This window comes from Leopardus geoffroyi, chromosome C1, assembly GCF_018350155.1.
Source record: "Leopardus geoffroyi isolate Oge1 chromosome C1, O.geoffroyi_Oge1_pat1.0, whole genome shotgun sequence".
NCBI classification, from domain to species: Eukaryota; Metazoa; Chordata; class Mammalia; order Carnivora; family Felidae; genus Leopardus; species Leopardus geoffroyi.
In genome coordinates, this window is record NC_059328.1 from 220,752,296 (window position 1) to 220,822,022 (window position 69,727).

Below are 69,727 nucleotides of genomic sequence, written 5' to 3' on the forward strand. Positions count from 1 at the left end.
TACTTTATCACATAAACACACAACCTACTTATCCTCTCTACTGTTGATGACCACTTGAGCTGTTCCCTTTGGGGCTATCACAATTCAAACTGCCATGAACAACTTTTTGCATGCCTTTTGATGGTCATAAGCACTCATGTGTGTTGCAACTATGCCAGTGAACTGTTCACTGGGGCCTGTTTAATGTTAGTAGATAATGTCAGTTATATGGAAAATTTCAAAGAATCTACGAAATATCCCATAGACCAATAAATAAGTTTAGCAAAGTCTCAGGATACATAGCCAGAATACAAAATCAATCATATTTGTATAGATTAGTAATCAACAGTTGGAATTTGAAAATTTAAAAGTACAATAGCTTCACATTTTACAACAGTATCAGCAGTATCACAGAAATGAAATGCTTCAGTATAAACATACCAAAATAAGCACAAGATATATTTGTGTAAAATTATAAAGACTGATTTAAAAAATTAAGGAAAGCCTAAATAAAGGGAGACATAAATTGTGTTCATGGAATACCCTATACTGTTAAGATATCCCTTCACCCGAATTTGATCTGTAGATTCAGTACAAACCTGATCAAAATCCCAATAGGTTTTTTTTTTTTTTTTAATTTTTTTTTTCAACGTTTATTTATTTTTTTGGGACAGAGAGAGACAGAGCATGAACAGGGGAGGGGCAGAGAGAGAGGGAGACACAGAATCGGAAACAGGCTCCAGGCTCTGAGCCATCAGCCCAGAGCCTGACACGGGGCTCGAACTCCCGGACCACGAGATCGTGAGCTGGCTGAAGTCAGACGCTTAACCGACTGCGCCACCCAGGCGCCCCCCAATAGGTTTTTTAAAGATATTGATGAACTAATTCTAAAATTTACATAGAAAGGCAAATAGTTCTACTAGTTATCTATTGTTGGTTAATAAATTATCCCAAAACATAGAGGCTAAAAAACCAAACATTTATCACGTCAGTTTCTGTGGGCCAGAAATGTAGACACAGCTTACCAGGCTGTCCACACTCAAGGTCTCCCTTGAGACAGCAAAGTGTCAGCCTGGGTTAAAGTCACCTAAAGGCTCAAGATCACTCAAGTGTCCATGGACAGGCCTCAAAAGACCTTCTCCCAAGCTCCCTCATGCAACTTGGCCCCAGGACTGACCAATGACACTGCAGCTGACTTCCTCCAGACAGGCAGTGAGAGATGGGGGCCTGACACCCCATTGTTTTTTCTGTATTCATTTGGTCAATTTCTCTCCCACATGAAAGATACAGTCATTTTATCCCAAGGTTCGCCCAAATCTTATCTCATGACTACACCTCTTCAAAGTCTAGGATCTCATCACTTATATTGGGCCCACGTGGGGACACAGTTCCTCAGGAGCAGTTCCTCAATTACGGCTCATTGAGTACAATTTTTCTCAACCTGGGATTGGTGAACTTAAAGAGAGAGGTTATTTGAATCCATACATTCCCAACATGCAATTGTGGGACATGCACGGAACAGCTTCTGTAAATGCTCCCGTTCAGGAAACAGAGAAGTGGGGACAGAGAGGGGCCACTGGACCATAGCAATTTTGAAATCCATCTGGGAAATGCTCTAAGTTCCTTACTATGTCCGATGGCCCAGGAATAATGCTCAGGGGCCTTTGGCTCTGCCCTCTGGGCCATCTTTCTTTTTGCATGAATGGTATAAAATGCTTTTAGCTAAATATTTCTCTGACCCTGATTTTTGCCAGTACGATTCTGGAAGCCCAAAGACTCCTCTCCATTCTTATTTATCACCGTCCTCCTCTTAGCTAGCTGGTGGTGCTGTTGCATGTTGAACTCTTAAGAACATGGAGGTCTCCTGCAAATCTTGAGGCTCTCTGACATCATTCCTTCATGCTTTGGTCTCCTGCTGAGACTGGTGAGGACAAGGTCCTTAGCTTCCTGCTGGTGCTATGTGAGTAAAAGCATCTTTGAGGCACATCCTTACTCTCTTCCAAAGGCTTTTTATGACTTTAGATCCTTATAAGGTCTTAACAAAGGAGTTCACAGTCACACCCGTGGTTTGATTTCTGTATTTAGTTTTCCTGGAAGTGCCCTGGATTTGAGCCTTTCTCAGAGGCCATTTCCTAATTTTAACATCCCTTGTCATCTGGAGAGGCTGAAAAATTTTAAAACATGATTTCCTGGCTCCTTTCTGTTTAAGGGTACTTCATTTTATTAAACGTTGATCCTCTTGAATTTTACTATAAGCAGCAAGGAGACAATCTCCTTAGCTAGGTTTCCCAATCCATTCAGCCTAACTTCTAGTTTCCTTATTACCGCAAGCAACGACAAACTTTTCTGCCACTACCTAACTAGCGTCCCCTTTTTTTCTGTAAGCCCTAATCAGAGACTATGACCTTCCTGAAGGCATTCTAGACTTTCACAAACACTATCCTCAAAGCCCACGGCCTGGTGCCAACGCCACTTCCACAGTTTACCATTTTTTATGTACTTCCAGGTACAAAGTCTGTTCTAATTATCTGTTGATGCATAACAAATTATCCCCAAATCTAGCAGCTTCAAACAAAAAACATATATTATCTCACAAAGTTACTGAGGGTCTGTAATCTGGGAACAGCTTAGCTGAAGTAAAGCTGATTCTTTCTCAGAGTTACTCATGAGAATGCAGTCAGCTGAAAGATCTGCTTCTAAGCTCACCCACATGATTGCTGACAGATGTCAGTTACTCACTGGATAACTCACATCCTTGTCAAGTGGATCTCATTTTACAGTGCCTAACCATCCTTACAATATGCAAGCTGTCTTACCTGAGAAAATAATGAGAGACATAGAGAAGGGGATGAAGAGGAAGAGAGAAACAGAGAGAGGAAATGAGAAGCCAGGCTTTATATAACTAACTGAATAGTGACAGAAACATACCATTGCTTCTGCCATACTACTCGTTAGAAGGAAGTAACTAAGTTAAGCCTAGCCCCAGAAAGGGGATTATACAATGTTGTTAACACTGGGGGGCAGAGATCATTGGGGTCCACTTAGAGGTTGCCTACCCATAATACAAGTCACAGACTGGAAGAAAATATTTGCATGTTATATATATATATATATATATATATATATATATATATATGTGTGTGTGTGTGTGTGTGTGTGTGAGTGTGTACACACACACACACACACACACACACATACTCTCACTAGACTAGCTAAAATGTAAAAGTCTGATCGTAAGGGCAGTGGAGCGCTCATATATTTTTAGTAAGAATATGAAATGATACACCTTCTTTGGGAAGCAATTTAATAATTTATTAAAAAGTAAAACATACGCCAACCATATGACCTCGCCAATCCATTCCTTGATGCTGACCCAAGTGACATGGTAGCATACGTCCATACAAAGACCGGTGCATGAATGTTTATAGCGCCCATATTTGTTTGTCATGGCCCAAGAATGGAAGTGGCTCAAAGACATCAACAGATCGATGCATACACGGACTGTGGCAAACACAATGTGTGAGTACTCAGCAATAAAAATCACCAAACTATTGATACACGCAACAGCAGGCATGGGTGAATTTAAAAAAAATAGACAAAGAAACGAGCGTGTACTACACAATTCAAGGTATATGAAGGTCTAGCAAATACAACATAATCTATATGAAAAGAGGTCAGTGGTTGCCTGAGGAAAGGAGTGAGAGGGAGGGAATAAAACCAGGCATGGAGACTTGAGGTTTCTCCAGCATGGGCTCGTAAGTCCCCACTCCATCCTACCAGTAAGTAGAAGCCTGAACAGACTGAGAAACCAACCCTTCTTAGATCCACAAGAGAGTGAGGTCAGGCAGTAAACCACCGCTCCCAACATTGAAGAGACAGGAAAACACTGAGAATCACAACTTACTAGAGCAGAAAGTCTGAGCTGAAACCTTGGTGGGACCAGCGCTGGCTCAGAAAGCCTGAGACACAGCTGATGAGCTGCTGGAGGCTCAGTGTGGATGAGCCTGAGAAAAAAAAAAAAAACCTCTAGGGGGACCCAGCCGTCAGGGGCCCCCACACTCTGGGGCGTTTTCCTCCCGGAGCTCTACCAGGTTCTAACACAAATACTGGAGAAACTCCCTTCATGCCTCTGACGGCAGGAGGGGGCAAGGAGCCATTTTGAAACATGCCAGAACATTCTGCACTTCTCAGCAAGGCTTTCCCTCAGGAGAAGGCTATTTAACTATTTCACCAGAGTGTAACCTGGTGGGGAACTATCGGCACATAACTGACCTGGTGGGAGGGAAACACCCCGCTGTGGCCCATTCTGGCCACACTGTGCCACGCGGGGCTGTGTGTGGAATGAAACGACGGCTGAGACGCACTGTGCAGGCTGGAGTCCGGAGGCTCAGGCTCACTGCAAGACCAGCTGAGATCACAGGACTGGGAGTGCCTCCCCTCCCCCTACCTCACCACCAGATCACCAGAGGCCTGTTTACAGCAGCTCCTCTAACTCAGTACACCATGTCTGAGAAAAATCACAAGGCATACTGGAACCAGAAAAACAGATGTTTTAAAAAGACAGCAAGCATTAGAACCACATCCAGGTACGACAGAGATGGCAGAATTGCACGACCAGGAATTTAAAACAACTCCGAGGAATACGGTAAGGGCTCTAATGGATAATGTAGACAGCATCCAAAACCAGATGGGCAAAGGTAGACAGAGAAATAGAAATTCTCAGGAATGACCCAAAGGAAATGTTAGACATAAAAAACACTAATAGAAATGAAGGATGCCTGTGATGGGCTTATTAGGAGCGGGACAGGGCCGAGTGGAGCACCTGTGAGCTTGAAAACATGACAACAGCATCTTCCAAAACTGAAAAGCAACGAAAAAAAAAACTGGCAAAAAATCCCCCAGAATATCCAAGAACGGTGAGACACCTACGAAAGCTGTAATGTGTGTGTGTAATGGAACACCTGAAGGGGAAGGGAGAGAGAAAGGAACAGAAGAAATACTTGAAAAACCAATAATGACTGACAGTTTTCCCTAAATGACTGTCAGACACTGTCTTCGTTCCGCTGCTATAACAAAAGTATAGTAGACTGGGGAGGTTAAACAGTAAATGTTTGCTTTTTTCACAGTTCTAGAGTCTGGAAAGTCCAAGATCCAGTGTCCGGTGAGGACATTCTTCCTGCCTTGCAGATGACCACCTTTTCACTGTCCTCAGATGGTGGACAGGGAGAGGAGGCAAGCTCTCCTGGGTCCCTTCCTGTAAGGGCACCTGTTCCATAATGAGGTCCCAAAGTACAATCTCTAAATACCGTCACACTAGAGATTAGGGATTCAATATATTAACTGGGGAGGGGACACAAACACTGAGTTCGTAGGAAACACCAACGACAGATCCAGGGAGGTCAGAGAATGACACATGTATTAAATACTGAAAAACAAAGGAAAAACAGAACCAAAAAAACTACACCTAAGTATATCATATTCAGAATCAAAATAAAGAAAACGTCCTGAAAGAAGCCAGAGGGGAAAGTGAGCACCTTATCCACAGAGGGGCAAAGACAAGAATTACATCCAACTTCTCAAAAAAGCATGCAGGCAAGAAGAGAGTACTTAAAATGTTGACAGCAAAACCCACCAACCCAGAATTCTGGACCCTGTGAAATCATCCTCCAAAAGTGAAGGAGAGAGTCACCTGGGTGGCTTTGTCAGTGAAGCGTCCGACTTTGGCTCAGGTCATGATCTCACGGTTGGTAAGTTCAAGCTCCGCATCAGGCTCTGTTTTGACAGCTCACAGCCTGGAGCCTGCTTCAGATTCTGTCTCTCTCTGACTCTCCCCCATTCATGCTCTCTCTCTTTCTTTCTCTCAAAAAAAAAAAAAAAAAAAAGGAGAAATAAAGACTTTCTCAGACAAAAATTTAAGGAATCTTTTGCCAGTAGACCTGCCTTATTCAAGACGTGTCCAGAGGAATTTTTTAGAGAGAAGAAAAATGATGTAGGTCAGAAACTCAGACCTGCATTTAAAAAAAAAAAAATACGGTTGTGGGGCGCCCGGGTGGCTCAGTCAGTTAAGCATCCGACTTTGGCTCAAGTCATGATCTCACGGTTCATGACTTCGAGCCCCGAAACGGGCTCTCTGCTGAGACAGCTCAGAGCCTGGAGCCTGCTTCAGATTCTGTGTCTTTCTCTCCCTCTGCCCCTCCCCTGCTTGTGCTCTGTCTCTCTCTCTCTCTCTCTCTCAAAAATAATGAAAAACATTTTAAAAAATGCTGTTGAAAAAGAAAGAAGTAAAGGGAAAATAAAAACTTTCATTTTTCTATTTCCTGATTGAGCTAACACAACTTTTTTTTCAAAATAATGACAGTGACGTAGTCTTCAATTTTGTACGCCTATATACCCACATACATGTTTAGTCATTCTTTCACTTACAGATGAGTGAACTAAGTAGCAGCACTGGTATGAAAGATGGGAGGAGCAAGTAGGCTCGTGTTGTTCTGACAGTCTTCAGTACTCAGTACCTGTGAAGCAGTAGGTGAAAGTAAACTTTGTTTAGCTGCAAACATGTACTACTAAAGCAACTACTAAAAAAAAAAAAAAAAAAAGTAAAAAATATATATATATAATTGTTAGGCTAAGAAAAGATAAAATGAAATCAAATGAAATGCTCAGTTAAAGCCACAAAAGGCAAAAAAAGTGGGAGACAAAAATAGGAACAAAGAACAAGGGGAACAGTAGAAAACAAGATCAATAATCACTTTGAATGTCAGTGGTCTAAACGCACCAATTAAATGGTATAGACTGTCAGAATGAATCAAAAAAAACAAAACCCAATTGTATGTTGCCTATAAAAATCTCACCGAAAATATAGATTGGGGCACCGGGGTGTCTCAGTTGGTTAAGCGTACAAATTTTGATTTTGGCTCAACCATGATCTCATGGTTGTGAGATCGAGCCCCATATCAGACTCAGGAAACAAACAACGGAGCATCAGACTGTATGAGGGAAAAGTTGGTAGAACTTCCAGGAGAAATAGATAAATCCATTATTATTATAGTTGGAGACTTTAACACCCCTCTTTCAGAAATGGACAGATTCAACTGGCAGAAAATTAGTAAGGACATGGTTGAACTCAACAAGACTATCAACCAATTGGATATAATGGACATCTATGGATTACTTCCCCCAACAACAGTAAAATGCACGTAATTCACAAACTTGCTTGGAACATTCACCAAGAGAGACTACATTCTGGTCTATAAAACACATCTTAGTAAATTTAAAATAATAGAAGTCATACAATGTCTATTGTCAGATCCCAACAGAACAAATGAGAAATCAATAACAGAAAGATAGCTAGAAAATCCCCAAATACACAGATACTAAACACGCTTCCAAATAACACAAGGGTCAAAGAAAAAAATCTCAAAAGAAATTTAAATGTGTTTTGGAACTAAGTGAAAATAAAAACACAACTCATCAGAGCTTGTGGGGTGCAGTAAAGCAGTGCTCAGGGGAAATGACAGCCCTGGATTCACACGTCAGGCTATGAGAAAGCTCTGTAGTCAATTATCTAAGGTTCCATCCTAGAAAAACAGAGCTAATGAGATCCAAAGGAAGCAGGAGGGAAAAAAGAATAAAAATGAAAGTGGAAATTAATTAAAAACAGAAAAACAATAGAGAAAAATCAATGAAATCAAACGGTGTCACTTTAAAAAGATCAATAAAATTAGCCAGACTAAGAAAAACAGAAAGAACAAAATATTATTAATATCAGAAATAACAAAGAGGACACGACTACAGATCCATGAACATTACAAGGATAATGAAAGAAAACTAAAAGAATAATTTGGTAACCTAATGAAATATACAATCCTGGAATTAAATCTGGACATGCCTATATCTTTTAAAGAAATTAAAAGCAATAATTTATAACCCTCCAAAACAGAAAGCACCAAACTCAGATGAGTTCACTGATGAATAAATTGTAGCAATTATCTATAATCTCTCTCAGATAGTAGAAGCAGACAGATACTTCCTAACTCACATATGAGGCCAGAATTGCCCTAATACCAAAAGCAGACAAAGACATCACAAGAAAAGTCCAGGCCAATTTCTCTCACGAACAAAGACACAAAATCCTCAACAAAATATTAGCAAACTGATTCAATAACGTACAAAAATAATTATGCACCATGACCGAGTGGGATTTATCCCAGGTATGGAAGGCTAATTAAACATTTTAAGTCAAATAATATAATCCATCACACAACAGTCTAAAGAACAAAAATCATGTGACCACATTTTCCTACATGATAAAAGCATGTGTCATAATCAAACATCCATTTATGATAAAAACCATCCATAAATTAGGGACGACAGGAACTTCCTCAACCTGATAGAGAACATCTACAAGAAACTTAGAGCTGACATCATACCTAATGGTGTGTGAAATGTGAAACATTCACACCTGGATCAGGAGCAAGACAAGGATGTCTCCCCTCAACATTCCTTTTCAAAATCATACTGGAAGTCCTAGCTATTCAATAAAGTGGGAACAAAAAAGGAAACAGAAGGCATCCTGATTGGGAAGGAAGAAATAAAACTTTGTTCACAGATGACACAATCATCTGTAGAAAATCCAAAAGAAACAACAACAACAACAAAAACCTCTTGGAACCAATAAGCAGTTACAGCAAGGTTGCAGGATACAAGATTAATATTTAAAAGAAAATCTCTTTCCTACATGCCAGCAATAAACAAGGGGAAAAAATAAACAAGTGGAACTTAAAAATGAAAACAAAATACTGTTTGGTGCCTGGGTGGCTCAGTTAAGCGTTCGACTTTGGTTCAGGGCATGATCTTACGGTTCGTGAGTTTGAGTCCTGCGTCGGGCTCTGTGCTGACAGCTGGGAACCTGGAGCCTGCTTTGGATTCTGTGTTTCCCTCTCTCTCTTCCCCTCCCCCTGCTCATGCTCTGTCTCTTTCTCTTTGTCTCAAAAATAAACATTAAAAAAAAAAGAAATCAAAACACTGTTTATATCATCACTGCTTAAACTATCACCCCCCAAAATGAAATGCTCAGACATGTCTAACAAAATATGTACAAAATCTATATGAGGAAAACTACAAAATTCTGATGAAAGAAAGCAAGGGAGAACTAGACAGAGGGATATTCCATGTTCATGGATAGGAAGACTCACTATTGTCAAGACGTCAGTTTTTTCCAACTTGATCTATAGGTTCAATACAAATCCAATCAAAATCACAGTTAGTTATTTTGTGGATATTAACAAACTGACTCTAAATTTTCTACGGAGAGCTAAATGACTCAGAGGAGACAACAAAATATCAGAGAAGCAAAATAAAGTTGGAGGACTGATACTACCTTACTTTAAGACTTACTATACAGCAACAACGATCACGACAAAATAGTCTGATTATTTGATCCTACTTTCAATTGATTTCTATCAATTGCTGAACAAACTAGATATCCATATGAAAATATAAAATGATCCTTAACTCTTGCCTTTACCATGCATAAATGTTAATTTGAAATGGATCAGAGACGTAGAACAAGATAATTTCTAGAGAAAAAAAACATAGAAGAAGATCTTCACAAACTTGTAGTAGACCAAAACTGCAAGACCCCAAAATACTAACTGAATAAAAGAAAGAAAAAAAAATAGACTCCATCAAAATGTAAAGCCTCTGCTCCTCCAAAAGACACCGTTAAGAAAACGCAAGGGATGGGGCGCCTGGGTGGCGCAGTCGGTTAAGCGTCCGACTTCAGCCAGGTCACGATCTCGCGGTCCGTGAGTTCGAGCCCCGCGTCGGGCTCTGGGCAGATGGCTCAGAGCCTGGAGCCTGTTTCTGATTCTGTGTCTCCCTCTCTCTCTGCCCCTCCCCCGTTCATGCTCTGTCTCTCTCTGTCCCAAAAATAAATACACGTTGAAAAAAAAAAAAATTAAAAAAAAAAGAAAACGCAAGGGCAAGCCACAGGGGGTGGGGAGACATTTTTATCATACATATCTGGCAAAAGACTTGTAGACTTGTATGCAAACTATATCAAGAATTCTCAGAAATCAGTAATAAGACAATATACACTCTCCAAAAAAGGGGGGCCAAACCTTTTGATAGAGCCTGCGCCAAAGAAGATATACAAATGGCCAATAAACAAGTAAGATATTCAACATTGTAAGTCACCATGGAAACAGCAACGAAGACCACAATGTGATACTTACTATGACAGTTCGCTTGAGTAGCTAGAAGGAAAATTCTGATGGTATTAAAGGCTGGAGAACCTGTGGAATCACTGGCACTTGTTTATTACCCCTGGAGATGCATGCTTACACCCCCACCTTGGAACAGCATTCACCAGATTCTCGTAAAGCCAAACGTGCATTTCTGATAGGACCCTGCAATTCACTCCTAAATATTTAATAAAGAGAAATGGAAACACGTCTGCAAAAGACTTGCACGTAATGCCAATACCAACTGTATTCATAGCGTCTAAAAACTGCACACAATTCAGATGTCTGCCACAGATGCGTGGTTAAAGAACTATGGTACATCCATTCAGTGGCACAGTGAATAGCAAGCAGTAAAGAAGAATGAGCTACGATACACACGTCAGCACGGATGAATCTCCTCATCACCTCGGCAAAATACGCTGGATCCAAGAGTGTGACTGTGTTTGTACGAGATGTGGAATAGCACAGCTTTGCTGTATTTACAGAAAGCAGGTCAGACATTGCGGGTGGAGGGGTTTGACTCCGAGGAGTAGGAGGGAATGTTTTGGGTTTGGGGATGATGGAAATGTCCTGTATCTCGAATGTGATAGAAGTTACATGCATGCCTACTTTTGCCAAAACATCATCTATACTCCTAAAGTGGGTGCGCTGAACTGCATGTAAACTATATAGAAACAAAGTTGCTTAAAAATAAATTAACCTCTTGAAACTTCTTTTTCTGCCTGTGACTAGAGCAAGCTTCTTCTTTAGGTTCTGAATACAGACATCTGGAGCAGGGAGAAATTATAAACCTATTTGTTTTCTTCCTTGTCCCTTAAATTTCCATGTCTCCATAGAACATAGTTCTAGGATTTAACAAGTTTCTTGCATTTTGCTTCCAGGGGTGAGAGGCTAAAGCGGCCAGACCCAGATGTGGTTGGATGACCATCTCCCCCGTGATCTGGAGTCGAGGGCAATGCCCGTGAACAGCAAGCCCCTCTTGGAGCGGGAGTGTAGGCAGAGGCGAATTCTTTAACTGATAAGGTGCTCCTTCCTGCCACGGTGATTTCCTGCCAGGACAAGCTAGGACCCACACGTGTTCCTGGTCAACAGTCCCTAAGAATGGGGTTAAAACGACTTGGCCTTCCAGAGCAAACCGTGAGGTTGACAGCTCCCTCTTGTTTAGTGGGTGGGGCTCCGAGCTCAGGTCTTACCTCATCTGATTGTTTAATCCTTACGACAGCCCTGCAAAGTAGGTATTACCGTTTTTTTTTTCCTTCTAAAACCCCTGTTATGACCTGAATGATGTCCCCCAGGAGCTCACAAGTGGAAGCCCAACACCCAGTGTGACTGCCCTGGACACCGGGCCTTTGAGGGTGCAGCTGAGGCCACGTGAGGTCCAGGAGTGGGTCCCCGTCCAGCAGGCCTGGCGTCCTTACAGGAAGAGGAGGAGACACCAGACCTCCACAGGGGTGAGGCCGCATGAGGACGCCAGGAGACGGCCATCCGCAGGCCAGGAAGAGCGGTCTCAGCAGAAATCAGCCTGGCAGCACCTCAGCCTGGACTCCCTGCCTCCGGAGCGTGAGAAAACAGATCTCTGTGGCCGGAGCGTCAGCATGTGGTGCTTTGTTGTGGCTGCCAGAGCAGACCAGTACGCTTCTCTCTTCAAAAAATGGCTAAGGAAGACGTGCTATATACGTACGATGGAATACTGTTCGGCCATCAAAAGGAAGGAAATCTTACCATTTGCGGCAACGTGGGTGGAACTAGAGGGTATGATGTGGCGTGAAGTAAGTCGGAGAAAGACAAATATATGATCTCACTCATGTGGAATCTCAGAAAGAAAACAGACGACCACAGGGGAAAGGAAGGAAAAAGAAAATAAGATAAAAACAGAGAGGGGGGCAAACCACAAGAGACCCTTTTTTAAAAATTTTATTTATTTATTTTGAGAGAGAGAGAGAGAGAGAGGGTGCTTGCGCACGCATGGGGAGGGGTAGAGAGAGGGAGAGAGAACCCCAAGCAGGCTTCACGCTGTCAGCACAGAGCCTGATGCAGGGCTTGAACTCACGAACCATGAGATCGTGACCTGAGCCGAAGTCGGACGCTCAACCGACTGAGCCACCCAGGCGCACCTACACAGGCTTAGTTTCCTAAGGCACAGCCGAGCCACTCCCCAAAGTGGCAGGCCTGACACGTACCCCCAGCAGGGGAGTTCCAGAGGAAGCCCCACACCCCTGAGGACCCCTGACGCATGTGCTATTTTGGACGTTGGCCATTCAAGGAAGTGTGACATCACATCCCATCTCCATCTCTCTGACTGACGAGGTTGCACATCTTTTCAGGAGATGGTCACTGGCCGTTCACATAGCTCCATTTGTAAGTGTTCTGTTCCCAGATCTTGCCCACTTTTTCATTAGGTTGCTCATGTTTTTATTGTTGATTTGTAGAAGCTCTTTACATATTTTGAATATGAGTCCGCTGTCAGTTAACGTACTGTAATATTCCTCAGTCTGCAGCTTAATGGCATCTTTTGCGAAGCAGGAATTACTAACTTTTGGAGCTAGTGTCTCTAACCCTCATTTGTGTAGATGGGAAACAGTGGCAGGGAAGCCTTTCCCCAGGTCACACACCCTACAGGGGAGAACCAACACCCGTGCCTGAGTGTCCTAAGCAAGGCCGCCTTGCTGTGCTCCTCCAGGGCAAAGCCCTGTCCTCCTGTCCTCCGTCCTCCTGGCCTCCTGTCCTCCTGTCCTCGGAGGGCCTGTCTGGGTGAGGGCTTCCGTTTATTCATGCAAACGGCCCTCTGGGACGTCCCGGGGACTTAACAATAGAATATAAACCCTGTGCTCAAAGTTGGCTTCCAATGAATGGCATCTTGTGGGCTTATTAAGATCAGCAACAGGATGCTAAGAAAAAAAAACACAGCTAACTGTTCCTGACGTTATTTTCACGGCGGGTTTGGTGGCGTTCCTGTCCCAGCAAACGTGCCAGCAGGTTCTCTCAACATTTACTTAACTGCGCTGGGCACGGTTGGGGACAGAAATCTGCCCTCCTAGTGACAGGATAAATTAAGTGTCAGCAAAACAAAATTTAAAGTTGAAAGAGTAAAAAGAAGAAGAAACCAAGCAGGACAAAACCAGGAACACCGTCCAACGCCTGCCAGCTGAAGCGAACCATCCCGGCCCCACACTCGTCCCTTCCTGTGGAACAGCTCGATCTACCGACCCCACAAGTGACTTTCTTTTTTTTAATGTTTATTTATTTTGAGAGACACAGCAAGCAGGGGCAGGGTAGGGGCAGAGTGAGAGGGAGTGAGCAGAGGAGGGACAGAGAAAGAGGGAGAGAGAGAGAACAGGTGAGGAGCAGAGAGAGAGGGAGAGCAGGGGAGGGGCAGAGAGAGAGAGACAGAGAAGGGGAGGGGCAGAGAGAGATTGAGAGCGAGCAGGGGAGGGGCAGAAAGATCAGGGGAGGGGCAGAGAGAGAGAGAGGGAGAGAGAGCAGGGGAGGGGCAGAGAGAGAGGGAGACACGGAACCCAAAGCAGGCTCCAGGCTCCGAGCTGTCGCACAGAGCCCGACGCGGGACCGGAACCCACGAACCGTGAGATCATGACCCGGGCTGAAGTCGGAGGCTTATCTGACTGGGCCTCCCCGGGGCCCCTAAACACGTTTAAATGTTTGCCCCTGTAGTGAGTGATGTCCTGTTGCCTTAACCAACGTTTTGCCAACTTCTCGAGATTTGGGTACTTTCCAGTATTTACTGCCGTCGCCGCCGGTCCTTCGGGGGACTGTCTCCTCGGTATCCGTGCCCATCGTTTTGGAACGCCGGGTGCACTCGGGCCATCTTGGGCAAGTGCTCCGCGCTGGCGAATACGGACCCTTCAGGCCTTCGTCTGCGACCCTGCGGCTCTGTGATTCCTTCCACATTCGCCGCTTGTCCCCAGGCCTCGTGGTGATCTCTGGGGAGGGGGGACGCAGGCCTAGAGCGAGGACCAGGGTGGGGCCCTCCCGGGTGCACAAACCCTCGTGCGGGAGAAGCCCGGGACTCGCGGGCACTGGGGGGGGAGCCGAGGGCGGCGGACGCAGCTCGCACGGCGCTGGCCCAGCCACGCGTGCAGGGGGCCGTCCCGGGGGTAACGCGAGCTCGCTCCCCGACTCCTCTCAGCAACCCCCTTCACGGGCTCAGCCACCCGGAGGTTTCCGTCGTCCCGGGGCCACCAGGGCAGAAGCAGCTCCAGGGACCCTGGTAACCCACCACCCTGTCTGCCCCTCTCCGCCTCCCCCTCCCGGTTCCCTGTCCCCCGGGGGCCGTGCCCCCTGCAAGTGCTCTGACCCCACGGTGCCCTGGGACCCCAGGTATAGGCGTCGTGTGCGGCGGGGGGAGGACCCCACCTCTTGGGAAGCCTCGGGCCTGGGAGACCCGCGCTGCCTCTGTCCGCACAGCTGCTCGGCTACTTGTCCCTCCTGTCCAAGGCCTGATCTCCTCTGTCGCGCATCTCACACGCGGCCTGAGCGGCCCCACCGACATCCGCGTCCACGGGACCTTGCAGCTCAGCTCTGGGGCCCCAGTGACTGCGGGGTCTGTCTTCTCTCCGTGCAGCCTCTGGGCCACGACCTGTCACCCAGGTGGGGAGGGGGGAGGGCAACAGGGAGGGCCACCACATGGCCTGCTCCCCCAGAGAGGGAGGGGGAGCTCCCCGCAAAGCACGGCATATGCCCCGGCTCCAGGGATACACGGCCTATAGTCTCGCCCGGGCCTCTAGAGGCTTCGGCCCTGTCTCCAGGCAGGGTGGGTGTGGCCTGGACGTTGCTGGGGGTGAGGGGCCTGTCTGGTGCGGGTGAGGTCTGGCCTGTCCCACCTCCAGGGGCTCTGGGTCGGGGGGGGGGGGGGGGTCTCCCAGGGCACACCTGTCTGCGGGGTGTGGCTTGAGGACGACAGAAATCCAGGTCCCGCGGCGCCAGGTGCCAGCCTTTCCCCACACCCCGTGTGGCGTTCATGGAGGTCCTGCCCCTGCCCAACCCCCACCCCCCCCAGCCCGGCCATGGCAGCTGTGCCCCTACCCCGAGGGGCGCTCAAAGCCCACGAGGTGCCGCGGTGAGACCCCTTCCAGGCTGCGTTCATTCCTCCTCCAGCAGGACCCAGCCTACGTCCAAAGCCCCGTGCGTATCAAATACCCTTGTTTATTTAGGTTTACTATTTCTTTCACTTGAGTGTAGTTGGCACAAGACGTCACGTCACTCTCAGGTGTACAACGCGGTGACCGGACGGCGTGGGCAGGACGCCGTGCTCCCACGAGCGAGCGTAGCTCCCGGCTGTCACCGCGCGACGCTCCTCCAGCGCCACTGGCTGTGGTCCCCGCGCCGGGCCTCCCGCGCCGGGCCTCCTTCGCCCTGTAACCGTAACCGGAAGCCCGTCCCTCCAGCCCCGCCCCTCCCCTCTGGCAACCACCAGTGTTCTCTGCATTTATGGGTCTCTTCCTGTGTTGCTCGTTTGTTGTTTAGGTTCCACGTACACGGGAATCATATGGTGTTTTTCTGTCTCGGACTTACCTCACTCAGCATAATGCACACTAGGCCCGCCCGTGTTGTCACAAACGACGAGGTCTCATCCTTTTCGAGGCCGAGTGATATGCCATCACACACGCGCGCACACACACCTTTTTTATCCATGCATCTACTGGCCAACAGCTGGGCCGCTTCCGTATCTTGGCTGTTGCAAATAATGCTGTAATAAACACGGGGGTGCCTGTATCCTCTCGAATCAGTGTTTTCGTTTTCTTTGGGTAAATTCCCAGCAGTGGAGTTGCTGGATCATTTCTCACAGAACTAGAACTAATATTACTAAACTTTGCATGAAACCACAAAACACTCCAAAGAGCCAAAGCAATCCTGAACAACCAGAACAGAGCTGGAGGTATCACAGCCCCAGATTTCGGGGTGAACTGCAAAGCTACAGTCATCTACACGGTATGGCTGGCACAAAAGCAGACCCAGGGATCAGTGGAACAGAAGAGATACAGCCCAGAATCAACCCTGTTTGTATGGTCAAACAGTCTCGTCAACCAATGGTGTTGGGAAAACTGGACAGCAACGTGCAAAAGAATGAAACTGGACCGCTTTCTTTCACTACTCCCCAAAACAAATCCAAAGTGGATTAAAGACCTAAACTGAGACCCGAAACCAAACACCTCCCAGAGGGGAGCACAGGCAGTGATTTCCCCATCAGACCCAGCAACTCTTTTTCTGGATGTGTCTCCTGAGGCAGAGGGAGGAAAAGTGAAAATAAACTACCGGGACTGCGTCGAAAGAAAAAGCATTTGCACAGCGGAGGACACTGTCCACAAATTGAAAAGGGCAAACTACTGAGCGGGGGGGCTCTGCAAATGACACATCCGACGAGGGATTAACATCCAAAATATGTAAAGACCTCGTGCGACTCAACACCAAAAATGCCAACAAGGTGACTGAAGAATGCACACACGTTTGTCCAAAGAAGATGCTCAGGTGGCCGAGAGACACGTGAAAAGTGTGTCTCGACATCACTCGTCACCAGGGAAACTTAAACCAAAACCATGATGAGATGCCACTCCCACCCTTCAGAATGGCTAGACTCAAAAAGACGAGACACGACGGGCGCCGGGTGCCGGCGAGGACGCCAACAGGGAGCCTCGCGCACGGCTGCTGGGGATGCAGACTGGCGCAGCCACCGTGGAAAACAGATGCCATTTGTTTACATTTAGCAGACATTTATTGAGCACCTACTGTGTGGCAGACACTCTGCTTGATTACAGGGACAAAGGGACAAGCTGTCCCTCTAGCGCGTGGTCACCCTGCAGGTCAGGTGACTTCCCCCCCCCCCACCCCATTATCATCCTTGACCGCAGGGCACCTGCCAGCCCATGGAGCCTCTCCAGAATTACACAGCGGTGACAAAAGCCATCAGAGTCACACTTAGTTTATTTTCAGACTCGTCAGGGGTGACGATAATTCACACAGCGCAGGCACCCGCGGCTGACGCCCCCTCCTGGCCTGTGCTGGAGGGGGACGTGTGAGGACCCTGTGGAGGTGCCGTGGAGAAGCTGTGGCCTCTCCGTGTGCCTCCCCCCGGGGGAGGGGCGCGGAGGAGGCAGAGGGTGTGGGGGATCCAGTGGTCTTCGCCCTTGGCCGAGGCCTCACTTCCGGGACTCCTGGGGTCCTGAGAGGCCGGATGCCCAGGGCCTATCTTAGCTTCTTGGGAAACAGAGGGCCTTTCAGCCGAGCACCCCAACTCAGCACTTTCTCATTCTGGCCCCGGGCAGAATTCACAGCAGCGAGAGTTCCAAGATCACTAACGTTGCTTTTTAAAAAGTGTGACTTGTTTGGCGGCACGCCTGGCCCAGCCGCTTGGCGTTTGTGCGAGAATTCAGAGTCCCGACAAAGGCCACCAGCCGGTCCCCGCTCCGACGGACGGCCAGGGTGCAGGCCGGCGTGAGGCCAGAAGGCAGAGGCCGAGGGCAGGGAAGGGAAGGGGCTCCTTCAGAGGCCCTGACAGAAGTGCTCAAGCAGCTGGGCAGTCGGACAGTTTTGCTCTACAGCTGCCTCCCGGCCCCACGTCCTTGTGGCCGGTTACAGGGTATGGACACGTGTTCTCACGTCCAAGAAGCAGGGAGCTCAGGATCGCAGGGTCCCAGAGAGTCCACGTTAGCAGAACGTTCTCCCAAGAGCCCACCACGGCCACCAAGGTGGGCATCCCTTGGATGCCTTCCCCTCGTAGAAAGGTGCTCCCCCCACCCCAGGGGGTCAGCAGGGGCGCTGCCACCTCCTTTCGCAGTGGAAGCCCGGCTGCCACCGACAGGCCAGGGGGCAGGATGGACGCAGGGTCAATCAGAGGCCTTCTCGGGGACACAACCCCAGAAGGGTGACGGTGGGACAGGTGGCACCGGCCCGTCAGAGCCGTGTCTCCCCGTGGCCAGAGCAGCTGGAGGGCAGAGGAAGGCGGGAGGTGGCCTAGCCCGGGGTCCCCGAGCCCGGGGCCAGCTGTCCTCAGCTCACCCGCCCTTCCAGCCGGTAAAGCCCTGCTTCTGCTGTCACGGGCTCCAGCGAGGCGTCCTGCTCCCCTGAGGAGTCTTGCCCAAGCTCCCAGAAGTCTCCCTTGCCCCCACTCGTCCCGAACCCTCAGGTCTGGGGACGGCGGCAGCTCTGGTGGCAAGGCGGGGGCAGGAGGCCCCGTGTCGGGGGGAGGGGGGGATGTGCCAGGCACCCCCCGCGGGGCGGGGGCGGGACGAGGAAGGTCTCCGCGGCGCGCTGTCGGGGGGCCCAGGCGCGCCCCGCACCGCGTACCCTTCCGCCACGGATGCCACCCGGCAGGCTGGGAGCCATCACGCCCACCCGCTACCGCGAAGGGCGTCTAAGCGGACGAGCGTGTTTCACTCGGCTTGCCGACACACACCTGCGCCCACATGCGCGCTCGCAGAGACTTTTGGGGATTACAACATTCGCCGGAAACTGCAAGAACGAAAATGACCCTGCAAACGACGGCAGCTCTTTTTTTTAATTGAAGGGCAAAAGTCGGTCACATTTGGAGATCAGCGGGCCTCACGCAGATGGTTAAAACCACCCTCTTTCTTGGTCAACCGTCTCCTAATTTCATGTAATGTCCACCCGTTCCTTAGAACCACCTGAAACTGTCCTCTGAGGAGATCGGCCACACCCCTAGGTGACGCGGGCGCGACCACACGCACTGCCGGAGGGCGTCTCACTGGATATCATCGTCATCAAAGAGATCTTCAAAATCTATATAAATGAACAAAACCACGCATTAATGGGGCACATGAGGCAAACAACTGAGAAAACAACTTCACGATGAATTACACAGACGTTCAAAACAGGGAGAAAACAGTACACGATCGAAGGGACCCCACGACCGACTCCATTTTATCCCAAGGTCAGACAGTCCCAGGGGACACAGGAGTCCAGAACGCATCTCTAATCCCCTGCGTCGGTGACAATCAAGAAAGCGCACACAGGCGGAGGTGAGCTGCTGCAGCTGGAAGGCCGCCAGGAGACCCCACCGCAAGGGGAACGCAGAGGGCAGGCGGGAGGAAGGTGCTAGAGCGGTTGTCTCTAAGGGAGTCTGGAGAAACTGAGCCCTTCCTACTGGAAGAAGCGCTACAAACTCCCAGCGCCCTGCCTGCCGCGATGGGCGGTCATCGTCTCCGTGTCTATGCGTTTCCTAAACCCGCTACCAAGGGCACACCTTGCTGTCACATTGGGGAAAGGATATCAAAGAGCCCCGTGTAGTACCGGGCGTTCAAAACGGTGCAGGATAAACAGTGAGCTACAAAGAGGGCAGTGGAAAGCCCCAGTCACGTCTCCGCACATCCAGGCTGTCACAGGGAAGGTGCTGTCCCAGAGACCTCCTGCCCGGCTGTGTCCCCGCCGCACCGACCTGAGCGGTCCCACACCTGGGCTGGCCTGTGGCCTACAGCTCCGAGCACTTTGTCCCCAGCCCCCAGCCCTAGCTAACTCGTCACACCCTCCAACCTCTGCTGGGGTGTCACCCCCCCGATAAACCACCCTCCGATGTGCTCCCAGAAACAACGCCACCCGCCTCTGGCTCTCGTCACGACCGCCCCTACGTGCCGTCTTGTCTAACACTCCCCTACTTTGCAACACAGTGAGTGAAGAGGGCAAGCCTTGTTCATGGTCTGAACCCCAGAGCCCAGGCGGCAAGAGGACAGAGCCTCTGCTCGAGCAGCGAGAAGGACTCAGAAGAAACCCCATCCAAACGCTCACGGCGTCCTCGCAGTAACACGTGGGACCGCCACAACCCAATGGGCGGCGTGCACCTCGCAAGCTGTCGGGGGCAGGCTGACGCAGCGTGGGGCTCTTCTGCGCTCCTTCCCTTTCTAGCCCTGGCCCAGAGGGAGGAGGCCACACTGCTCGTGCCGCTCCGTGCTCCCGCGGCAGAGCAGCCCAGGTCCCTCCCAGATACTTCCTTGGCAGAATTAAAGGGCTATTTTTAGAAACCACGTGAGCTTGAACACAGCCAACTGTCTGTAAACCCACAAGACGCGTGGGACCTTGCAGGAGATCACCACATGTGGGAGCAGGTCGGGTGGTGTCAGGGATCACCCCACCCTGCTTGGGGTAAGGGCCCCCGAGATCACCCCACGTGAGCGAGGGCTTTCACATGGCGCTCTGGAGAGCGTAGAGAAACGGGGTCCGGTCCTCACGGCTGGGGGGAGCCCAGATGCTGCCTTGGGAGCGGCCCGACTCCCCGGGAAGACTGGCTTCTCTTTTCAGACAACTTGCTAAGAAGATGCCAGATAAACTACCACGGCCTCGGACTCCGAGGTGGGGTGGGGGTGGGGGTGAGGGAGCGGGGTTGGTGCATCAAACCAGTGTGGCCAGATCGCATCCCAGCTGCCACTAACTAGCGACAGAAGGTCTTCGGAGCAGCGGGCGCCCAGATGAAAGAAAGGTGACAAGGAGAGAAGATCGCACTGAACCCTCCGAGGAAGATCCCCCTCGTGTTTCCGTTTACGATTCAAACCCTTCGTGTGAATTAGTACATTCTGTAGGAACAAGGCCTTGGGAAGTCGGAACACAGAGAAATGCCCCCGTGACACGCGGGAAAGTGTCACATCAACTGTTTCCACCACGCTTACCACCCATGCGCCTGGTAACTAGCGCTAAAGCTCTTAAATACTAGTGAGTCCTGCCCTCAGAGACAAGGGAGGGGACAGCCGGTGTCGCTGTGCTAAGGGAGCCGACCAACCAGAGCCCAGGGACACAGGAAAGGAAAGGAAACCAGCTGTCAGGATGCAGCAGAGAGGAGAAGGCAGGATGGGGCTCCCACACCCGTGTCCGAAGTGTGGCTGCAGCTCAAGTTCAACTACTGGAGTGCAAGTAGGCATTTTTACGCTACTTGTGTAAAAACACACTACAACCGGGGCAATTTTACGCTACTTGTCCTCCCGAAGAACAAGGCTGACAGCCAGCGCTGACAGCCGTGCTGTCACCTCCTACGCACCGCGCCGCGCCTGAGAACCGCACACAGCTGGGCTTCCCTGTCCTCTGACCCCAAGCACTCTCCTCACAAAGCACCCCACTTACAACACACAGAGAGACATTCGATTAGACCCGGGACCCCCGATCCCGGCGTCCTTACCGTTAAAAAAGTCGGCATGAACTGCCTTTTCGTTGGCTGCCAAATCCATCAGGAGCCCGGTGCTGCCTCCGGCCTGGGAAAGGAAAGGTGAGAACACGTCAGTGCTGTTTTTCGAGAGAAGCCACGCCCCTCCAGGGCAGGGGAAGGTGAGGGAGGGAAAGGTGCCCAGGTGGGAGTCAAAATTTAGTTCCAGGCAAAGGAAGTGGGTGGGAGGGGCAGCATCCCGAGGAACCATCTTGAAGGTCTCCTTGATTCCTCCTACTTGTGAGACAGAATCCTGCTGTCGCCCTGAACACCACCACGTCTCTGCAGGCCTGGAGTAGAGGTTCTAATTGCCCATACGATGTTGCCACAGAGGCCCGGCCAAAACTGTGCAAAACTGCGCCTGACGAGCTCTCTGCCCCACACTGCCTCCTGCTTCTTCTGGGAATTAAACTGCTTCCCTTGGGAAAGTGGCCTGCTGACCAGGGGCTCGGTGGGGTGCCGTCACAGGACCTCCCACCGCCACAACTTCGGGGGCAGGAAAATCGTGCCACAGCCGAAGTGGGGCAATCTGATGCCCTCAGGATTCAGGGTGTCTGTGAGAGTCCCACAGTGAGGGCAGAGCACAGGCCCCCGCCCACAGGTCTCCGCTGCCACCCCCCGCGTTCCCAGGCTGTCTGCCCTACCTTCCCCAGGCTCCCTGGAGCTGAGTGTCTCCCACCTTCCTCTTCGTGGCTGTTGTCAGTAACCCAAACCCAGGAGAAAAGCCCAAGATGCTCTCCTCTCTCCTCAACCTCCCTCCCCCTTCCCCATGGCCAAGTAAGCCCTGCAGATTCCACCAATGACAGACTCTGCTGAGTGAGTCCCGACTCCCACCTACAGGTGTCACCTTCGTTCAGACCCTCCTCAAGGCTTCCGTTCACAGCATTCCACTCTCCCACCTCCAAACCCAATCCCCAAACTCTCCAGAGTGACCTGCTAGGAAGCAGATTGGAAAAGAGCCCTCAAGTGAGTCCACACTGCCTAGGGAAATGCCTTTAACAAAGGACTGAGAAGCTGGGGTTCGGTGGCAGTGCTTCAAGGGTGGGGTGCAGGGCTCACCCGACCGGCACAGCTACAAGCCACTTGGTGACCCAGCCCCGCCCCCTTTTCCAGCTGCAATCTCTCCCCGAGCTCAGGCACCTTACAGCCTGCTGGACTCGGCTCCTGCCATGACTTCCTCTTCCACCACGACTAGTTAGCAAACACTATGCCTTCAGCATTCGCCCACAGTCAGCTGCTCTCCTAAACCCGAGCCGGGCCACCCCAAAGCCGGGAGGGCGCCTCCATCAGGGCACTCGCGACTCTATTCCACTTAGCGTCTGCAATCAGCTTCGGCCATGCCTCTATTTCAGGGATCACGGACTCAGGGTCTGTCCCCCCAAGCTTTGAGAAAGGGGAAATGAGGCCCAGACATCGATGGGGCGGACCTGACACTTCGAGCTGGGCCGCGGCGCTACCAGCTCACCAACACCGCCATCAGCCGAGATCACCCCGTGGCCAGGACGCAGTGAGACGAAAACGCAAGACCCCTTCGTAACCTGCACGACTGCAGGAGAACAGGGTCACCGTGCAACACACACATGTCAAGCGCCCATTCCCCCGGCTCCCTAGGCCGACGGCCGCGTCTTTCCCGACCACGGCTTCCCAGCCTGGCTCCAGTCGTGCCTCCTGCCGGACAACACGGACCCACGGCCGGGGACCCATCCTCACACCCGGCCAGCACGCAACCCGGAGCAAAGCCCCGAGCACAGGCCCGAACTCCGGCCTGTCGTCCGTAGCGCTCGCCGGGCCCGAGGAGCCGCAGGCCGGCTGCCAGCCGCGCGGGCTGGAGGACGCCACGGCCCAGGGCAGCGCCCGCCCGCCGCACGCTGGCTCCCGGGGCGCCCGCTCGGACGGGGGTGGGGCCCGCGCAGGCCGCCGTCCCCGCCGCCCGCCCCGGCCCCCTGCCCGCGGCCGCCCCCTCACCTCGTCCAGGTCCACGTAGGGCCCGGCGCCCTCGGGGAACATCTCGTCCACCGCCGGCTTCATCTCGCCTGCGGCGTCTCCCGCGTCCCCGGCCCACTTCCGGTCCGCCTGACGCCTCTTCCGGTAAGCGCCGGCCGCGGTGCGTCTAGACGCCGGAGGACCGCCGACTCTATGGTCTCCCGCAGGCCCGTCGGCGCAGAGGGGAGCTGAGCGCACGGAAGGCTCGGGCCACGGGGCCTGGCACAGAGCGGTGCCCAAGAGATGCCCGTTAAAGAATGTGCGTGTTCAGAAAGAGACGGGCGGTTGCCAGAGGGGCGGGGTGAGGGGTGGGCGACAATGGGGAGGGGACCAGGAGAGACACACTCGCAGCTCCCAGGTGCAGGTGTGCGGAATGGAAAGTCCAGCCTGGGGGCGCAGCCGACGACACCGTAATAACATGGCATGGGGACAGAGTGTGTACAGTTGTCGAATCACTATGTTGTACACCTGAAACGAATAATATTGTACATCAACTATACCTTAGAATGAAAGAATGTGAATGGTCAATGCAGTGAAGAGGCAACCCACCGGATGGGAGCAAGTATTTACAAGTTACATACACATATATGAACATATGTACACATACATACACACGTACACATATGGTAAGGGATTAGTATCCAGTATATATAAAGAACCCACAAAACTCAACAGCAACAAATCCCAATTCAAAATGGGCAAATGACTTGAATATACCTTTCCCTGAAGTAGATGTTCAAATGACCAGTAAGCACATGAAAAGATGCTCAACACCATTAAACATTAGGGAGATGCAAATCAAAACCACAATGAGCTACCACCTCACGCTTATTGGAACAAACACTATTTAAAAACCCAGAAAATAACAAGTGCTGGAGAGGACGAGGGGAAATAGGAACACTTGTGTACTGCTGGCAGGGAAGGGAAATTGTGCAGTTGTCACGGAAAACAGTGTGGGGGAGCCTCAAAAATTAAACATAGAAATGCCATATGATCCAGCAGTCCCGCTCTGGGTGTATCCCCAAAGGAAGTGAAAGCAAGGTCTTCATGAGATATTTGCACACCCATGTTCATAGCAATTCACAATAGCTAAGTGTAGAAGCATCTCAGGTCTTCATTAATAGAAGAATGGCTGAGCAAGATGTATTCTGTACATACGTAAGATGGAATACTATTTAGCCATAAAAGGGAAGGAAATTCTGACACCTGCTACAACATGGATGAAGCTTGAGGACATTATGATCAATGAAAAGAGATGTCATACAAATTCTGTATGATTCTGCTTACAGAAGGTCCCTACAATAGTCGGATTCACAGAGATGGAGACCAGAAGGGTGGGCACGGGGGGCTGGGGGAGGGGCTGGGCAGTCAGTGTCTAATGGGGACAGAGGTTCAGTTGGAGAAGACGAGAAAGTTCTGGAGATGGATGGCGCTGACGGTTGCACAACAATGTGAATGTGCTTAAAAATAGTTACAGTGGTAAATTTCATGATATGTCTATTTTATCATAATTTTTAAAGCATGTGAATGAGAGAAGGGGGTAGGAGGGAAGGGGCAGGAAGGGGAAGGGTGGATGGGAGGAGGGCATAAGATATCAGAGCTAGACTTTGGAAGCAGGTAGGCTTGGGGGCTAGTCTGCAAGAAAAGTGGAGGAGGGGAAGGGTGGGGCAGGGAGACAGGGAATGAGCCTGAGGGGGCTCATTCCCTCAGGGAATGAGGGGGACTGTGGCCTGAGTAGGCAGCGTGGGGACCAGGGAAAGGTGAGGAGAGACGGGGAGTATGGTTGAGCCTCAGAAATCACCGTGAACATGAATCACTCTGAAGTACCCCAGCAAAAGACAAAGGAAGCCACTACTCCATGGTCAGCAACAGGCGTCTCTTCCGGGTAGTTTCAAAACATGGGAGCCCCTATTCCCATAGAGGAGTGAGATCTCCCAGGCACTCCTGGCCTTTCTCCACCTCTGACTTCTGGAACTACCTTCTGGAACTATGGCAATTACACTGTTTGCACATCTTGGCTATTGTGAGTAGTGCTGCACTGAGCCTAGGAGAGCAGATAGCTCTGGAGGACCGCTTCCCCCCTGCATTCCAGGGGACCTGCAGCCCCTCCCAGGGACACAGTCCTCCCTGCACTTCGGGGACCCACAGCCCCTCCCAGGGACACTGTCCCCCCTGCGCTCCAGGGTACCTGCAGCCCCTCTGAGGGGCACTGTCCCCCTGCACTCCAGGGGACCCCTTCCCCCCTGCACTTCCCCCCTGCACTCCAGGGGACCCGCAGCCCCTCTCAGGGACACTATCCTCCCTGCACTCCAGGGACCCACAGCCCCTCCCAGGGACACTGCCCCCCTGCACTCCAGGGGACCTGCAGCCCCTCCCAGGGACACAGTCCTCCCTGCACTTCGGGGACCCGCAGTCCCTCCCAGGGACACTGTCCCCCCTGCACTCCAGGGACCCACAGCCCCTCCGAGGGTGTGTGACTTCAGCTATTAGGCGACAAGTACAGCAAAGCCCCGAGTCAGAGCCATGGTTCGCTTGTTGAATAAGACAGTAAATGTGGCCTGACTGGAGCTGTTTCTCGAAAGAAAACCACCAGCGTTTGTGTGACTCAGGTGAGGAATTTATTGAGCTTGCGGCCAGGGATCCAGGCTGGTGCTCAGTCCTGCTGATAGGGGACGTGGAACCCCAGGGTGGTCCCCAGGGGGAAGTGAGCGAAGAAGGTGCGGGCCAGGTCCTCCAACTGGGGGTAGGCTCCCAGGGTCTGGAAGTACTGTACATAGTTCCAGAAGTCAGAGGTGGAGAAAGGCCAGTAGGGCATGGCCGGTGGCTCGGCATAGGGGTCTGAAAGACACAACCACCTGCCTCAGGGGCTGTCCCCGCTCGTCCTGCCCCGAGGCCGCCCCTCCACTATGCCTTAGGGCAGGTGGCCGGTGCCCGGCAGCCCCATGCAGTGAGGGGACCCTCCCAGCTGGACGCCAGGCCCCGGGCTATCCCTGATCCTCTGTGGCAGCATCCCGGAGCCTTGCCATCTGGACAGCGACCTGGGTTCTGCCTCTCGGGACTCATGGTCTGAGGGGACAGCTCAGGGGGAGGAGAAGAGGGAAAAGGAGGACAAGGAGGGAGGGGGCGGGAAATCTGGCCCCTGTTCTGGAGACGCTGAGGATGGGGGAGCGTCCCGGTGGGATTTCAGACGAGGCCACGGCCCCCAGCCCTGGAATCCAGATGCCGCTGCCCTGGGGTCGGACTCGGTGGGAGGGCCCTGGGGTGAGTCCGGTCCGAGGGCGAGGACGCGAAGCCTCGGGAGTTCAGAGGGTCTCTCCTGCCCTGTGCAGCCCCAGGTGGCTGGAAGGCAGGGCCCGGGGAAGAGACTCAGTCCCTCTGCTTGCACAGCTTGGCCTTGAGCTGACCCAGGCTCCTGCTTCCTTCGTTGGGGATAAGAAGCCAGCTCCCACCCAGCTCCCTCTTCTGACTCCCCCCCCCACCCAAACACACACCAGAAAAGGCCAGGAGGACAATACAATACCTCCCTCCTCCTGCACTGGCTTGGCTCCTGCAGAGGAAGAGAGAGCAGTCACCCTGGAGAACCCCCAAGGGTAGGACCCCACCGCACATGAGCTGCCCAAGCGGCCAGGGGGATGGCACGAGGGACAGAACCGCCACTCACCCGCCAGAGGTCCCAGCAGGAGGCAGAGGGCCACCCCTTGCACCAAGCAGGCCTTCATCTTCCCCAGGTGCATCTTCCACCAACCGATGGAGCTCCGGTCCCCCTGAAGCACGAGGACCCCAGAGGGTGAGACCAGCCGCCCCTGAGGGCCCCGGCTTCCTCCCAGCACCCCTGCACCGGGCAGCTCCCTGGAAAACATCTCTGGAAAAAGGACAAGCTCTGAGTGTTTTCACAGCAATTTCAGTCTCAGTGGCTTCAGACGGTGGTCCTGAGGCTGAGCCCACCACCCCTTCCCGCCCCCGTGGCCGGCGGCGACCCCACACCTGCCCCCCGCAGAGGTTACTGGGATCTTGTTGTTCAGCCTCAGCCAGAACGGGGCCAGGAGTCTGCCGCCAGCACGCAGGCCCCTCTTTATAAAAGGCCAGAGACAAGGAGGCAGACGTCACCTACGTGAGCTGTCAAACCGAATATTTCATCCCTGGCCAGAGCACTGAGGGCTTCTGTGACCTTGTTGGCAGCGGGACCTCGAGAGTCCACTTGTGGGAACCTGATCCAAGGATCAGATCCGGAGAAAAACATCCCTGCACAGGCACTGCTAGGATCTCCAGGACTGAATTCAACACCAGTACTCAGACGCGATTTCCTCTCCACCGGATAGAAAGACGTTCTGAGTCTGACACTGAGGCTGAGGTCCCCCCTTACAGGAACAAGGTCATCACAGAGCGGCCCCTGGGGGGACAGGCAGGCAGGCAGGCAGGACAGGACCCTCGGGGAGCCAGGAGCAGCCTCAGCTCAGCACCCCCCGCCCCCGCCGACGGGACATGTTGAGCGCAGTCCATACAGGAAGTGTGGGCATCCAGCCCCGCTTTGCATCTGCAGACTAGAGCCTTCCGGCTCACGCACGACGATTAAGTCTATTGTCCGGAAGGCAGCTGTCTGGCCCCAGGGACACCATGGCGACTCCTAGCGTCTCCAGACCACTCTGATTACCCCTCAGGGCTGCTCCTCAAGACTGCGGCCATGCCTCCTGGCCCTGCCCACGGGGTCCCATCGCCCACTGAATCCACACAGCTGGGGGCACAGCGTGTGGTCTGGCTGGTGGCGAGTGGCAGAGAGCAGGTCTTCCGTGATGGATCCAGCCAACACACACCTGGTCTCCCCAAGTCTTTGGGCACCTGCCCGGACCCGGGACCAGCCTCCCTCACGGGCCATCTTTGCGCAAACGGCTAGAACCGCTCCCGGCCTCCTGCGAATCCAGAGGATCCTCTGCCAAGTGGGCCCAGGCCAGCACTCCTGTCATCTGCACCCTGATCTACCCCATGTATGTTCCCTGGGCTTTGGGCGCCACGTATGGGCGTATGTGGACCCTCCTGGGGACACACGTTGTGCCTCGCTTTCTAAGTCACATCTGAGCCTCAGGGTCTGGTCACGATTGGGGGTGGGGTCCTCAGGAGGATTAGCAGCCCCTGGCGGACGACAGCTCTGGGGGGACTACAGGTTTTTCAAGCACGGGGGACTAACCCGCCAGATAGGGAGGAAGGACACTTCTGCTGGCAAAGGAGACGCAGCTGAATGTAGGGGCTCAGGACCCCAGCTTCATCGGTCTCCCCACACGTCCCCGTCCAAGTGATAAGAGACTCATTCCTACCCAACAAACCCTAACCTTCACAAAAGATGGCCTAAGAGAGCAGAAGTTCAACTTTCCTTGTGAGTTTCAGACCCACCAGCTTAGACCTCGGGTTTTATTTTCAGAAATCTGGACTCCTCGCCTGCAAGACGTAATTCTTTTAGGGCAATTGTGTCAGGGTCCCCAAGACCACCCAGCTCGGTGATTCACTGGGCCCCCCCCCCCCCAGACTCAGCACAGGCCGCGCTCCCGGCTGGGATTCACAACACAGAAATGGTAGGGCGCGCAGGAAGGGAGAAGTCGGGGGAGCAGGCCTGAGCTCCGGGGGGCCCTCCCTGTGCACTCACACAGGCCACCACCAGATGCCTGAGAGAGACGCAGCGCCCGGGGTTTTAATCGGGGGCTGGGCACGGGGCCCCCTGGGCCTGGCGTAGATTCCGGATGCCCAGGCGGAAGCGGGTGCTCAGCTCAAACCACGCCGCACAGACCGCACAGAAGTCAGGGGGCAGCGAGGTCCTCTTATCCATGAGTTCCAGCCGCGGGCCACCTGGCGGGTGGGCGTTCCCGAGGAGGGCAGCGGGGCCTGCTTGTCAACCCTTTCTGCACAACACAGAAGCTTTGGGTTCCTTATCTGCCCCCTGAGCTGGGAATTTTGAGCTCCGAGCTCATAATTTGCTTTCCCTACATTCTCCGGCACACTTAGAAACCACCAACCAACCCCACAGCCCTTGCTTCCACTGCTAAGTGGCCTGTGGCCTTAGCCACAAAGCCCGGCTTTCTGTAGCCCGTTGGCTCCGGGGACGGCAGCGCCCTGTTCCGCTGCAAACGGCACTGCGGTCGGGCCAGAGAACCAATTCCCGATTCCATCCCGAACCCGATCCCCTGGGGATGAATCCCTCCAGGCTCCAGTATTCCACCCACATGGCCCCTGGGCGTCCCGTGGGACATGAGGTTTACTGCAGAGCCTGACCCGGGAGCACGGGGGCTGAGGAAGCCCCGAGGCGTGTCCTGCGTGTCTGTGGGGGCCGGGGCCTCGGAGGTGGGTGGCGGCCGTGCTGGGCTGGGCAGGGCATGGAGGGCACAAGCACCTGCCGGCAGACCCGTCGCGCCTCGCCGTGCCAGAGGGTGATGGCTCTTTGTTCATCGCTGACCTCTCCCCGCCCAAAGATGACGCCCAGGGAGCCCTTCCCATGATGTCGGGAAAAAGGAAATAAACTGCCTGTACTATATCTTTATAGCTATTTTCTTAATTAAAAAAAAAAAAAAAACCCAACCTAGAAAGCATCTACAAGTGATGAGCGGTGATGGTATTGGGTGGGAGAGCCGTGGGGATACTAGTTCTGTTTTCTTTCTGGGCGTACGTATATCCCTCGACTTAGCACTTACGTGGTGGGGAGAAAACCTTACAAACCACCGCCAATAGCTCCCTCTTACTGAGCGGCTGCCCTGGATACACCTCCCAGGTCTCCCACGACCACGTGGCCACCCCAAGTCCAGCCCCACACTTTTTCCCTCTTCCTGAGTCCTTCAAGCCACTCTCCTTTGCTGGCCTGTCCACAGACCTTCCTCAGACCCACCTGGAGGGCCCCACCTGGAGAATCCCACTTGAAGAATCCCATCTGAAGAGTCCCATCTAGAGGGCTCCACCTGGAGAATCCCACCTGGAGAACCCCACCTGGAGAACCCCACCTGGAGAGTCCCATCTGGAGAGTTCCACCTGGAGAATCCCACCTGGAAGGCCCCACCTGGAGAATCCCACCTGAAGGACCCCACCTTAGAGGCCAACTCCTCTGGCCCTGGACAAGGGCCCCTTCTCCCCCTCACCCGGCAGCTCTCCCACAGTGCCCCTTGCCGGGGGTCTGCACGGCCAGCCTTGCATCACTCTTGTTCTGTGGGATCCCTAGAGCAATGGTCCTCACACTGCATCCAGATCGGATGGTCCAGGGATCTGTTAAATCCAGGTTCTGATTTAGCAGATGGAGGGGAGGGCCTGGGAATCTGCATTCCTAACAAGCTCCTGGGAGATGCCCACGCTACCAGCCCCTAGAGCACATTTAGGGTCTCGAGGCAGGTTCTCAAGCTGGGCAGGGTCAGAATCACCTGAGGGAGCTGCTCTCAGAACAATGTCGGGGACATGTTAGAGGGCAGATGGCCGGGTGCCACCCTGCAGAGTTCTGCCCCAAGGGCTCGCGGCTGGGCCCGGGACTCTGCATGTCTGCCGTGTTACCAAGGGTGCTGAGCAGGTTCAGGGCCAGGCTTCGAGAGCCACCATCAGAAGCAGAGGTTCGGACCCTGACTGCACAGCAGACCACCCGTGGAGCTGCTCAGCCGTGGGGATTTCAGCCCCGTCTCCACAGGCAGGATTTACTCTAACGGGTCCAGGTGGGGCCCAGCGTGCTGTTGCCTGGGGGTGGTCAGGCCCCCTGCTCCTCCAGCCCCTGCCCCTGTCCTGCACGGGACTCTCCCTGCAGATGCACGGGAAGCCTGCAAGGACCCCCCGCCTGTAGCGAGAGGCAGCTCTGGTTGCGTAACCGGGTCTTCTTGGACACGGGTCTGCCCCCAGGCTAACTCAGGGGAGGGCTGTGGTCTCTGCCAGACGAGCAGGAAGGGTGCAAGCCAGGTGGCTGGCCCGGGAGCCTTCTGTCCCCTGCTGCTTCGCCTGAATGACCCAGGTGCGTCCTCCCCAGCCGGCACAGCGGACACTCCTGTCATGAGGTCTCGGGGCGCCCTCTGCCGTCTGACTCGGGAACATTAAGCGTGGCCTCTCGCTGAGGTCACTGGGAGCTGCAGACACCCAGGCTTCGGCCCCGGAGGACAAGGCCCAGCCCACCTCAGATCTCCTGGAAGGGTGGGCAGGACCCCAGGGCTCACAGCCCTTCCAGCCGTCCCCGCGCAAGCCCGAGCCTTGCTCCTTATTAAGTCCCAAAGACATAGGTCCTCCTACCCATGGGCTCCTTCTGGATGTGCCTCTTCTTGGACCCTTCCTGCAGCTGCCACCAGCTCAACCCCCATCCACGGCCTCGGTTTGCTTCTGGAAACGTCCACACTGCTCATCCACTCCAGCCTGGGAACCTGAGCCCTGGCTGCAGGCCTGCTCCCAGGGTGCCTTCCGGCCAGCCGGCCGGCCTTCGGGCCCCTGCGCTGTGCCCCGCTGCTCCAGCACGGGGGGCCTCCCGTCTCCGCCCTCCCCGAGCCCGGGAGCTTTGCCCCCTCTGGAGCCTCCGCCATCCCCAGTGCACAGTCACTCTGCCCCACGTCCTGCCCTCCTGCTTGGCTATGTGTTCGAGCCACTTTCCGAGCCACTGGCTGCTCGAGCATTCCCGAGTGTCTCGGGCCTGGAACGCTCCCGTCGCCCCGTGGGTGGGGCTTGGTGGCATGCTGACGGGCTGGACACACGGCGGGTCGGTGCCCGGCCTGGGGCCCTCCGTGGGCGTTAGGGCCACATCCTGCAGGCCTCTTCTCACTCAGCTGTAACCTGGGCGTCTGGGCCAGCGCCTGGCTGTGTGTGCCGTTCTCCGGGTCCCCTTGGGAAGCACCAGCCCCTCTGCACCTGCAAGTGAGGGGGCGCTTCTCACACTCACTGTTTTGTCCCCAGATTCATGGTTTCTGACTGTGCGTGTCGTTTTGAGAAAAGGATTTAATTAAATATCATAGAATCTAGTGAACATGAAAAGAGTGTTGTGGATGACAACAAAGCTGCTTTGGAAAGGCCCACTCGAGGTGGACGTTTCTGGAAACTACTGTCAAGTTAGATGTGGCCTGGACGATGCTGAGGTTGGGGCCAAAGTCCTCACATTTCCCGGGGACCTGCCTTCAGCGTCCCCCATCGGAGAAAACCAGACCCTAAAATTTTGGCTGGCGCATCCCCGCAGCGGGCACCAGGGGGCGCCATCCCCACGGGAATCCTCGCAGGCCAGGAGGCTCCGTGACCAGAGGATTGATGGTCAAGACGGGTACCGTGTAGTTTTGAAAGCTAAGATGGGTAAGGTCCATACGATTCTTCGTAAAACTCATCTTTGTCTTTAGCTGATTTGTGAGAACTTCTGATCAGGTCCCAGTTTGGTCCCTGAGAGGGCTTCTCCTGAGCCCGGGACACCTGGGCCTGGGGTGGCATTGAGGCCAGGCAGTGGGGACCCGTCAGGATTCTAGGGTGGACTCATAAAATACGGGAGGACTCGATGCTAACAAAGCACCCACTGATTATTTGAAATTCGAATCTAAACAGGAAACCTGTATTTTTATTTGCTAAATCTGGCAATCCATGTGTGTGGCTCTGGGAGACGGGGCCCCAGTCCCAGAGGGGACACATGTCTTTTCCAAGATGCTTCCTCCTGGAGCTGTGGGGCTCTGGTCCTGACCCAGACGGGCAGGTGGGCTGCAAGCCTGCACTCCCCAGGTCAGCGAGGCTCCTGGTTCGGCACACCGAGCGTCTCCACAGCGGGAGAGAAGTCGAAGCAGCTGGAGTGGTGGGGTGCAGCCCGCTAGCCCAGCAGGGCAGGGTGGGGCCGGGACTCGGGGCAGAGAGGCACTGGCCTTAGATGTGCGCTGTCACAGGTGCCTGGGGGCCACGCCATGCCCACTCTGGGTGCTTGGTGCCCCCAGACCCCCAAAGCTGCTAGCACCCGGCCTTCCTTCTGGAAATACTCCCTGAGAAGGCAGCCCGGGGCCCCAGCACCACGGTGGTGTGAGAACTCCGCTGGAGGTCGTAGTAGCGGTCCTGGCCGGATGGGAAGGGAGACCCAGAGGGAGAGGCTCCCAGTCCCCCCGGGACAATGTTCGGGGATACAGAACGTGGGAACCCCCCATACGTCCTCCTCCTTCCAGGTGCTGAGGGCTTGTAAGGGTCACACCCCAGCACCCTGAGACGGAATCGGTGCCAGCTCAGTGTGTGGGCATGCACGAGCATGGGTGCCCGTGTGTGCTCCGTTGGGGGGGGGGGTCCCAGGGGGCCCGATGGAGGACTGGACAGGGCTGGGGACAGGTGGGGGAAGCCGGAACCCAGGCATGTTGCCCTGGCCACCCGGGGCTGCTCTGAGACCTCAGACCAGGAGAAGCGTTTATCCACTGCCTTCTGTCTCTGCTGCTGGGGGCCGGGCCCCTGGGGGTTAACTCCCCCTCTCCAGGCGGGGTGCCCGCTGGGCCCCTGCAGGCGTCCAGTGCTGGGTGAGGCCTGGGAGCTCTCCCTGTGGCTGACATTGCCTCTGTGGGGCAGGAGGAGTGAGGGGGGAGCTGCCCCAGGACCTTGTACTCCTCAGTCTTCCTGTCTCAGGTGTCCCCTAAGGACACAGAGCCAGACCTGGGTCCGCCCTCGTGAGGAAGGCAGACCACAGCGCTCTGCGTGCCAGAAGGCGGTGAGCCTCGGTGGGCATTCGTTCCCCTTGTCGTGTGATACAACACGGAGACGCTGGCTCGGATGATCCCGTGTCTGGGGTGTTCTCCCCACGGTGGACCCCGCTTCACTTGCTAAGGGCCTGGTGCCCCCACAGCAAATGTCTCCGAGTGGATGCTCTATGCCGGCCCTTCACGGACCGCCCACTGACATCCTCGCTCCTGGTGAGTCCAGAGCTGTTCCTACCTTCTCCGTTGTATTGGGGAGGGGACTGAGGCTTTCCAAATTAAGGGACCTGCTGGAGAGAACAGCAAAGGGTAGAGGCCCGGGGGCGGCCCCGGGGGAGGGCCCGACTCCCTCCTTCCCTGGGCCATCATACACCCTGAGCCGGTGCGCACGCCCGTCCCTCTTGCAGAGTCTTGTTCAGAAGGCCCGGCCTGCCCCAGCTCCGGCATTGCTAACATGCTCCCAGGCCCGGGGGTTGCAGGGCCTGACGCCTCCAGTGGGCTGCCCAGAGAGCACGCTCTGGCCCGTCCCGGGGGGCACAGGCCCCTGGGTGTGCTGCAGGCCCCCTGCCCTGGCTTGGGGTCCGCCCCGGCCGAGGGACTCCTCCAGGATGGCTGCCGCAGCAGGACAGCAGCTGACTGGCTGTGGCTCGAGTTTACATTTGTCCAGCTATGGGTCTGGGTCTGTCTGACCGGGAACTTCGAGAGCCAGGTGGGCACACAGGGCCTCCATCCAGACATGGGCACGGGCAGGGAGCAGAAGTCTGGTGGGCGGATCCTGGGAGAGAACGCCACAGTGGTGTTCTTCTGACGCCAGCCCTTCCGACCAGAGTCTGGTTCCGCGAGCAGGGAGTAAGCACAGGGAGAGGAGAGTACCTGACACAAGTGAGCGGGTTACTTCCGGGCACCCTCCGTACGGACGTCCCTGATGCCCACGTGATTCTGAAAGGCTCACTAGAGAATCCACTCCGTGTCAACCCAGGGACAACCCACTTCCTCGAAACCCACGCCCCCTCACGTCCCAGAAGTACAGCAGGAAAGGGCTGAGGGGGGAGAGGAATCTGTTCTTGGCCAGGGGGAGGGTGTCCCAACTCTTCCAGGCCTGGTGTGTGATGGGGGCTTGGGGACAGTGGGGACGGTGGGGACTGTGGGGACAGTGGGAAACTGGGGCAGTGGGAGACAGTGGATGATAGACACTGTGGGGACAGTGGGGTGGCACGGGGACTCTGGGTGTCGGGAGCAGGCCGGGCGGTTGTCCAGGGGCCAGGCCGGGAGGAGGGCAGTGAGGTCTGACCACAGGCCGCCAAGGTGACGGTGGCATCACAGGGATTTGCACACAGATTTCTGAGAGCTGGCCCTTCTGTGGGGCTCGCACAGGTGCAGCGAGGGGAGCGAGCGGGTCTCTGACGCCCAGCTGGCTCGCCTCCGCCTGCACCTGCCTGGCCCTGCCTGAGGGCAGGGCAGGACGTGCCCAGCGCCCCAGGCTCCCCTGGTGCACCTCTGCTTCTGATCGAGGAAGCACACCGAGGGGACGGACCCTTCTTTCCTTGGGCGGGTCTGTCTTTCTGCACCCGGAGAGGATTTGGGGTCTCCTGGCTTCTCACCCTCTGGCCCCCCGGCCTCCCCCCCCCAGGGGAACGAGCAGCTGGCAGGTGCGGTCCAGGAGGCAGCACGTGAGGCTGGGGGAGAGGGGCTTGCACGGGGCATGCCGGGGTCCCTGCATCCTGGGATCCAGGACCTCAGAGGGCAGAGGGAGTCCTGTGTCACCCGGGCCCGCCGTGAGCCTCGAGGGGCCCTCACACACTGATCCTGCTTCATAAATAAGAAACGGAGGCCAGGAGGGTGAGAAGCCCCATGGGATGATTGCTCTGTCCTGAGCCTCCCTCTCCCTCTGCTACTCCGGGAGGTGAGGGCAGTTCAAACCCAAGCTCTTCCAACCCGGCTCTCTGGACGCCCCTCTCCCGCAGGGAGACAGCTATCTGCTTCTTCCCGGCCCTTCTCCAGTTGGGGATCTTGGGCCGGGCCGGTTCCCCGTGGGATCTAAGGCCAGCTCCTGGGGTGCAAGGGGCAAGCAAGGAGCGGCGGGTTCTGCTGGCCGCCGCTGCCCAGCGCTGCACCCCCTGAAAGCCTCACCTCCCTCTGAGAAGAGCCAAGGGATCCTGGGTGTTGGGACCTGACCGAAGACGCAGCCACGCACACACGGACCTCCCCCTGGCCAGGTCCTTCCCAGCCTAGGGGCGGGGCACCGGGCGCTGGCTCCAGATCACAGCTGTGCTAAGGGGAGAGCATCTCGGCTTGTTAACCGGGAGGCCCGGGGCAAGTTACTCGGTGCCCTTGGGCCCGAGCGTCCTCATGTGTAAAGTGGAGACTCGGGCGCTGATGTCACGGGGCTGTGAAGGGGACCGGAGGGGCAGGACCTGGCGTGTGGGAAGCTCTCAACAAATGCTAGCTTCACTGCCCTCTGAGCTGCTGTGTCCACCTCCCCATCCTCGTCCTGAGGGACACATTTTGAGAATCGGACCAAGTGATGAAATAACGTCTAGGGAACCCCTGGCATCTGGCGTTAGCTGCTGGTGATGTCAACAGGATTAAAGGCGTGAGCCCCGATTTAGTGGGACAGGGGAAGAAAGGCTTAAAACACGAATATTATCAGAGCCGGGTAAGATATGGTGCCCATGAAACAAAGAGGGAGTCACAACAAAAGTAGCATTCGGAAGACAAGGACTGTTACCGGCAATTCAAAACATAATCATCTAAATTTTAAAAATCAACAGGAAGGCGGGAGGATAGAGCAGAGAAAGCCTCTCCTAAATTAAAATAAAAAGACGAAAACATGGAAAGTGACCGGAAATGCAGGAACGTTAGCAGGTCAGTTCGGGAGATCTGGACAGCACAACAGTAAGACGAGAAAAGTTCCAGCCTGGAAGAGGGTGTCCAGAATGACAGGGTTCCCTCCCTCTCCTGTCCAGAGGAGAAGACCCAGACAGACCCACGAGAAAGCACAACTTGGGAAATGTCAGGACACTGGAGACAAAAAGCCTACGAGTTTCCAAACTGCAAGGGCAAACCGTATAAAAGGAAAGAGAATTGCAGCGGCGTCTGATCTCTCTATGGCCACGCTGGAGGCTGGGAGACACGGCGGGGTGCCCCCGGCACCTGCAGGGGAACCAGGACCTGGTGCCTAAACACTCTAGCGGCCAACCACCGGGAGATTATGTGGACAGCGCAGACCTATAAGGATGGAAATGTGTTCTCTTTCTTGGCAAGCTGCTGGGCCTGGGTTTTGGGGCACAGTGGGCAGGGAAACTACGTAATATGCAAAATAAGTTGCGTCACCCCGGGGAGCGGTGAAGGGAAGCCCCAGGGGGAGCCCCAGCACCAACGGAGGTGCTGACGAGGGTGCTGACGAGGGTGCCGATGGGGGTGCTGCAGGTCTGGGCAACCAGCACTCCAGAGGAGACGTCGGGAGGAAGGGAAATGAAAACTACACATGATCTGATACATTTGAGCATTTGGACAAGTATTGAGCATTAAAAACTCTGAGCATTTGGATTGTCAGTGGGTGTATGGAAAAACAACACTTTTTGAATATAAATGAACAGGGGCGCCTGTGTGGCTCAGTTGGTTAAGTGTCTGATTTCGGCTCAGGTCACGATCTCACGGTTCGTGAGGTCAAGCCCCCCGTCAGGCTCTGTGCTGAGAGCTTGGAGCCTGGAGCCTGCTTAGGATTCTGTGTCTCCCTCTCTCTCTCTTTCTGCCCCTCCCTCAACTTATTCTCTCTCTCTCTCTTTCTCAAAAATAAACATTACAAAATAAATTTAAAATAATAGTAATACATAAATACGTTTTAAAAAGCAAGGCAATAACCAACTCTGGGAGAATAAAAAGGATGGAAAATGGGAAAACATGGTAGTATCATCAGAAGGTGCTATTTAGCTCAGAAGAACATTTCCTTTACATAGTCATAATCCTGTGAGGCCTGAGTATCGATTTCACCTAAACTTGGATGTGGCTGTGTTGGGAGGAAGGGGAAGGGGAAATCGCTTGGAACAGCAAGACTCAACAGATAAGGCCTAAATGCATGCAGGGGGTGTATGAGTTCCTTCTCCCAGTGTAGGGAGTCACCCCAAAGTGTCTGGGCCCAAAACAACAGAACCCCAACTGAAAGACGTTTATTGTCCCCCAGTTTCTGTGGGTTAGGAATCCAGGCCCAGGACAGCAGGGTCTTCTGACGTGGGGTCCCTCACAAGGTATCAGCTGGGGCTGCGGTCATCTGAGGGTCTAACCGGGGAAGGGGCCGCCTCACTCACAGTGCCGTTGCCAGGATTCCGATCCCTAACAGCTGCTGGCCGGAGGCCTCTCTCCGCTGCTTGTCACAGGGCCCGTCCTTCGGGTGGCTCCCACTGAAGCTGCTGCACTCCCTCAAAGGGAAGATTCTGACTCCAGAAAGGGCACAAGGGAAGATGAGGAAACGGAAGTCTTTCCGCAACCTAGTCTCAGAGATGGCCTCCCGCCGCACTCGCCATACTTGCTAACTGGAATCGAACACTAACTTCCTCCCACACTCAGGGGCAGGCACACCAAGGGTCAGGACTCACTGGGGGCCGTTGCAGTGGCTGCCCACAACAAGGGTCTCCAGAGAAACAGAATCTACAGGATGTGTCCGGAGAGAGAAAGGGAGAGAGATTTAAGGAATGGGTTAACGTGATCGTGAGGGCTTGCAAGTCTGAAATCCGCGGAGCAGGCGGGCGAGCCAGGGAAGAGTTGCAGCTTCCGCGTCCGCTTGAGTCCAAAGGCCATAAGGAGGCAGGGTCCCCTCTTCCTCAATCTTTCCTCTTCCGTCCTTCAACTGATTGGACAAGGCCCACCCACATTATCGCCGGCCATCTGCATTCATTTAAAAATTCCCTTCATGGTGACCTCGAGACTGGTGTCTGAGCAAACACCTGGGTGCCGTGGGCTGGCCCAGGTGACACACGGAGTTAATCATCACAAAGTATAAACCGATTCTTTGGAGATAGGTAGGCGAAGGCCAGAGGTACAGCTGGTAGAGGTGAACACGATTGCTTCTGAGAGGTAAAGCTGGGAGTTGGGGAGGGAGAGGCTGGCAGCCTTTCTCTGCAGGGGTGGGGCGTGTGGCATGAGGCCGCGAGCCAGTTATTCCTTGGGCTGAGTGAGGGCAGTGGGATGCTAAGGTCTCTCTGTGAATCCTGTCCCCTCGAGGTCCTCACGGGGGGCTGGGCAATGACAGTCTGCAGAGTATGCCCTTTACGGGACGCCTGCCCACAGGCGGAAGGACTGGGGGGTGGGTCCTGGGCCACCTTAGACCATGGGCTGGGGACTGCTGTGCAGGAGTGGCTGCCCGGCTCGGTCTGGCTGCCACCAGCACGTGCACAACGGCCACCCTTGGGGGTGGGTGGGTGTTGGGCACCCACAGGCAGGGCAGCGTGTAGCTGGTGGAGGCAGATGTCACCTACAAGTTGTCTGCAAGGGTGGGTTTGCCGCTGCAGGAGAGCTGGAGCACAGGCTGGCCACCACGGATGAGGACGGGGCAGCAGAGGGGCTCCCGTTCGGGGAGGAGTCGGGAGAGACCAGCCAAGGCCAAGGGCCAACTCCATGCTCCCTGAGATGGGACCAGGGGGCAGTGACCACCAGCCGGGTCCTGCCGGCAACCGGGGCGGCCAACGGCACTTCCTCTTGTGGTTGGGGAGGGGGTCCTGCCAGCAACAGACCCCAGGGGATGGCGGAATCTCCCCCCTCCCCCCACCCGCCACCAAACACTGGCAGGTGGCTGTCTTTGTGAGGCTTTGACGCCAGGCACGGGATTCCAGGACCCGCCATGTTGAGGCTCCTAATTGCAGGAGAGGGACCCAGGCTGGGCCAGTTTCTCTGCGGCCTGAAATAGATCCATTGTTCACCCCTATTCATCGCCACATAAAAGCCGGATTGATGGGAACCGGGGCTCAGTGTGTTTCTCAGCCTGGCTGAGGCGTCTGGGCAGCATGGCCCCGTCCCGCCACCATCGGGGGTTCCTCAGGCTCTCTTGTCTTTGAGGGGCTCTGCTGGGTGCTGGGCACCAGCCATCCTGCTCCCCCTGGCCAGCCGCCCACCTGGCCTCCTCCCTCTGACTTTCTGGCTCCTTCTTCCCTGATGTTGGTGGAAACAGGTTGATAGAGGAGCAGGTTGCCTGTTTCCCTTCTAGCTGGTTGTCCTAGATTCGTTGACTCATCCAAGAAGCAGGTATTGTGAGCCCGGGGGGACGTGGGGAGCCGGGGGCTCTGGCTGGGCAGGAGCCCAGCTGGGCCGGGAACGGCACCTCGGAATTAAAGGGCTGGAAATGCCTTTGAAACGCACGCTAAATTGGTCTCCTTGGACGGCTGGGAGGCAGCCCGAGGACCTTGAAGCAAGACCCAGCCTCCCGCTTTGCTCCCAGGGAGAGGCCCGCCTCTCACTCCATAAGCAGGCCAAATAATGGGCACACGTTGCAAACAAAGAAATATTTTTAAAGTGGAAGAAAAAGAAAAAAAATGATACCCCACCCCCTACCCTCCATTTCCTTTCTCCGAGTACATGCTCAGGGCTGCTGGTCTGGTGTGGACAGATGCCCCCCTTTCCCCATCCCCTCCCTGCCCCCCCAGGCCGCCCCCGTCCCTCCCTGCCCCCCCAGGCCGCCCCCATCCCCTCCCTGTCCCCCCAGGCCGTCCCCATCCCCTTCCTGCCCCCCAGGCCGCCCCCATCCCCTCTCTGCACCCCCAGGCCGCCCCCATCCCCTCCCTGCCCCCCCAGGCCTCCCCCATCCCCTCTCTGCCCCCCCTAGGCCGCCCCCATCCCCTCCCTGTCCCCCCAGGCCGTCCGCATCCCCTTCCTGCCCCCCAGGCCGCCCCCATCCCCTCTCTGCCCCCCCCAGGCCGCCCCCATCCCCTCTCTGCCCCCCCTAGGCCGCCCCCATCACCTCTCTGCCCCCCAGGCTGCCCCCGTCCCCTCCCTGCCCCCCCCCAGGCCGCCCTTGTCCCCTCCCTGCCCCCCGGGCTGCCCCCATCCCCTCCCTGCCCCCCAGGCCTCCCCCGTTCCCTCCCTGTCCCCCCAGGCCGCCCCTGTCCCTCCCTGCCCCCCCAGGCCGCCCCCATCCCCTCCCTGTCCCTCCAGGCCGTCCCCATCCCCTTCCTGCCCCCCAGGCCGCCCCCATCCCCTCTCTGCCCCCCCCTAGGCCACCCCCATCCCCTCCCTGCCCCCCCAGGCTGCCCCCATCCCCTCTCTGCCCCCCCTAGGCCACCCCCATCCCCTCCCTGCCCCCCCAGGCTGCCCCCATCCCCTCTCTGCCCCCCCTAGGCCACCCCCATCCCCTCCCTGCCCCCCCAGGCTGCCCCCATCCCCTCTCTGCCCCCCCTAGGCCACCCCCATCCCCTCCCTGCCCCCCCAGGCCTCCCCCATCCCCTCTCTGTCCCCCCCAGCCTGCCCCCGTCCCCTCCCTGGCCCCCCCAGGCCGCCCCCATCCCCTCCCTGCCCCCCCAGGCCGCCCCCATCCCCTCTCTGCCCCCCCTATGCCGCCCCCATCACCTCTCTGCCCCCCAGGCTGCCCCCGTCCCCTCCCTGCCCCCCCCCAGGCCGCCCTTGTCCCCTCCCTGCCCCCCAGGCTGCCCCCGTCCCCTCCCTGCCCCTCTAGGCCGTCCCCGTCCCCTCCCTGGCCTCCCCAGGCCGCACCCATCCCCTCCCTGTCCCCTCAGGCCATCCCCGTCCCCTCCCTGGCCTCCCCAGGCCGCACCCATCCCCTCACTTCCCCCCAGGCCGCTCCCATCCCCCCCTGCCCCCTCAGGCCGTCCCCATCACCCCTGCCCCCCCAGGTGCAGGTGCCACCAGGGTGCTGTCCCTCCTGCTCCAGAATCAGACTCAGACCACACACCTCCGCCCCTGACTGCGTCTTCGCAGCGAACGATACGTTTTGGACACCTGCCAGGTCCCGGTGTGTTAGAGTCTCTTACGCTTCCTGATGGCTTCTGGGCCACGGCACGGCAGACGTGGGGTGCGCGACTCTCTGTGGCGCGGCCCTGCTGTGTGTGGAGGCACGGTGAGCAGCACCCCCGGCCTCCGTCCGTCCCCTAGACCCCGGGCAAGGCAGCCCGAAGTGTCTCCAGACCTTATCACGCGTCCCCGGGAGCAAACTCCCAGGAACCCGGCCTCTCGCTCTGTGGTTCGCCCAAAGCCGCGTTCACTCAGCAACCGTGTTGATGAAGAGCCAGGCCATCTGAGGGCCCCACGCGGCGTCCCAGTAAACATCTTGAAGTGCGTCTTACATGCGTGGCTTTACTTTATCCGATCGGCCTCCCAGTCGGATTCCCTACAGGCAGCCCGCATCCGGGCGGCTGGGACGCGAGGGCGCGTGAGCCCGTCCAGAGCTCTGCTCATGTGCTCACGCGGGTCTGTAAATTTTCCCAAAAACAAAACACCAACCAGACGGCGATATTTTGCCAACAAAGAGTTAAGCCCATGTCCTTGCTCTGCTGCCCACGTGCGTGTGGTGGGCCGGCCGTGGGCACCTGGGGACTGTGGAGGGGATCGTCCACGAGGGTCTTGTGGGACGCGTTTAGGAGGCCTGCGATCACTCCCGGGCAGAGAAACTTCTCCATCGTTGCTGTCTTCGGAACCGTCCTCGGAATAGTCCTGTTACCGCCTTGCTGGTTCACGGTGGGGGACGGTGGGGGTGGGGGGGAGGCAAGAGGTCTTGTCACATCTCGAAGGCGCCCCCCAGCGCCTGGTACCCAAAGTGTGAGCGGGGAGAGGAGGCCAGGCAAGGCGGGACTTGCAGAAAGGCAGAAGCCGCTCCCGAGAATCGAGAATCGAGAATCGTTTAAGTGACGGATGCCCTTCTCCCTGATGCTCTGGCAAAACACGAACCGCAGGGGGTCCCCGTTTCTCGTGCCACGGGGGGCCCCCATTCATCTCCTGTGCCAACCTGCCTGGGCCAGAGGGCACCCCAGGAACTGGCAAACGTTATTTCTGGGCGTGTCTGTGACGGTGAATCTGTGAACTCTTTCATGGTCTGCCCCTTCCGCATTTAAGGACCCTCGTGAGGACATGGGCCCCACGCGGACACCCCCAGACAAGGTCCCCACTCGTGAGCTGAAACTTAACCCCACCTGCCATGTGGGTTCTGGGGGTCAGACGTGGTTGGGGCTGTGATCCTGCCCCCCGAAGGCCCAGTTCTGCCCAGCAGCCGCTACCCCGCGCATGAAGCAGATTCAGATACAGAAAGAGGCTCCGTGTCTGCTGTCTCAGGGACATCGGGGACACGTCTGGAGGGGAGGATGCCCAGGGAGAAGGACGCGGCGCTGGCTCTGGCTGGAGTGGGAGTGCCTGGCCACCCCTGCACCTTCCCTCCCGGGTTGCTGCCTCCGCGCCTCTCCCTGCCTGGCTGGTGGCTGGGCCCCTAGGAGGGGCCTGTTGTACCATCACAGAGCCCTTCACGTGCCCCAGGGGTGCTCGGGGCCCGCCAGGCAGCCTTCGCGTCCTCGGAGGGTCTTTCACGAAAGTGTCTCCCCGGCGCCTGACACTCCCCCACCCCCTCCCGCCCGCCTGCAGGTGCGCCCGCCTGGGTCTGTGGCCCTCACTGCGGGCAGACGGACGGACGGAGGCCAAGCCGCCGCTCCTGAGCTCTGAGCTCTGAGCTCTGAGGCAGGTGGCCGTGCTGGTGTCCCAGGGCCTCCGTGGGGCCCAGAGGGAGGCGCTGAGGTTGTCCTGGTCCTCGGTGGTGGGGGAACTTGGAGGAGGGCCAAGGCCTTGGCCCAGAAGGTGCTGGGTCAGCTCAGCTGGGTCCTGGGGTTGGGGGCGGGCCCGTGCCAGCCCAGAAGGAGGGGGAGGGAGGACGGGAAGTGCAGGGCCAGCTCAGGGAGAATCCTGGGGGAGCATCAGTGGTGGGGGGATCGGGGGCACAGACCAGGGAGACAGTGGGGGTTGGGGACGGCTGGGCTCAGGCGGGAGGTGGTGAGTGTTGTTTCAGGACGGGGTCCACGTTAGGAGCGGCTGTGATGAGGGCTCTGGGTTGGAGGCCGGTGGAGAGCAGGGCCGGGTGTGCGTGATGCCCCCGCCTCTGGACAGTTCAGGCAGGTGCAGGTGGTGGGGACCCCGGGGGCTTCTCCACCAGTCAGTCCTGATCCCAGACGCGGCTGCCTGGAGGAGGAGACCCTGCGTCTTCGGTGAAGTGCAAGCCCATCCACCACACACACAGCAAGCGTGCGAGGCCTCCCTGCGCAGCTCTCCCTGGGACCCTCACTGCCTCTCGTCTTTCCCCGACACGTGCCCCCTTCCGTGGGAGGCTTTGTGGCTCTGTGACCTTCTGAGAATTGACTTTCAGCGAACTTGTGGCTGACGGCCTCATTCTTGAAGCCTGAGCCTGGCCTGCCTTCTGGAGAGGGGCCTGGGGTAGGGCGTCCGTGGCTAGAGGCCCCCCGTGCGCAGGCCGTCCCAGGGATTCTGTGCTGATGTGAGTCACAGACAGTGGCCACGGGATCCAGGCCGGGGGGAGGGAGAGAGGCCTGCCGAGGGCAACCGTGTCCCCGGAGGCCTCTGCAGGAGCAAAGGACCAAGCACTGAGCGGGAAGACAGAACCTCGTTGTTAGGAGTTGAGCCGCGTCCCCCCAGAAAGATACGGCAAAGCCCACCGCCCCCGGTGCTCCAGCCCTGGGACTCGTTCGGGAGTAGGGCTGCAGCAGACGTGATGAGTCAAGGGCAGATGAGGTCCTGCGGGAGAAGGGTGGCCCTGATTTCAAGCCGAGGGACGTCTGGAGCCAGCGGAAGCTGGAAGAGGCAGGAGGGACCCTCCCCTAGGTCCCCTGGAAGAAGCTGGTCTTGCCCACACCTTGATTTGGGGCTTCTGACCTCAGAGCTGGGGGAGAGGTCACTGCTGCCGCTTCCGGCCCCCCAGTTTCTGGTGCCGCATTATGGTGGCCCCAGGACACTTCCTTTCCCCCGTGTGCTCGCGTGTAAGGGGACTCTGGCCTCTGGGACCGCTGCAGCCCCCGGGTCGGCCTGGGCTTCCACAGCGCAATCTGCCCCCTGAGATGACGCAGCCACGCTGCGCGGTCTGCCAGGAAGCCTACGCTTCCTCCCACAGTCAACCCCGGCTTTCTCCTCTGGGAAGCCCTCCTGGCTGTCCCCGCCCGATCGCGGCCACTTAGCAGCAACATAAGTGACGCCGGACCAGGGCTTCTTGAGTGAGACAGGAAACGCGGGGTCCCCACCAACACAAATCAATGAACTCACGGCAAGTCTGAAGAGGGACGGGATACGTACGCTGTTTCCAAGAATCTTGCACAAATTGTGCGTCCATTGCACGGGACACGTCAGAGTTACCTAGTAACACAACAACACGGTCACTCTACAGTTTGGAAGCGTGCTGGACAGCACTCAGTCATGCGGCAGAAGGGAGTACCTTCCGTGGTGGAGAAGCTGAAGCCACGCGCCGGCCGGCGGATCCCCCCCCACCCCGGGAGCTGCGTGCCGCGCTGGGCTCCGGGACCCAGCGTCCTGGAGGGAACGTCAGAGGAGCCCGCGCGGAGGGGCGGCTGTGCAGGGACTGGCCTGCGGGCCTGGCAAGTGTCGGGGTCGGCAAAGCCAAGAAGAGGAGAGGTTCCTTCAGGCGGAAGGAGACCCGGGGGACGAGACAGCTGAAAGTGACGTGTGCTTCTGAGGGGCCTTTGGCTGGAGGGACCCTTCAGGGACAACAGCAAACTGAATCGTGGAAATCTGGGTGGCAGCAATGTGCCACCATCAGTGCCCTGACCGGGGTGGCTCCCGCGGCAGGACCCACGGGCACCAGGCAGCCGGCGGGCAAGGGGAGGGGGTGTGTGGGGGCACCTGCAGACAGGCCGACACGCAAGTCGGGGTCGGAGGCACCCAGGGTGGGGAGGAAATGCCCGTTTTCTCTAAAGCTACAGAAAAAGTGATCCGGGAGCCCAGCCCGCAAGCCGGGGGCCGGGCTCCCGGGCTGCTGTGTCCCAACTGCGCCGTCAGAGGCAGGCCGGGCCCTCCGGGGGTCTTAGCCGCCCGGGGCTGACCCCTCCCTGCTCCACCGTTCGGGTGCCTTCTGCCACGGCCTCTGTACTGGGCTTCGGTTCAGAAGCTCAGCCCTTACAGCCCCAGGCAGCCCCGGGGCAGAACCGGGCCAAGGGAACCGTGTCTGAGCTGTCCTGAGCGCCCACAGGTGCTGCGGTCCCATGGTGGGAGGTGCCCATGAATCCACGAGGCAGGGGGTCCGCGGAAGGGATGGGCCCGTGTCAACGGCCCCGGGGCCTCGCGGGTGCCTGTCGCTTCAGGCGGCCGTGACTGTGGAAGGGAGATCCGTGATGCCCCGGGTCCGTGCTTTTAAAAGCAGTGCCACCAAACTCAATAATTTCCCGTTTTTCCCAATTCATGACTTTGAGCTCAAAACCGCACCAGCCAGCAAGGACGGCCAGCGGAGGCTGGGACACACGACCGCTCCCCCAGCTCCCGGGGCAGCTCCTCTGATGGGGTCTGGGCTGGGACGCGTGGCTCCGGGGTCCTGAGCGTCCCCAGCACAGTCAGGGTGCAGCGGAAGCTGATCCGGGTGGGATCGGCAGAGGGCAGCTGGCAGGGCAGGGTCGCGCCGGACCGCTCATGGCCCGGGCGTGGGCTCCTGTCTAGACACGTGGCCCACGTCAGGGCCGGGGCCCGACTTCCTCCGTGTGTCCACGGTGAGACCTCAGACAGGCTGTCTGACCCCCCTGAGGCCGTCTTACCCACAGCCGGGTGGATCACATGCGCCCCTTAGAAACGCTGGCAGTCCTGGCAGGAGAAACTGGGCACGGCTTAGAACCTGCCGTTGAAAGACAGAGCCTCCCGAAGGAACCTGGGGACAAAGGATGTTTCTGGAGGAGCCCAGGGGTCCTGATGGTCCCCAGGACCCACAAGAGGACTGTCGGCCAGACCTCATGGGGACTGGAAGGTTAGCAGACGATGCCACCCGGCCTCCCCGCCCCTCCCCCCGGACCCGGGGCCTCCATCCGTCTGTTGGACGCTCTCTCTTCTCTCTGACGCCTGCTGCCCCCACCCCAAGCTTCGTCTCTGCCCTCCGGCCACTGGGTTTGGACATGGCTGTGACCAGCCCTGGTACTGGTGACTTCACATGACCCCCTGGCTCCAGGTCACTTCATGTCCTGGAGACACCCTGGTGCTCCCCCGGGTCACGATCCAGCCCAGCCTCAGCCGGCTGTGGCCACAGCCTGTGCTCTCCTGGGGTCTCGGGCGCCCCATCGCCTGTCCAGCCTTGTGGCCTGGAAACGCAGAGCGCCGTCTGGGGGTCAAGGAAGCGCCAGCCTCGGGGACCCTCTCCCTGCCTCCAGGGCTGACTGTCGCGGAGGCACCTCCCACACGCAGTTTTTCAACACTGAGACCCGTCCGGCTGGGTGCGGGCTGGTCACGTGACTGTGACAAGCGGTCACAAGGAGGACACGCGGGATGTGGATCTCGCAGCTGGCGCCGGAAGGGCGACCGCGCATCCCGGCCTCCCGAGGGCTCCCGTGCGCGCCGGCCGTCCACGCCGTCCTTTCCCCGTCCACCCTCGTCACAGTCAGGCTTTGCTCCCGCAGACGAGCCCGTGGGCTCAGCCGGGTGGCCAGGCCGTGTCAGCAGAAGCGTCTGCTGGGGAGCTGTGTGCCTCTTCCCGGCTCGGGACAGAAACGCCGGGACTTGACAGAGAATTTCTGAAGACGCAGAACTCTTCGCTTCCTTCGGTCTCGAGCGGCGAGTGGTTCAAATGCGATTATAGGCTTGTTTATTAAATCGAGATTTAATTTGCTGTTTTATGCAGTCCACGCTGCTGAGTCAAGTGAGAATCTGATTTTCAGGGCCGACGTAGACGGTTGTTCGTGTCACGAAGTTAACCATGGAGAAGGTGAATCACGTCTTTTCTCCCGTATTTTCAGTCATTTAGGTTTGGTTGAGAGATTAAGGACCGAACTCCGATCGGGTGACCTTCTGGCTGCCGCCCAGCTGCTTGGTGGCGGTTCCTTGAGTTACGCGACGTCAGATCAAATGCTGGCGCTCCCTTTGGGTTGTTGACAGGAACCCGGGCTCCCCGCTGATAGTGCGCGAAAGAAGAAGCCCATTTTTATCCGGCTGGAGGGCGAGCGCCCTGGGCGTCTACACTCCGCAATCACGCGCTCGGCCGCCGGGTCCGCGTTGCCTCGCTGGAGGCCCAGCTGGGCTCCGGGTGCCGTGGAGTCGCCAGGCGGGAAGCTTCACAGAAGGGTGATAAAGGCCATGCTTCTGTTTTGCAGGCACTGACCCCGTTCAGTCCTTCGCATCTTGCACATCCCTAGTCGGGCCCCTCCTGTGCCACGTCCTCCCGTGAGAGCGTCTGTTTCACGCAGTGTGTCGCTGGCCACGCCTTCGCGGGCCTTCCCGGTGTGCCAAGCCCCGGACCCGTGATGGGGACGCACGGCCGGTCTGGGTGGTTGGCCACGAAAAGCCTCACGAGCGGACGGGGGTCGGTACTCCAGGCTGCACGGCAAGCTCCCACCAGCACGGCAGCTCGAAGCAGCCTCATTTGTGACCTCTCCGTTCCTGCCGGTCCCGAGTTCAGGCGCAGCTCAGCCCGGCTGTCCGCTCAGGGTCTCACCAGATGGTAACGGAAGTATCAGCCGGGCTGTGTTCCCACCAGCCGGAGGCTGCTGCTGCGACTCAGGCCGGCTGTTGGCGGGACTGGTGGTGGGAATCCCTTTGCGGCTGAAGGGTTCATGGAGCTGCTCCTCCCAGGCCTTCAGGACGCCTGCCGAGACCTGAGCCTCACATCACACACTCGCGGAGAGGCCGCCCTGCCGTCTCTGCCGTACTATAACCGCTGGAAGCAGGTCATTCTTTCGGCCACACTCCAGGGGTGGGACCACGCAAGGGCAAGACTCACTGGGGTCCCTTCGGGTTTGTGACCCACGTAAGGGAGGCTGGTTGAGTAAAGGGGTGTTTCTAGCCAGGAGGGGCAGGCAGGGTTTGATGTCAGCCCTAGGCCAGGAGCTCGAGGGTGAGGGGTCTGGGGAAAACGGTGAGCGAGGCTGAAAACGTGAGTATGCTGGGTTGAGGGATTTTGACTTCATTTTATAAACAGCGGGAGCCAATCATTGTTTTCGGACTTCTCAAAAACATTAATATGAAGATAGGCAGGTAGGGGGATCGGGCCAGATACCTGATGTTCCTGAGGTGTGAGGCCACCCCCCCACCCCGCCACCTCCACGCACGCCCATGGAGCCCAGCTGGCCCAAAGTGGCCTGCGGTTCCCACCATTGTCCAGAATTGGCCACATTCTTGCAGGAGTCACGTGGAGCGGTACCCACGGTTTCAAGTTACTTCCCAGGTCACCCAAACGTTAGGAAAGTGAGCCGATCGGACTCTGGCGGCCGAACGTGCCAGCCCTTCTGGGATACTGTTCTTTTGTTTACCCGAGTGAGGCTTCCACGGTAGGATTTCAAGCATTCTCGCCGCGCAAGTGTTTAGGTTCGTAAGGCCTCCAGGAATTCCCCGTCACCACGGCCCGCTGCCCTGTGCTCTCCGCTCCCCAGCGCAGGCGTGGCTTACGAGGACAACTTCCATCAAGCAAAACGTTCCTGTGGCACAGGGATGCCTTGGATGAGGTCTCTGTCGTTTTTACTCTTTTCTCCCGGGCGCCCACTGGAAAGGCAACAGGCTTTTCTCCTGATCCCAAGTTTATCTTTGACGCACGTGTTCGTCCGTTGGCTGGCCAAATGCAAACCAGCGCGCGCCAAGAGGGAAGGATGCGCACCAAATGGGGGCTTTAGCGGAAACTGACGTGATTTCAATACTTACTTTTCAAGCATTCTTAAAATAACAAAGGGGTTTTAGAAACAAAAACAGCAATCGTCCAGTTCTCCATTTATTCTTATAAGCTGCCTGCTTGGAATGTTTAGAAGGTCCAGAATAAGTGCCAATGTTTCCTTCCTTTGTTTCGCTTGGGTCCCACCCCCTCCCAAAATGGAAACACCGTTATTATTCGGTGAGGGTAAATATGTACCTGATGAAAAATGTCCAGACTTTACAGAAACGTATGATGTCAAACAGCGTGAGTCCCCCGCTCATCTGTGTGCAAGTTGATAAAGGGAAACCTCATTTAGAATAGCGTAGGGAGGCCAGCAGGCACAGCCTTGGGCTCAGCATCCGTTGACAATTGCAGGCCCCAAGGGAAGGGACCACCTTGCAGGTTCACACTACTATGTTATCCCAGCAGGAGGAGGGATGGTTTCTTCCTGTCCCCCAGAGAATTACAGCTCAGCCAATGAGAGACTGTCACGGCCCAGCCAGTGAGAGACTGCTACAGTCCAGCCAATGAGAGACAGTCACTGCCCATTCAATGAGAGACACTTGCAGCCCAGCCAATGAGAGACAGCCCAGCCCAGCCAATGAGAGACAGTCATGGCCCAGCCAATGAAAGACAGTCACTGCCCATTCAATGAGAGACACTTGCAGCCCAGCCAATGAAAGACAGCCCAGCCCAGCCAATGAGAGACAGTCACAGCCCAGCCAAAGAGAGACAGTCACAGCCCCAATTAGAGACTGCCTCAGCCCAACCAAAGAGAGAGAGTCACAACCCAGCCAATGAGAGACAGCCCAGCCCAGCCAATGACAGACTGTTACAGCCCCAATGAGAGACCGTCACAGCCCAGCCAATGGAGACAGTTGCAGCCTAGTTAATGAGAGACAGCACAGCACAGCCAATGAGAGACAGTCATGGTCCAGCCAATGAAAGACAGTCACTGCCCATTCAATGAGAGACACTTGCAGCCCAGCCAATGAGAGACAGTCACGGCCCATTCAATGAGAGACACTTGCAGCCCAGCCAGTGAGAGACAGCCCAGCCCAGCCAATGAGAGACAGTCACAACCCAGCCAATGAGAGAGTCACAGCCCCAATTGGAGACTGCCTCAGCCCAGCCAAAGAGAGAGAGTCACAACCCAGCCAATGAGAGACAGCCCAGCCCAGCCAATGAGAGACTGTTACAGCCCCAATGAGAGACAGTCACGGCCCAGCCAATGAGAGACAGTCACGGTCCAGCCAATGAGAGACAGTCAAAGCCCAGTCAATGAGAGACAGCCCAGCCCAGCCAATGAGAGACTGTTACAGCCCAGCCCAGCCAATGAGAGACTGTTACAGCCCAGCCAATGAGAGATAGTCACAGCCCCAATTAGAGACTGCCTCAGCCCAGCCAAAGAGAGACAGTCACTGCCCAGCCACTGAGAGATGGTTACAGTCCAGCCAATGAGAGACAGCCCAGCCCAGCCAATGAGAGACAGTCACAACCCAGCTCATGAGAAGCCACTATACTTAGAATGCCCAGTCCAACTCTGATGGACTGTTAGCTTACAGTAGCCTTCCCACCCCCTGCCTTTCCTTTCCTCTATAAAGGAGCCTCCTCTCCTTTGCTCTTGGGACTTGCCTAGGGTTTTGCCGTAGCTTGCTTGTCCTGAGTTGTCATTCTCTGCTATTCCCAAATAAGACCCTTTTTTTTTGCTGGTGAAGTAACTGGCAGTTTTATTTTTAAGGTTAGCAGCTATAATGAACAATTTTCAGTGTGTTCTTTTGTGTATGCATAATTTATTTGATATAACTGAAATCCTCTCTGTATTCACGCTGGGATCTGCTTAATTTGCTTACTGTATCTTGAACATCTATATGCAGAGACATGTGGGTTTTAAGGTTCTATTCTGGCATGAACTGAACTTGGAGTTGAGGCAAAAATTAGGGAAGTGGATTTTTACCTGACGGTGGGAATTTCTTCTTTAGATTCCATTTCCTTTTTTTAAATATTCAGACTGTGGAGGGAGAGAGTATACAATTTGGCCCAAAATGAATCAAAACTAAGCCAGAAGAATTTTCTTTCTTTCTTTTTTTTGATTTTTTAAAAATGTTTATTTATTTTTGAGAGAGAGAGAGAGAGCATGCACAAGTGGGGGAGGGGCAGAGAGAGAGGGAGACATAGAATCCGAAGCAGGCTCCAGGCTCCAAGCTGTCATCACAGAGCCTGACGAGGGGCTCAAACTCACAAACTGTGAGATCATGACCTGAGCCAAAGTCTGACGCTTAACCGACTGAGCCACCCAGGTGCCCCAGAGTTTTCTGATTCGTTAAACTTCTCTGCCTAATTTTTTTTTTTTTTTTTTTTGTAATCAGTGGACTTGGCAGTAATGATAAATCGTTCTCTGCCCAGTTACCACTCTCCTCCCCCGTTTCTGAGCTGACAGCCTCGGGAGAGCGGAAGGGGAGCCGGGATGAAGGGCAGGGTCAAGGGGGGCTGGGATGAAGGGCAGGGTCTGCTTCCGGGTCACACAGCAGAGAGGCAGCAGCAGAGCTCGGGGCACAGACTGGGCTTCTCCAAGTGGAGGCACACCTGATCTGTCGGTGGGATGTCCCGAGGCCTCCTCGGGAGGTGCCGCTGGGTGTCCCCGCAGCACGAGGGCAGGACTATACACATAACTACACTTCATTCTCTTCTACTGGGCATAAGATCCCGCTGCGTCAGGATGGATCTTTAGAGATCCCGACAGAGGAGCATTTGTTCGTTACTTTGCCCCCTTGCACAGCAGGCTTACTGAGTGCCTAAACAGTGACAAGCCCTGTTCCAAGATTGGGGTGCCACAGGCAGCAAGTGGGACTTGTCCTTGCGGAAGCATGGGGGAGGGTGGCCGCAAACGACTGAATATAACCTGTAGAAGGTTGATAGGTGCCATGGGTGAGAATGAAGGAACAAAGTGGGCCAGGACTCGTGTGACTGTGTGTGAGTGTGTGAGTGTGTGTGTGTGTGTGTGTGTGTGTTGGCAGAGAGGGGTGGAGACGGCTGATTTTAAACAGGGTGCTCAGGGAAAGTGTGCTGGTGAGACAGAGCGAAGCAGACCCTGGAGAAAAGCATTCCAGGCCTCGGGAACGGCGTGTGCAAACTCCTTCAGGCCCCAAACCGGTAAAGAGTCCTCCGTGGTTGGGGTGGACCGAGCAAGGGACAGAGTTTTTGGAATTAAGGTCAGAGGGTGAATGGAGGACAGACCACATAGGCTGTTGCAGGCAAGTTTTTACCTGCAATGAGCAGCACGTTTGAAGAGTACAGCCCGGTAAGTTTCAACCTGTGCTTAACAGATACAATCATCACCACTGCCAAAATACAGACATTATCCATCACCACCCAAAGCTTCTTGTGCTCCTCATGGCCCTGTAATCCTTCCCTCCCAACCCTCCCTGCCTGGTATGGATCTTTTTTTCCAAATGGGTATCCAATCATGCCAGGATCGTTTGTGAAAACTTCCCTTTCACCACTGAATCACCTCTGCGCTTTTGTCGAAGGTCGGCTGTCCGTGTGCGTGTGGGTCTCTCTCTGGACAGCGTCCTGTCTCGATGACCTAGACGTCTATCTTTGTAGACACACTGTCTTCGTTACTGTAGCTTTACGGTAAGTCCTGAAACCAAAGTCTTGAAACCACGTAGTGTCAGTCCTCTGACTCTCTGTTTTCTTTGAAGTTTATTGTATTTATTTTGAGAGAGAGAGGGACAGCGCGCACACATGGGAGAGGCGGAGCCCGACATGGGGCTCGGTCTCACAAACCGTGAGATCATGACCTGAGCCGAAATCAAGAGTCGGATGTTTAACCAACTGAGCCGCCCAGGCGTCCCTGACTCTCTTCTTTTTAAAGTTGTTTTGACTATTCTAGTTCCCTTGCGTTTCCAAAAGAATTTCAGAATCAACGTGTCATCACATTTGTTTCAAAAGATACTCTGGGGATTTGTGATTGGGATTGCACCCACAATATACATCAAAACGAGGAGAATTGCTACCTTGGCTACACCAAGGCTTTGGGTCCATGAACATGGAATATCACTCCTGTTTTTAGTTCCTCACGTTTTCTCAGCTTTGTGGTGTTTACACTCTGTCAGGTCTGTTCCTAAATATTTTATATTTTTTATACTACTGTAAATGGTGTTCTTTAAATTTCAACCTCCCGTAGTTTGTTTCCAGGATGTAAAGATATGGTTTATGTCAATATGTTGGTCTTTTACTCTGAGACTTCGCTAGAGATTCAGTGGTTAGCTCCAGTAACGTTTTCGTGAACTCTACTGGGCTTTTCGACATAGATGATCAGGTTAGCTAGAGACAGTTTAACTTCCTTTCCAATCTAGATCTCTTCACTTTCTCTCCTGTGACTGACTTGACCGATCAGACCTTCCAGTGGTGTGTTGGGTAGAAGGGGTGAGAGCTGGCATCTTTGCCTTGTTTCTGATCCTACAGAGAAAGCGACACTCGGTGTTTCCCATCAAGAAATGTCAGCAGTGGGGGTTTTCACAGATGCCCTTTATCAGGACGAAGGCTCTGTTGTATTACTGACTTTCTCAGAGTTTTATATTGGGAGTGGACGTTGGGCTTTGAAGGGTATGTTTTTAGCAATCTACTGAGATCATCTATTTAGAATTTTATTTTAGTTTAATGTTACTTTTCAAATGTTAAACCAATCTAACGTGGCTAGGGTAAGCCACGCTGAGTCCTGGCGAGTTATCCATTCTGTGTATGATTGGACCCGATTGGCTAAAATTTGGTTAAGAGTAGTAATATCTACATTCAGGAGAGACGCTGATCTGTAGTTTCCTGTCTTTTTAAAGCTGACCTATTGATCGTCTCTACACCCAACACGGAGCACGAACTCATGAGCCCGAGATCAAGAGTCACCTGCTCTACTGACTGAACCAGCAGGGCGCCCCTCTCTGGTTTTCTTATAATGTCTTCGTCTGGTGTTGGAGGCAAGGTGATGGCCTCATAGAATGAGTGGGGACGTGTTTCCTCTCCTTCGATTTTCTGGAAGAGCCTGTGTAGGGGGTATTATCTCTTCCTTTCACATTGGGTTGAATGCGTCGGTGAAGCCATCTAGACCCGGAGTTTTGTTGGTGGGAAGGTTTCAACCACCAATTCAATTTGCTTAATGGATATACGGTTATTAACATACATGTTTCTGCTTGAGTGAACTTTGGTCATTTCAAAAAACAATTATTCATCTCACGTAAAGTGTCAGATTTATTAGCATCAAGTTGTTCATAACATTCCCTGGAAACCCTTTCAATATCTGTAGTCTGTCATGTTACCTCCTCATTCCCGACACTGGTCATTTGTGTCTCGTCCCTTCTCTTTACCAGTGAGTCTGACCAGAGATTTATCACTTCTATTGATCTGTTCTGAGAACTAGCTTCTGGTCTCATGGATTTTCTCTATCTTTTTTCTGTTTTCCATATTATCGATTTTCATTCTTCCTTCTTCTCTTTTCACTGGATCAGTTCCCGCTGCTTGTTGTATTTTCTCCAGGCGGAAGCCGAGGTCACTGACATGTGACCTTTCTTCTTCTCTAGCGCAGGCATCCAGGGCCAGCTAGTATGGCTGCCCCAGCACCTGCAAATCTCAACAAGCCTTATTTTCGTTTTCATTTACTTCACATTTTTTGAGCTGCGGGTTAGTGAGAAGCGTGTTTCTTGGTTCCCAGGTGTGCGGGAACTTTCTAGATGTCCTTTTCCTGTTTCCACGTTAATTCCATTTTTGCCTGGGAATGTGCTCTGTATCCCCAGAATCTTTTTAAATGTATCGAGCCTCACTTTACAGTCTGTTATAAGGTCTGTATTGGAACAAAAGGGCGCCTGAAAAATGCATTTTCCGCTGTTTGGGGCCGAGGGTTCTGTGAATGTTAAGTTCCAGGTGTTTGGTAATGGCATTCAGGTCTGCTACGTCCTCATGGGTTTTCTGTCTACTCGTTTTTTTCACTGTTGAGAGAGGGGAGTATTAAATGCCCCTTGGACACTTGCACTTTCCCGTGTTAGAAATAATGCTGCGCTGAACAGGTTTGTGCCTTTGCTGGTGGCCTGGCGTCCATCTGGTTCTTCCAGAAACCTTGCGCCATTCTGTGTTTCTGCCGGCGGTGTGTGAGCTCCCCGCGTCCCCAGCCTCTCTCAACTCTGAGGTCACACCTTTGGTCTCCACACGTCTGCAGCGTCCCCGGATTGTGTGTCGCTGAACGGCAGCCTTTCACGGGGAGGGGACAAAAGGCCGGGCTGAGTGTCCCAGTCTTGGCTTCTGTAGGGCAGCCTCACCTAAAGCCAGGGTCTCCCCTCGTGACCTGGCCCAGCACCCCTTCAGCACCCCTGCGCCCACATCTGTCTCTGAGCTCAGTCTCGCCCTGTCACTGGGAGAAGAGGCAGGGCCTCTGTTTCCTCAGAGCTGTGTGGCTCACCGATTCTCCCCCGCGCCCTGCCCCTCCTCCTCCCTCACTCCCCCTGTGGTTTCCGCATCCGTCTGTGAATCCTGCGCTCGACGCACTGCCCCGGTAGCTGTCTGTGTCGGGGACGCTCTGGAGAAGTCGCCAGCGGGGCCCCCAGGAGCTCGTGGGCTGGATATGGAGGACGAGAGAACCCTATTCTCCGGGTGAGGCGGCTGTCGTCCGGGGGAGAAGGGAAGGAGGAGGCCACCCCGGCCCCTTGCTTGGATGTTCACCCCTGGCAAACCACGTGCTCAGGACACTCAGCCTCTGGGCCACTTTGGCCACGACTGACCCCTGCTCGCATAGGGACGCACGACACCGTGGCCTTCCAGGGTTCACCCAGCGTCACCCATAGAGGGTGGACACCGTGAACCCAGATGTCCCCTTGTCTCCCCATCACACAGCTGTGGGAAAAGGCAGGGGACGTTCACAGGTTTGGGTGGGTCTTCCTAAACCTGCTGATGGCCACACAAGCCGTCCCGCTCTTGGGACCGTCCACCTGCTCCTTGGGAGTGTTTTCAGCCCCTGACGCGCCACTTGAGCAGATGCCCACGGAGACGTCCGTTTGCCCCTGGAGGAGCCTTGAGGAGAGAGGCGGCTGTCGGCAGAGAGCCGCCTTCCGTGAGGAGGCCGCGTGTGGGAGGGAGTCTGGATGGCCATGTGCGCGGCGGGGAGCAGTCGGCCCCCTGAGCCAGAGCAGTCTGGACCCCCGGGCAGGGATGGTCCCTCCAGGGAGGCCCCGGGCTCGGACGAGCACCTCAGACTCTGTCGTCTGTCTTCTCCGCCAAAGCGCTTCAGGGAGGTGCTGTGAAGAATGACGGAATGTATGGTGCCCCCCCCCCATCCTCTTTGGCTCGTTTGGGGTAGCCCCGTGTGCCCAGCATCTTCTCCTGTCATCCCAGTGACCCTGGGAAGGCCATCCTATCTCCCCGAGCCTCGGTGTCCTTGCCCGCCCGGTGGCCACCTGACCGGCCTGATCTCTGAAGGAGCTCACATCAGTGTGCTTGGGGGACCCGCTGTGAAGGGCTGGCCCTCCTGAGAGCACGTGTGCACGCACGCACACGTGTGCGTGTGGGCCTTTCTGCCACCACACTGCACCCACACCCCACCGTAAGTGGGCCCCCATCCGGGCGCTGAGCTGCGGTCGCCGCGTGGAGCGGGTCTCAGGACCCTCTGGGCGAAGGCGCTGGTGGAGGAGAGTAAGGGGAGAGAAGGGCCCGCTGGGGCGTCTCCTGGGTCTGGGCCGGGTCCGGGCCGGGTTCTGGTCACAGCCTCGCCCAGGGGGCCCCAAGGGAGCAGGTGCCGAACCCCGTGAAGTTGAGACTTTTTGTTTTTTTCCGGGCTCTGGGGCCTCCCCGGAAACCGTGTGTGTTTGTAACGGGGCACTAAGTAACTCGCACGTGTGGTGTGGGCGAGCAGTTGGGTCTGGGATCCCAGCACACGCCTGGGACCTTGGTTCGTGGTGACTCTGGGTGGCCGGCCCAAGGCCCCAAGGAGGAAGTTCAGGGACACGGGGCCCAACGGGCTCCCTCTCAGGGCCAGCCGAGGGCACCGCCTGAGCATCCAGGCTCCCGTCCGGAAGGCGCCCAGCCTGGCCCACGTGTCTTACACTGCCGCGTCCCAGACAGCTGCCCAGAGGCTCTCGAAAACGCTGGAAAGTGTGATGTTTTCTATTCCTCACTCCTCAAGGGTACAGCCCGTCTGAGGGCCAACAGCCACGGCGTCCTGTCCATCCACCTCTCCCTGCCCTTCGCCACCCAGCCCCCACCCCTGCCCAGCGCCCTCCAGCCAGGCCAACCTTTCCAACGTGTTTCCTGGCCACGTGTGGCTCCACCCGTCATGGCCACCTACCTCTCTGCTGGATTCTGCTCACTCTGTGCTCCTTCTGCCCCGAGGAAGCCAGACACATCCCCCTCCTCCTGCCTTCTGGTATATTCCAAGTCCAAACTCTGCCTCGGCCTGCAAAGGAAGGTCCTGGGCACCAGGCGCTGGGGCTCCGGGGTGGGCGGGGGGTGGGGGTGCTAGACAGTTTACCAACCAGGAGGATGCTGCTGGGCCGACACAGCCGGCCAGCCTGGAGTGTAGGGGTGGGGCTCGAATGCAGGGGCGTCGGATCAGCTGGGGCAGGGGGCGGGAGGGCAGGGGTGGGCCGGAGGGAAAGGGTGTCATTCTCCTCCCCCCCCCCCCAACTCAGCCGCAGGCCCGGCGCGGACGCTCACCTCCCCCCCGCCAGCTCAGCCGCAGGCCCGGCGCGGACGCTCAGGGCCCGTACTGAAGCACGTCTGTGCGGGAAGCGAGCTGTGCTGCGGGCTGGCGGCCGGGGCCGTGTGTCCCCACTGCGCTTTCACAAGTTTAATTAAGTCTCTCCAGGACCTTGGACTTGTCAAGTGCTCCTCAGAATGACCTAGCGGGGTTTCCCCAGCGATGCTGCCCTCATTAAGACGAAAATTAAAAACCTTCATACCACGGCCTCGCCTGCGATAACCAGTGTTAGTCCCGGGAGTCTTCTGGTTAGAATTTCTCCAAAGCCCCTCATCGAACCGCCTTTCCCGCGGCAGCAGGTTCTGGGTGACGGTGGGGGGACCTACAGTCTTGGTGCTGACGAGGGAGGGGCCCCGAGCCCCCGTCTGTCCCCCTTGGGCAGAAGTCCCTCAGAGGCACCTGCGGCCCCGGGGCCCCCTCCACTGAGGGGGAGCCTTCTCCAGAGGCAGTCCGAGGAAGGCCCAGTGACCCCCGTCTTCACAGCCGGTGACCCGTCCCCACGAGCATCGAGGCGAAGCCCGGAGAGGACAGCCCAGCAGCGGGTGCCCTCCTGGGGTTAGCGTGAAAGACGAAAGCCGCCTGCCAGGCCGTGAGCTCAGTGCAGGGGCTCCCAGAAGGGGAGGAAGCGCTGGGTGGGGGCGGGGGTGGGGGTGGGGAGCAGGGCACGGGGGCGGGGGGGGGGCTCTCCCACCCAAGCCTTCAGGCCAGACCTCCAGCCGGAGGAGTCCGTTCGGACCACAGAGGCTTCTAACTGCCTATTGTGTCCAGCTGCTGGTTAGCTGCTGGGGCCACAGCTGCCGAGTTTGGGGCAATCGATGCCTAGTAGACAAGCAGGTTTTGTGACCTTGAGACGGGGCAGGGTGCCAGGGAGCCCCCCACCGCCCACGGGCCTGCGGGCCCCTCCCCCAGCTCCAGGGTGCTCTGCGTCTGGGCGTCACGCACCGCCCTGGGCTGGGCTCCCATCCCGTTCCCATACAGCCCCCCAGGAAGCCAGCGCAGAGTTCACACCCCAGGTGCCCCCCGCCCCCCACCCCAGGAGGACATCCTGGAGGAGTTGGGGTGTGACAAACCCGGAAAAACCTGGGGACCAGGTGGGTGGGGCTTCACCTGAAATCGTGCCCCTGCCTAACTTCTTGCCCTTCCCTGTCCTGCTCCCTCCTGATCCCCCAGCTAGAGCCCCAGATTGATCTGTCTGTAGCTCAGAATCCTCTCTGGGTCTGGGGTCTGCTTCTGGGAGGACAGGAGCTGAGGAGAAGCTGAGGAGCCTGCAGGGCGACCAGGAAGTGGAGGCTGCATGAGGGTGGGCCTGGTGGCTGTGGCCAGGGCCCGGGACACAAGGAAAGTCTCCAGGCGCCTGGCTGGCTGCAGGTTGGGGGAGCAGGGGCCACAGCAAGGACCATGAGGCCCGGTCCTGGATGGCAGGGCTCCTGAACGGGGAGGGCCTGTTCGTGAGTCCTCTGGGTGCCGACTCGGTCACCCAGCTCGCTGTCCACACCGCCCGCTGCCCGTCACCTGCATGGGCACCGTCCCCTTGCAGCCAGCTCCCCTGGGACCCTCTGACCTGCTGGTCGGCAGCGTGAGGAGTGAACCAAAGTAAGCACCCCCCCCTCCCTGGACCCAGCCAGGCTTGTCATTCCCACCCATCCTGGAGCCCACGGGCCGAGCACCAGGCAGGGCAGGCCGCCTGGGGTGGAGACGGGAAAGCAGACATGTCAGGCGCAGGGGGAGCGGGGTGCGGCGGGGGAGGAGAGGGCAGGGATGTAGACACAGCCTGTGTCCTGGTGGCCTGGCCATCGGGCTCTGGGTCCCCCCCTCGAAGGCTGGAAGGAAGCCGGTGCTCAGAAGTGCTGAGCGTCTCTTCTCCCCTCAGTCCCCAGCTCAGAGTGGGGAGGGGGCTTTCCTGTGCCAGCTTCCTGGTGCGCCGTGGGGTGGGTGAGGCGGTGGGGAGGGTCTCGGTCTCACCATCCAGCCTGCCTCCCGCAGAGCACCTCTCCCAGAAGGACCTAGAACGCAGTTCGGACTCCGTGCCTGCCCTGCTGACAGCCCCCAAGGCTGCCCACTGCCCGCTGTGGAATGGCCTGCGGTGGCTGGGGAATCCTTTGGTCCCCGAGGCCCGCCCGCCACAGGCGAGCGCTGGATGCATCTGTGTGTGTGCGTGACGGTCCGCGAGGTTCCTGGGAATTACCGTGAGGAGAAATCCTGGCTCATGATGATAAAGTACAGAACAGCTCAGGGATAGAAAAGGAGTCTTAGACACTCGTAGAGACGTAGGGACGCGTTCTGCTCCAGGTCGGAACAACAAAACGGACGCGGGGATCAATCCTTTCCTAAAGGAACTGATACATTTCGCGCCAAGTTCTGTAATCGCGGTGAGCCTTCAGACGGACTCCAAGGCGCACGCAGGGTTGTGTGTGCTATGGTTGTGAAGCAGTGGTTACATTTCTGAAAAGGAAGGGTCGTGAGGCATGGCCGGCTCCCGCGGACGCCTGGCAACAAGGCAGCGATCGGCCTGTGCGATGCTGGCGCCGAGTAAACCCATTTCTGATGGGGCAGGTGTCCTAGCGCACAGCCTGAGACGGGTTCCCGTGGTTCTCAGGAGGCCGGGACGGAGGAAGGAGCGGGCAGGGGGAGGGCTCTGAGCAGCAGCTGGTCAGCCCCGGTCCACGGGGGCGCCCGACTCGGAACGGCTCTGGTGACCCAGAGCTGGTCCCAGCTGGAGGCGGGCTGACCTGCCGTCGCTTCATGCCAGCTCGTCACTGACGGCAGTTGGCTGTTGGGACCAGGTGGCTTCTGCTTGGCCTGGGGCAGTTCTCCGGGGAAGGGCGGCCGTGTAATCGGCCAGCGTGGGCGGCAGCCAGGGGGTCGGCGAGGGGGATCTGAGCCGGGCACGGCCCCAGCCACTGCGCACCTGCGTGCCTGGTGCCAGGGGGACGGCGCGCAGCTTCCTCGCGGTGCGCCTGCCATCCGGCCTCCTCTCTGGGGAAGCACGTAGGCAATTATGTTGCCAATGTTTGCTGCGGGTCTCCGCTGTTCGTCAATGTCTTCTCCGGGGCTTTGTCTTTTCATCGACTTCCGAAGCTGTGGAATGTTCAGCCTGACCAAGGACGCCCTCCCCTGTCTTTCCGGGAATCGGGGGAGGGATGCGGAGCCTTGTCTGAGCAAACAGAGCCCTTTCACCACCACACCCGCTTGACAATTATGAAATCTGATTAAAATAAGGGAGAATGCATTTTCCACAATGCTTTCTGCTGGAGAGGCGCAGTCGAAGTACTTCGCTGTGGTGCAGATTTAATTAAGATGGAATCACTTGTACAGGAAAAGGTGCTCGTTCAGCGTCTTGCCTCCTAGACCCTCACTGAGCGTGACAGTTGCAATTCAGGGCATTCGAAGTCAGTTGTTGTTTGTTTGTTTTTTTTTTTTTGAAGGCTAGACGCTCATGTGGGTATTAATTTGATAAATTCTGAAAGTTACTCACGTCCCCTCGGATTTCCTGCTTTAAAATCACCTGGTGGAAGGGGAGACTCCCACTTTACCACGTGGACCAGAGTGCCGGGCTGTCCCCCCAGCCAGGCCTCCGCCTGCTTTCTGGGGGGACCGGGCCTGTGCCTCCACTCCGTGCCCCGCACCCCTCAGGCCGAGCCTGCCGCCGCGGAGCCCTGCCCTGCACCCCGAACCGGCTGTCCCCAGCTCGCTGGCCATACTGTGTGGTCCGGCCCACACCCACCGCCCGTCACCGATGCCACGCCTCCTTCCCGGACCCATTCTGATCCGAGTCTGTGGCCGTTCTGGTAACGTGGCCACGAGGCAGAATGCTTGCGGAGGACTCCTGCCCCTTTCTGAGTCGGACACACAGTGCCCGATGTAAATCGGTGGCTCTCAACCCGGGCAGGGCCTGAACCTATCTGGCTGTCCCGGCCGCGGAAGGGTGCTTGGTACCCAGCGGGCAGAAGCCAGAGGCACACGAGGTCGCCCACAGCAAGGTGGTCCGGCCCAGAACAGCGGGCAGGGAGCCTGCTCACCCCGACCACCGACCCACCACCTGCCCCCACCATCCCCCGGTCTCACGGTCACGGCGAGGTGTTCCTGTAACCAGTAGTATTCTCTGGGTCTTCCCGTCCTCACCCTAGACTCTGAACTGACTTTTGATGAGAAGGATCCGTGCCCGATCTCTGTGGCTGGCAGAGTTGAACAAACGATGTGGTTGGAATCTGGGGGCTCTCACCACACCCCTCAGGCCTGGACCTCAGGCCCCAGTGGGGGAAGCTGGGTCGCCCACGCAGACCTCGGTCGCCAGGCCTGCGGCCACGTTCCGGGGACTCTCGCCACTTTGAGAGCAGGGGGCAGACTCTGCCTTTTTGTTTGCGTAAATAGAGGTCCCCGACGTGAGCAGTAGGGGTCACCGTGAGGGACCAGGCGCTCCCCCCTCCACCACCACCAGAGCAGCCGGCCTCCCCCACAGGGGCCCGTCCCTTCCTTCCAGGTCACGTGCCGACACCGTCTCAGCGATGGCCTTGCGTGACGATAATTCGTGCAGTTAAGTCCCACGAATTTCCCCCGACCTGGTGTCCAGGCCGTCATAATCCATCCCGGGCGCCAACGCTGGGAACAGGCCTGGAGGCTGGGCTTTAACACGGCACGGGGTTCGTACTCTGTTGGGGAAGCGGTCTTTGTTTCCTGCCTCTCACAGAAGGTTCCCTACCTCAAGCGGGGGGGTGGGCTTGCCCGCGTGTCCACACGTTCTGTGACCCCTCCCGCGCCCGGTGAGTGGCACACTGTGGGGGTGACGGGGGTCGGGTTGTCACAGGCCGCAGCCACGCTCTTGGGCACGCTGTCTCCAGATCTGTCGTCCCGGGGGGAAGCCGGCTGCCACTCTGGGCCCCACGGAAAGGCCCACGTGGTGGAGAAGGGGGGGAAGCTCTGGCCAACAGCCCTCGAGGCCACAAGAGTGAGCTGGGGCCTCCCCGGGGCCCTCCAGATGGGAGGGCGCCCTGAGCAGCGTCTGGAGGAGGCCGGGAGGCTGGGAGGCAGCTGCCCAGCCAGGCCTGGACTCCCGGCCACAGGAACGGCCAGGTGATGCGTTTATAGTTTCCAGCGGCTGACTTTGGGGGGCAGTTGGTCACACAGCCCTTGGTTACTCATCAGCTAGCACCGAGTGCCTTCTGAACATCTGTTCAAAGTCCCACTTCTCTCTCTTTTTGCGATCAGAGTAACGAAGCATTTCCTCGTATTTCCTGGATGGAAACTACCTTGGACACACTTCAGGCCCCAAAGGGCCACCTCGATCCTTGTCATCTGTGTCCTGTGCACAGGCCAAAGGGTGAGAGGCTCCGGCCACACGGTGTCTGGCGGCCCCGCCTCATCGCCCCCGGAAGCTGGGAGAGGCCCACGGGGTGTGCTGGGGAAAGGGAAGGACCTGGGAGGTGGGACCAATGAAGAAACCCAGCAGCCCTGCCTCAGTCTCCCCACCACCGCTCAGGCGGGCGCTGCCCTGTCGGTCCCCAGCTGCCTTTCCGCCTAAAGCTGAGGGCGTCACCTCCGTCCCACACACCGTGCGGGCCTCCCACCCCGGCCTGGGTTCAGCCTGGGATTAACTCCACCTTCACCGGCCGCGTTGTCACGATGGTGGGAATGTCCCCCGCGCTGAGCCCCGGGCCCAATGTGCTCTCGAGGCTTCTCTGAGGTGGGGTCCTGGTTCCATTTGCTCACTTTTCCATTTCACAAGTGCTCCCCTGCTCGGACCCGCCTTCCACCCCGAGGGAGGGACGCGCAGGGAAACGTGTTGCTTCTACGTTCGGTTCTTCCCGGAGCCACCTGTCCTCCACCGGGAGCCCCAGGCGTCCACGCTCTCTGGCCATGCTCAGGCCCTGCGCCCCAGCACCTGCTCTGCTCTTGGTGACCCCTGTGACGGTGCCCCCCCAGAGCCTCCCGAGGAAAGGACAGGGGGCTGTTTCCTCTCACAGGTGCAAGCTGACGTGACTTATCCACATATTCCAGTGTATTTTTAGTATTTTCCTTCTAGACTTGTAATGTTCCATCACTTTGTCTCTTACATCAGAACAATCCATTTCGTTGCTTCTCTTTCAACTTCTTTATGTCTTTTATGTTACTGAATTTTCTTTAAAAAAAATTTTTAATGTGTATTTATTTTTGAGAGAGAGAGAGAACAAGCAGGGAGGGGCAGAGGGAGGAGACACAGAATCCGAAGCAGGCTCTGGGCTCTGAGCTGTCAGCACAGAGCCCGACATGAGGCTCAAACTCACGAACTGTGAGATCAGGACCTGACCATGAGCTTAACCGACGGAGCCACCCAGGCGCCCCATCTTACTGAATTTAACAAATGCAATCAAATTTGTGTTTTCAAATAATTTTCTAGCCTTGTTGTGCAAAGGAAAGACTTCCCCTCCTTACCCTTATGTTATATAACATTATTTTTATGGGTTTGTAAAATATGTGAATCTTTTATACATTTGAAATTAATTTTTGTGAGGCAACAAGAATTTTACTTCTTTAGCCATAAAATAGCGTCGATAAACATCTGAGAACATTTTCATCTCACTGATAATCTTAAAAGCTGAAGCTGAAGTAACAAGCGAACGTTTGCTGCCTCCCTGGCAGCCTGTGTGTGTGTGTGTGTGTGTGTGTGTGTGTGTATGGCCCGAGGCCCCACCGCTTCGGCACGGCTGATGGAAACCCAGCCTGACAACGGCCATCAAACTGTAATTTATGCATGCTTCTGACCCGGCAGTGGCACCTCCAGAAATCCGTCCACGCAAACTCTCACACCAGAATACAAAGATGCTCATTGTGGCGTTATTGTTTATTCGAAATAAGTAAAACCGGGCCAAGTGTCTATCAAACTGGAGTTGGTTAAATAAACCACTCTACATCCATAATTTAAGGCTGCCCTGAAAACAGATGGAAATATATGTGCCTGTGTTTGCATATATAAATATTAGGTGTGTTGTAAGTGTATGCAAAATCACACGACATATTTATGTATCATATAAATTATATATATTTTCTATGTCAGACATTTATATATGAGTTGCATCTATATCCACGTGGAAAACTCTCCAAGATCATTTCTATGCGCAAGTGCAAACGTTAATTGATAGAATAGTGTTAATACTAGGATCCTTCTCTTGAAGCAATCATATCTGCATATATCTCGTGCCAAGAGATTGAAAGAAGGTCAGTGAGATGTCCACTGATTTTTTTCCTATTTATTTTCTTACGCTTTCTGCATGTGTGACTTCTTAAAAATTGCAGTGAACAAGCATTATTTTATAAACGACAGCAGTATGGCCATTTGTCAAAGGAATCGCTCAACTGTAAACAGGAATGACAACAGACACACCGCCCACTGAGCCGCGCTGGGCCCCATCGCCTTCCCAGAGGGTGCCGACCTCTGTCCGTCCATCCCTCGAGGCCACCGCCGTGGTCCCGGGCGTCTTCAAACAGAAGGTTGGGGGTGAAGCCGCCTGTGTTCGCTAGGACCATTTCTTTCGCATCCGCCCCACTCCAGGCCACGTCTGCCCACGGGCCCCCGTCTATCCACGGTCCCCCGTCCACGCACAGCCCGGTGATCTCGTCTGCCCTCACTGAGGCTTCCGAGGAAGAGCTGGGCCTCTGCCTTCCATGACCCTTTCCCGGCGCGGGACACCGGAGGACAGGAATGGGGGACAGGCATGGTCACCAGGGTGCAGTGAGGACGCCTGGGGGCTCTGGGGGTACACGGGGCATGTGGGCCTGCGCTGGGATCCGGCAGGCTTCCTGGGGAAGAGGGTGACTGAGGAAAAGCGGGGGTGGACAGGTGGGTGGCATCCGGGCAGAAGCCACCTGAGCACAGCTCATCATCCAATGTGATATTCACTGAAGCCCCACCCTGTGCAGGGCTGGTGCTAAATGGCGGGGTCCCTCACCCTGGGCAGGGCGCGTGTGACCATCGGGAGCCACGGGAGATGGGGGTACAGGAGGGCGAGCGGGAGCACAGAGGAGGGCTGCACGCATGCCCAGCACCGGGGCTGACCTGTGTGGGTTGCCCCAGGGGAGGAGTGTCCACCTTGAGCGAAGAGGGGGAGGGTAGCACGGGGCCCCCCCAGTGCCTGGCAGGGTCCGCGAGCCCTCTGCTGGGGTCAGGAGTCAGGGTCAGCGAGCCCTCTGCCGGGAGCCAGGGGTCAGGGGTCAGGGTCAGCCAGCCCTCTGCCAGGGGTCAGGGGTCAGGGCCAGAGACAGAGCCGTGGTCCATTTCCCCCGAAGTGCCTGTCCCAGGTGGTCCTTGCGGGCGTGAGGGCGTGTGGATGGCGGTCAGAGGAAACACAGGAGGGAGGGAGGGAGGGGTGCAGGGAGGAGGTGAGAACCGAGCAGCGTGTTGGGAAATCCCATTAATCACATCAAGCATCGCTATTAATTACATTAAAATTAACCGGCAGTAACTCAGGCAGAAAGCATGCACTTGGCGGCCCTGCCCATCCCCCGACAGGAGCTGCTCAGGGATCCTCCTGTCCTGTGTCCTTCCTGTCCCAGCTCACGGGCGCTGCCCGCGTGTCAGCATCCCAGCGGCCCTGGGCCCTCTCGTGGGAACCCGTGAGCTCAGGAGCCGGTCCCCTCGCTGTCCAACCAGAACGCCCCCCGGACAAAGTCAGCCGGGCACGAGACGGGACAGAAACGTGCCCTCCGCCGGGGCATCGGCTCCGGGGGTGCTGAGGACGGGGGCCTCCTGTCTCTGCAGCGGGGCCGCCTGGCGCCTTCCTGGGTCAGGGACACGTGCGAGTCCTGGGCTTCTCGTGGTCTCATGGTCTCCCGTCCTCCCGTCCCGGCCGCCCGCTCCTCTGCCCTCCGGACAAGCCGCTTGGCTGGTGCACATGGGACTCGCCCTGAGCGATTCGGTGGCGGCGGGCCGCGGCCCGAGGGCTCCTGCTCACCCCCCTCTCCCCAAGGGCTCAGCGCTCCCCGGACGTGGGCCTCGGGTCGGGTGGATCTCTGAGGAGTCTGCCTGCAGTGGAGCCCATGGGAGACCCGCGCCTCGGGGCCCCACTCTCCGGGCCTCCGGGCTTGGCCCCCCATGCTCACCCCACCCCGCCCCCAGCGAGCTCATCTGTGGGGGGCCAGGGCCCCCGTCTCCGTCTGAGCCCGGGCCTGCCTCCGGCTCTTGAGCTCGCTGGGCCTCAGCACGTCCCGGTGGGATCAGCTCCCTGAAGGAGCCTTCAGGGCCAGAAACAGAGCCCCCTTCCCAGGCCTCACTTAGGGGCGACCCCTGCCCCCCCCCCCACCCCGCCTCGCCGCCAGTGACCTCTGCCCCTTGGCCTGGGCTGCCGGTAGGCCGTGGATCACGGCTCCCAGCGGGACCTGGACTCACCCCTGCAAATCTGCTCTCTCCTGCCCACAACGGCCTCTGTTTCCCCCCTCCCCTTTTATGCAGACACGCAGTCACTCACTCGTGCGTTTCCCCAGTGCCTCAGGACGGAACGCAAGCCCCTTAGCAAGCTGTGTTATTCTGGTCCTTTCTTCCGGAAACCCAGGGCCGGCCAGCTTCCTGGCCCCCAGCGGCCCCCAGACCCCTGGGCACCCACCCCATCCCCCTGTCCGCAGGTGTGGTGTACTGAGGGGCCGGTGGGGGCTGAGGGCTACTGGCACAGCCGGCCGAGCTCTAGCGGCTGCGGCAGAAGTCGCCCCCTCCAAGGGCATCCAAACCAGAGCTGACGTGGCCCCTGCTCCAGAAGGAAGGTGCTTTCTCAGAGCAGCACATCTCAGTCGCACTCGTGTGAGACGTGAGCCGGGGCTGGTCCCGTCTCCCGGGCTGCTGTCACCGTGGCTGCCCTCCCTGCAGGGGGGGAGGAGGCGGGGAGGGGGGGAGGGGACGAGCGCCATCCGCGTCCCAACCCCCTGGACACCTGTGCACAGGGGCGGTTCCAGCCAGTGTCAACCCTGTCTTTCATGTGAACAGCACATGCACCTGTGTCGCTGGTCTGAGACCCAAAGGAACACCCCAGGCCGTGACTAAAATGGTGATGATCACCCACAGCCTCCCCCGAGCTGGCCCTGGCCCCTCCTGAGGGACCCGCTACAGGCAGAACCACAGGCAGGGGTGCAGACGGGGCTTCTGTGCATGTTCACACGTGCACATCAGTCTGTGCTGAGCCCCAGGCACGTGGCAGGGGCGTGGCTGGGGGAGGACACGCGAGCGAGAAGGAGCCAGCTCTGGCCACGCCAGGTGAGCGGTGATCCGGGCACTGTTCCGAACAAAGACAGTCCCCCCGGGGGACTTTTCTGGCTGTCCTTAAAACAAAATCGTTCAGGGGCGCCTGGGTGGCGCAGTCGGTGAAGCGTCCGACTTCAGCCAGGTCACGATCTCGCGGTCCGTGAGTTCGAGCCCCGCGTCGGGCTCTGGGCTGATGGCTCATGATGGCTCAGAGCCTGGAGCCTGTTTCCGATTCTGTGTCTCCCTCTCTCTCTCTCTCTGACCCTCCCCCGTTCATGCTCTGTCTCTCTCTGTCCCAAAAATGGATAAACGTTGAAAAAAAAATTTTTTTTAAATAAATAAATACATAAAATCGTTCACCTCTTTAGAGGGATAAACTTACTATCCGAATGCGGACTGTCCACGCTGCATCCGAAAAGTGAATACGCAGATACGGTTGTTGAAAACAAAGCCACCCAGAGGGATCGGGGGATGGATGGTCACACACACAGCAGGCCAGGCACAGCACCCTCACCCCAGGAGAAAGGGCAGGGCCGGGTGGTAATTTCAGGCTAATCTGCGTTGGAAGAAGACAGGCATTCGACAGGATAAAAAGGTCACGCACGTTATGATGACCCAGCTTATCATCCACATCAAAGCTATCATTCATGAACAAAATGCCACGACTAAATGGCCTTGTGCCACGGAAACAGCTGGAAACCATACAGAGAGAAATCCACCCCCCACCCCCCCCAGGAGGTGTGGGAGACGTCTCTCGGGCCTGAGCAGATCAAGAGGATGGACACAGGCGGGAACTTAGAATGCGAGCACAACAGAATTCATGGGAGCTACGCGTCTGTGTTGAGCGCGTATCCTGCACTCGGAATATGCGCTCCCGTGCGTACTCGGGAGACGGTCGCAGAAAGAGGCCACGCGTTGTACTGGGGGTGTCTACACATCCTCCACCCTGTACCGATCCCTACAAGTCTGTCAATCGTACGCCCCAT

The 69,727-nt window shown here is 56.5% G+C and overlaps 2 protein-coding genes across 3 annotated transcripts; both read right to left on the reverse strand.

Annotated features, from left to right (window-relative positions):
* Positions 1-18,707: 18,707 nt before the first annotated feature.
* Positions 18,708-23,476, reverse strand: COPS9 (COP9 signalosome subunit 9). The gene is made up of 3 exons (XM_045482352.1): positions 23,344-23,476; positions 21,355-21,427; positions 18,708-18,974 (listed from the first exon to the last, which is right to left on the reverse strand). Exons 1-3 carry the CDS (start codon positions 23,404-23,406, stop codon positions 18,937-18,939), a joined length of 174 nt encoding a protein of 57 aa, XP_045338308.1. The 5' UTR covers positions 23,407-23,476; the 3' UTR covers positions 18,708-18,936.
* Positions 23,477-25,956: 2,480 nt separating this feature from the next.
* On the reverse strand, positions 25,957-27,454 carry OTOS (otospiralin). Of its 2 annotated transcripts, XM_045482350.1 has the most exons (4): positions 27,346-27,453; positions 27,023-27,125; positions 26,882-26,908; positions 25,957-26,199 (listed from the first exon to the last, which is right to left on the reverse strand). In XM_045482350.1, the coding sequence occupies exons 2-4, from the start codon at positions 27,093-27,095 to the stop codon at positions 26,015-26,017; spliced, it is 285 nt and encodes a 94-aa protein (XP_045338306.1). In that variant the 5' UTR covers positions 27,096-27,125; positions 27,346-27,453; the 3' UTR covers positions 25,957-26,014. The 2 variants fall into 2 exon arrangements, with proteins under 2 accessions (XP_045338306.1, XP_045338307.1); XM_045482351.1 differs by lacking the exon at positions 26,882-26,908 and having other exon boundaries at positions 27,346-27,454.
* Positions 27,455-69,727: the final 42,273 nt, after the last annotated feature.

Coding starts and splice junctions, on each gene's coding strand:
- COPS9 (XM_045482352.1), bottom strand. CDS start 23,406: ATGAAGCCGGCGGTGGACGAGATGTTCCCCGAGGGCGCCGGGCCCTAC. Junction 21,428..23,343: donor CCTACGTGGACCTGGACGAG/GTGAGGGGGCGG, acceptor TTCCTTTCCCAG/GCCGGAGGCAGCACCGGGCT. Junction 18,975..21,354: donor TCATGCCGACTTTTTTAACG/GTAAGGACGCCG, acceptor TCATTTATATAG/ATTTTGAAGATCTCTTTGAT.
- OTOS (XM_045482350.1), bottom strand. CDS start 27,095: ATGCACCTGGGGAAGATGAAGGCCTGCTTGGTGCAAGGGGTGGCCCTC. Junction 26,909..27,022: donor CCTGCTGGGACCTCTGGCGG/GTGAGTGGCGGT, acceptor CTTCCTCTGCAG/GAGCCAAGCCAGTGCAGGAG. Junction 26,200..26,881: donor GCCAGTGCAGGAGGAGGGAG/GTATTGTATTGT, acceptor TGTGTCTTTCAG/ACCCCTATGCCGAGCCACCG.